The sequence below is a fragment of the Nomascus leucogenys genome, chromosome 15 (genome assembly GCF_006542625.1).
Source record: "Nomascus leucogenys isolate Asia chromosome 15, Asia_NLE_v1, whole genome shotgun sequence".
Taxonomy (NCBI): domain Eukaryota; kingdom Metazoa; phylum Chordata; class Mammalia; order Primates; family Hylobatidae; genus Nomascus; species Nomascus leucogenys.
The window spans coordinates 60,010,650-60,081,769 of record NC_044395.1 but is presented as its reverse complement, the minus strand read 5'-3'; the positions used below and the strand labels follow the sequence as shown (position 1 = coordinate 60,081,769).

The 71,120-nt window shown below is 51.3% G+C and overlaps 1 protein-coding gene across 1 annotated transcript; it reads right to left on the bottom strand.

Annotated features, from left to right (window-relative positions):
* Window positions 1-14,824: 14,824 nt before the first annotated feature.
* Window positions 14,825-49,329, bottom strand: LOC100587777 (olfactory guanylyl cyclase GC-D-like). Its single transcript, XM_030828710.1, is given in 14 exon segments — window positions 14,825-14,933; window positions 19,936-20,024; window positions 22,418-22,512; window positions 23,770-23,868; window positions 25,099-25,273; window positions 31,670-31,862; window positions 32,490-32,653; window positions 35,941-36,008; window positions 36,011-36,113; window positions 40,697-40,818; window positions 41,061-41,217; window positions 41,456-41,587; window positions 47,050-47,345; window positions 48,972-49,329. Coding segments are annotated over 14 exon segments (2,160 nt in total).
* Window positions 49,330-71,120: the final 21,791 nt, after the last annotated feature.

Below are 71,120 nucleotides of genomic sequence, written 5' to 3'. Positions count from 1 at the left end.
AGCTAAGTCTGATTCAGTTTGGGCATTATATTGCCCGAATTTTTAAAGTATTGTGCAAATATGGGGTGGCAGTATTGTCATTTAGATTGGATGTTGAAGCAGATCTTCCCCAAAGCCACCCCTCTTCTAGATGCCTTGACCCTACCAAATCACAGGTACCCTGCCTTGCTGCCTGTGGACTCTAGGATGCGGGTCCCTAGAGGAGAGGGGCCCTGGCTGTCCTCCAGGTCCTGGTTCCAGGTGTAGAAGGTGCCTCTTCCACAGTGTTTCTCTTCCCTGATGGTCGCCAGCCCTGAGAGTGGGGAAGGGTGCCCCATTTTACATGCATGAAAGTGACCACCCAGGGCCTTGTGGCAAATCAGGGTAAGGCTGGGCTCAGAAGCGGGATTCCCTGAAGTCTCTACAGTTACTGCCTTTTCTTCCCCGCGTTTAGTCCACTATGAAGATGGATCTGGGGAGGTGGGGTCAACCCAGAGAGGACAAGCCATGATAGCAGGTGCCCCAGGGGCCTGACCTAGTCTTAGAAGAGGAAATCAGGGAAGTCTTCCCTAAGGAGGAGGCCTCAGCTGCAGTGAGGGGATGGGCAGGAGGTGCAGGTAAGGAATCTCTCAGCAGGGCCTGGGAAGGTATCCAAACCTCTTTCCCTTCCCTCCCAGCCACTCAAGGCCTCAGATCTATGTCCATAGGGTCCCAGTTGGTCCATCCAGCCCCCTTTCTGGTCTCTAGTGCTCCATTTGGTCAAATGGAACCTCAGTGCCCCGTCTGTTAAGTGGGAAAGATAGTAGCTACTACTTGGAGTTGGTGCTAGAACTAAGTGCAATGGATCCAGCTGGAGCCTGCACCCAGTGGTTGTTAGGCAACTTCTCACTGCCTTTATTGTGGCAGTTGGTGGATACTTCTATATCCTGTGGGCTTCCTTTTCCAGGTCCCTGTCCAAGGGGCCAAATGTCCAGGAAAGTGCTTTGAAGCTGCCCTGCAGTATTAGCAGAGTGACTGGATCATTAGGGCAGTTCCTGGCCTTGCGTATCAGACTAGCTCCCCGCCATCCAGGCCCAGGCTCACTGAGCACTGCCTCACCCTTCCCGGAGCTGCTACCAAGCAGAAATCACTGGGCCATGGCAGAGCTTCTGCTAGGGCCCAGGAGGGCGGGGCTGGGGCTATGGTGGGCTGGGGGTGAGTGCCCCACCTCCCACTCCCCCGCCCCCTAGAGGCTGTGGTTGTGGTTAGTCAGCTCGTGGGGTTCCACCTTACTCAGTGCCCGGATGGGGCTCCCCAACATTTGAGGCAGATGGGCAACCAAGCGTGCCCACCTGCTGCAGATGCCTCTGGGGACCAGGGGCTAAAAACTGGGAAGCCCACAGGCTCAGCGCCCCTTCCTTCATCTCTTCACTTCTTCGGCAGTCATGTTGTTGTGTGACTTCTGGCAGGTTGCTTAGCCTTCCTGACTTTGGTTTGCTGACCTGCAAAGTGAAACTAATAACAGTACTGGGTGTATGAGGATGGCCCGTAACGACACGTGTGAGGTTCCTGGTCGCAGGGGCCTTTGCTCAGTAAACATGACCTCTCTCCTCTGGTGGGCCCAGGACAGTTGCTGAATAAAAATGTCCAATGCCTACGTTTTTGGAGCTCCCAGGCCAGATGAGAGACAGATGAGAGCACAGAGGATGACTGAGTCCAGAGGCCTTGAAGGTCAAGTCCAGGAGGCAGAGCTTGAGTCTGCAGGAGGAGAAGTGGGTGGAAACTGAGCAGACTCGGGCTTGCCTTGCAGCCATTTGGAGGGTCTTTTAAAGGCCACCAAGTCCAACTTTCCATCCAGTGCCACTTAGCTTCTGCTGGCACACCTCCAGAAATGGGGAGTTCTTCTGGGCAGCCCATCAGCAGTCAGCTCAGTCTTCACGGTGTTGATATTTTTGTGGAAATGCTTCCATTCCTTCATGCATTGTCAGTGAAAATATAAGAGATGCATCTCTTCCTGTGTCCTCGGGACTACCCTTCTGAAATGAAAAAACCCGTTTGGGCACCAAGTCAGGCTCAAAGCTCCCCGGGAGGATTTCACCTCCGGCCAGATTGAAACCTGAGGGTCCTACACAGGAGCTAGTGGCCCAGAAAGGCGATGATGTGCACATGCTGTGTGACCTTGGACAAGCTGCTAAACCTCTCTGAGCCTTGCTGTCCTGATCTAACTGTAGAACCAGGGTGGAAAGGACAATGGCACCCTAGACTGTCAATTTAATCTCCACTGCTGTTTGCTGAACCCTCACTGTGGATCAGTCCTTCATCTCATGTGGCAAATGAGAGTAAAGGCAGCCATAGACAGCCTTCCAGTTAGGCATCTTTATTCTCAATGACTGACCAGGAAACTCAGAGACCTTTATTCTCAATTACTAACCAGGCTCAGAGAGGTTAAGCAACTGCCTAAAGTCACACAGCACAGCTATGGAGCCAGTAATTGAACTGAGGTCTTCTGATTTTCAGGCCAGATCTCAGTGTAGAGATGTTGCTGTCCTCACTCCCTGCTTCTGCCCAGCACCCCTACATGGGCCCCTGAGAGTCTGGGAGTTCCCTCATGAGCCCCTTCTGGGCCCTGCCTTCTAGGGAAGAACCCTGGGTTCCCCACTTCTTCCCCTGACTCCCCTCCCTTTCTCCCTAGGGCAAATGGGCTCAGGCCACACCAGCTCTAGGCCACCTCCTGGAGGGGCAGGAGGATGTTATGAACGGCCCAGTGGTGGGGAGTAGCTGGTCTCTTGAGTGGGAATATCAAGGACTTGCAGGACCAGGCCTGGGGCCAGGTTCTTTACTTATCCCCGGCCCATAGCCGTCCGACGAGGAGAGGCCTATCTCTGCCCCCCTTTTACAGAAGAGAGATGAAGCTCTATGACTTGCTGGTGGTCACACAGCAGACACAGTGGGCATGCCCATCCAAGTCCTCAGGCTCCAAGTCCTCATTCGTGGCCAGAGAATGAGGACTTGCCCTGCTGGTTTTCTGTTCTTGATGGAGGCACAAGGCACCCCCTCATGGCAGAACTTAGCGTTACCAAGGTGGGGGAAGCAGGTGCTGGTGAGGCCCCATATACCCCGCAGTCACCACATGAAAGGCTCCTGGTTCAGAGTCCGGTAGGTGACTACCGTGGCTGAAGGGACTGGAGGCTCCCAGAGGCCCCAAGGGAGTTGGGGGGATGGACCAGGCAGGGCAGGATCAGAAGTGTCTCCACAACCTGACGCTGTGCTGAGCTGTGGACCATGAAACCGCAGCTTTCTGCAGCACCAGGCTGCTGGGAACCTGAGGTTTTGTGCCTTTGAGCCATGCAACTTTTTCATCCGTTTTAACTGCTTAAAGGTTAAACCTGATATACCCTTTTCTTGATGATCCAGTGTTTATCACTTTGGGCTTTGGTTATGGTCTGTGAGGTCACAAAGTGTCATCTCCAAGGTACCAAAAACAGCAACAGAGCCAAGGCCAGGATGAGGTGGCTGCAAACACATGAGCTCCTAAAAGCAGCTCACAGGAGCAGGGTGCCGGCAGGAGGAGGAGGAGAGGTGGCCATAAATTTCAGAGAATCTTCCGTGCCTCCTCTACTCCCATGCCAAGAAGTATGACAGATTCTAGGCCCAGAGAGGGTGAGGACGTGGCCTGAGGTCACACAGTGGACCAAGGGTCTTATTCTCCTCCTCCTCCACTTTCTTCCACAGGCCTCACGTGGGGTGCTCCTGGGTTCACACAGCAACCTCTTCAGAGGTCTAGCCCAGTTCTTCTCAAGCTTTGGCAAGCATCAGAATCCCTGAGGGCTGGCTAAATAGATTGCCAGGCCCCACCCCAGAGAGCTTGGTTCAGTAGGTCAGAGGTACAGCCCGGAATCTGCACCTCCAGCAAACCCTCAGTGGTGCTGATGCTGCCAGTCTCAGACCACCCTTTGAGACGCACTGCTCCAGGGAAGCACCGTGATGATGAGGGGCAGGCAGGCTCTGCGGTGGGGCTCGGGGCAGGCCCTGGCTCCTGCTCTCACAGTTGCCCAGCCTTCACCTATGAAGTGGAGATAACACCAGCCCCTCCCTCACTGCATCGCAGAAATGAAGGAATGAAATGTAAAGGTTATGGCTAACAGGATTATTCATCTTTCTTACTGTGAGTAATTTCAAGTCGGGAAGGGAATAGGCTGGGCCAGGCAGCTTTCTAATGCAGCTGTCATATTGCAAGCCATTCAGTCCTTAACTACACCCAAGAACGTAGATATTATTATTATTATTATTATTATTATTATTATTAGCAGCATCTCCATTTTGCAGATGACGCATGAGGAAATGCAGCAAGGATGAGTAATTAACTTAAGCTTGCACAGCCAGTACGGGTGAGTCCAGGCAGTGGGGCTCCAGCGCCTACCCACTGAATACTCGATCATTTCGTCACTTGAAGGAGCATTAATGAGCCCAAAGAGCAAATTATCTAAACGTTCTGTGTGTAGTTGTGTTCCCCCTCCCACCTTAGGTGGGGTGAGGAGGGGACTGAGAAGGGCAGAATGGAGGAAGAGAAGCAACCTGGGTTTCGGAGAGAGACCCACCTGGGTTCCCATCCTCGCTGCGCCACTCACTGCTGTGTAACTTTGGGCTGGTGGCCTCACCTCTGAACCCAGTAGAGTGAGGGCAGCAATGGACAATGGACAACTAGGGCAGTTTGAAAGGTGAGTGCATTTGTAGTAAACTGTTGCTTGCCAGTCAATGGCACAGCTTGCCGTGCTCCCTGCCCAGGTCAGCATTTGAGGGTTTTGGCAGCAGCTATGGTCTTTGTGCTGGTTTGTTTCAGGGAGAGAGAAGTGGTTTTCAAGCTTGCCCTGGCTGTGCTCAGGGGATGTAGGGAGAAAGCTGCCTAGAAGGTAGCTGTGGCTGCCCCTCAGGGACAGTGTGGGTAGGCAGCGTGAGGGTACAGCATTCCTCAGGGGGGCAGGTGGAAGCCCTCAATGGGCAAGTGAGGGGGCCGAGGCCTGGGCACACCCAATTGTCACTGGGACAGGGTCTTCTTAGGCACAGGTCACAGAGCCCCCATCTTGTCCTAGTCATGTTGCCATCTTCCTCATGACCACAGGGTCTTCCTAGAGTCCTTCAAGTACTATCCGTTGAGGGGAAGCTGGGGCTCTATAGGGGCAAAGGAGGAGGCAAGACGGGCTGCCCTCTCTGCTACATTGGACTTTCACCCCTCCCCCATGACATTTTTCCACCTGCTGATGAGAGCCACATGCGCTTGTCCCACAGACATAGTGCACCTGCAACAACAGCCCAGCCACAGCCACACACACATCCTTCATATGCACCCTCAGAGGCAACACGAGACGCACAGGGCCACGACTCACGAAAACAACAAGCATGCATCGACCCAATACACGAATTTCACGTAGGCACACACACGATTCACAAACATTCAGACATTTCAGAGACGCCCTCAAAAGTCACATAGTCACCACACATGGTTACATACACTCTGCACAAATCCAACTCTCAAACACATGTGCAAAACACAACACAAACATGTACATTGAGCATACACAGTGTACACACACTATATCCATCCATCCTACATGAACGCCACACTCACAAACATACCACACACATTGCACACAAACACAGCTCACATCCAGCATGTACAATAAAAACTTAAAATACGAAGGCTCCTCAAACCCAGTGCACACACAGCAGAGAGCACAGATAAGCCTCTCGTCTGTGTGCATGGAAGGGCACACACACAGACATGTGAGCATGCCTGTACACACAGGCACAGGTGCACGTGGTCATGGGAACTAGGCTGTCATCTCGCATGGCTCGTGACTCTGATTTTTCTCAGAAGCAGACCACACATAAATCAAGTGGCTTCCACTAGGGCTGGTTTCCTGACGTGAAAAAGGAAAGGAGGGGAAAGGACATAGTTTGGGCTAAATAAGTCAGACAGACTCCTTTGGCCTCCCAGGAATCTCATAATTAATCCAGCTGGGATGCTATGAGCTTCGGGCCCTGGGAGCTGGGCTGGGGCTCCAGAATGCAGAGTACTGCATCCTGTCTCCTGAGGGGTGGATGCCAGGCCTTGTCCCCAAGCCAATCTCTCTGAAGGTCTGGAAGCTTAAAAAGGGGTTATGTGGCCTCAGGGCTGCCACTCCCTGACCTCTTCTAGGCTGTGCGACTTCGGCCTGCTTGCTGGTTTTTCTCTCCTGTGGTGCTGGGGTCAGGAGACACGGATTTGAGGCCTGAACCTGACTCCCAAAACCAAACTTGCCTCTGCTGGCATCAGTGACCACCTGGCCTCCTGGTGGATGGGCTGTGCTTCCTGCTGGCAGAGGCAGCACCTGCCTCCTGGGGAACCTTCTGGGCAAGCCCTCTTGTACACGCCCCCGTTTCACAAGCCCCTTCTGGACCTTCCAGGTTCCCTTCAGCTGTGGCCCCCTCCTCTCATCTCCTCCTAGCCAGACCCACAAGGGAGCTACCTGCAAGAAAGCCACTCTTGCTGCCTCCATTGCTTCCACTCTTCACCTGTCTCCAGCCCCTCATTCCAGCAAGCACATCCATGGCAGAACTGCTGTGGTCAGACCGAGGGACAGTGCCCAGGTCCCTTGGCTATGTTCTTCACAGCTTCCCCTCCTCCTTTAATGGCCCTCTTCCCGTGGCACCTTGGAACACCCCCTCCTGGTCCTCCTCTCTCCTCTCTTGCATCTCCTTCAGGATCCTGCTGCGGGCCCTTCTCTTCCTCCTCCTCCTTCACCTGATCTCTAAACGTGGAAGCTCCCGGCTCCCACTCCCTCTTTGGCCTGGCGTTTTCTCCCCAGGCCCTTTCCCCAGGACTGCTTCCTGGCCCAGGATCTCTTTTCCCGCTCATCCACTCAGGCCCCACATGGTAGCCAGATGGAGTCTCTCCAAAACACAGGTTTGACCAGGTCACCCTCCTGCTTAAAAGCCTTTGATGGCCCGGGGCGTCTGAGTCCACGTCACACTTCCCGTTTTCCTGTCTCTTTCACGACACACAGGGGCCAGGTTCTATATCACGAACCCACATACATCCTCCACCATCTCCTCTCCCCTTTCCTGCTCTCCCCAGCTGTGCCCAGTTAGGTCTATCAAAGTGCCTCTCCCTCTCTCTTTCTCCTGCCTCTCCCTCCCCCTCTCTCTCTTCCTTCCTGTCTATCTCTCCCTCTTTCACCTGATTTAGAGTTACCAGAGGTGAGGGCTGCAGAAACTACCTTGTGGGGTTTCCATGCCAGTAAAAAGAAAAAAAAGGCAGAGCCTCCAGATGAAAAGGCTCTTCATTTCCCTGCTACATAAGTCCAGGAGGCCAAGTGAGAGGGCATGGTGGCTGTGGGAAGAAACAGCCCTCCAGTGGGCTTCCCCAGGCGAGTGGCCAGAGTTCATTAGTTTCTCTGCCTTTTCATTCTTCCGTGTTCCACCTACCCTGCAAGTTCTGACCTTGACCTGGGCCCACAGCACACTTTGGCATCTGCCCCCTCAACTCTTCCACCCACATCCAGAGACCTGGCTGCTGGCCTTGGCTTCACCTGGCCTCACCTGCCCCGTCCTCTGCACCCTACTCCAGCTCCATTCGCTGGGCCCTACCTTGCAGCTGGTGACCTTGTCTGAGTCACCTTTTTCCGTATAGTATTTGGCTGGGGCCCATAAGGCCACCAGGGTGGTGCGGGTGGTGGGGGCTTTGGAGTTGAGGTCCAGTTCTGCCACTGGCTTGCTGGGTCACCTTGGACTGAGTCTCAGTAGCTGCATTGAAAATAGAGAGAGAATAATCTTTGCCTTGCATGATGGAAGTGAGAGGTACGTTGCAGATATTCCATCCACATTAGTTCCTTCTTTCTAGTGAAATAAAGACCCTCCCATGGGCTGCCCACAGGGGAAGCCTTGGAGGCAGTGCCTGGACCTTGGATCAGTCTTGCAGTTGTTCTTTGGGTAACCACCAATGAACCAGGAAGCTGAGGCTGGGTGCTGGTGGGCTGGGGACAACATGGAGATTTGGGGATGAGGGGGTGATGGGAAAAGGATGGAGAAAGGTGAAGCAGCTGCCAGGGAAGGGACTCCGGGAAGAAGAACTGAGGCTTTAAAAAGTTCATGAAGTTTGGCTGCGTAGTGAGCCATGATGCGCTGTCTTCTCTGGCTCCCAGGAATTCTTCACCGACTCTCCATTTCTCATAGGTGCACTGGGGAGTTGGATGTGGTTTTAGTTTCTGTCAAAGTGAAGAGTGTGGGCTCAAGGTGGACACATGGGAATAACAGAGACTGCCCTCATGGCCAGCTCCCACCAGCCCATGTCTGTAATAACAATTCTGAAAATATGCTGAGAGGATATTGTGATGTTCCTCAAGCTGGAAGGATTTTGTACCCGGACACAATAGTGATGGGGAAGGTTATCTCCAGGCCACTGGTTCCAGGCCTTAATGGGTAATTATAACTACTAATAGGAATACTTTTTAGAATAAAAACCCTCTAGGTTGAAATTGGGGGTCTGGGGGATTTGGAAGGACAAGACGGGCCAGGGCATAGGGATAGAAAGGGGCTGGGTAGCCAGGGGAGAGAGCTGGCAGGGCCAGCTGGCAGGAGCTCCTCAGCAAAGGCTGTTGGTCATCAGTAGTGCACACTTGCTAAGTCGAAAAGTGACGTCGCAAGGTCTGCTTTGCAGGTAGACTAGGGGTGGGAATAGAGGCAAGAGAGCAGCATGAAGCCTGGTGCCCTTGCTGTGGACCGAAGTCGGAGACCGTCGTGACAGGCCGCACAGGACTTGATGACTGATTGTGGAGGTGGTGGAGAGTTGTCATGAGAAGGACAGGGAAGAGAAGGCCATCACCCGTTTCTGTGCCAGGAGACCAGGCAGAGCAGTCAGGGTAATTTGTGCCTCACGGGGAAATGTCCACAGATCAGAGATGCTTCTCCTGTCTGTAGATGGGGCAGTCACAACTGCCTCCCAGGAGAGAGTGTGATAGGCCACAGGAGCCAGCATCCAGGCAAGAATGGTATAAGATGATCACCTATGCGTTATGTCATAGAAAATGTTAGTATCTGGAGGCTGGACACATCCTGGACACACGCCAACTTGGGCCAGGCCTTTCCAGTGGGGACGGGACCCTGAGATCTGCTGTTTCACGATGCACAGGAGCCAGGTTCCTTATCCTTGAGCCCACGTTGCACATTGACAGAGCCAAAAACCACATCCAGCTCCCCAGTGCGCCAGTGAGAAATGGAGAGTCGTTGAACTCGCTTTGTGCTTCAGTCATTCAGGGAGGTTGCCCACGTGGGACTCCTCCGTGGGGTGCCCCATCACTCCGTGTATCCCCCTCCTCCCTCTCCCTGCTGGGCAGCCGAGCCCGGGAGCCTACGGGCTGGGGAGGGGCCCACGAGTCTCCTGGGTTGCGGGAGGGGCTCCTGGTTCACTCTGGAAAGACTTGCCTGCCCCCTAGTGGATTGCTCAAAGAGTCTCTCAGGCCGCGGAAACCTGCGCTGGTCCTGATGGAGAGACTGGGGCCTCCAGCAAGAGGGACTTGTGCAGGTCAAAGCCCACATAGGAGGTGGCATGGCCAGCCCTTGAGAAGGAGCCGGGCTTGGGTGTCCCACAGCCGCGGTGAACGCAGCAGCCCATTTGGCTAGTCAGTCTCCTCTCAGAGCCTTGTGTCCTCACCGCTCAATGAAGATGCAGGGTGCTGAGACAGTGCACACAGCAGGTGCTCAGTACATGTGTGGCCTTTCCCTCCCGCTCTGTGTCACTTCACCTCCCTCTCTGTGAGAGTGTAGACTCCACTCTGTCTTTTGAGCAAATCTGAATTGTCATGCACATGGATTTCCTTAAAGGGAGGCTCACCTGCCACCACAGTAGCCTCCACCTGCCCTGATCTGTCATATTTCTTCCCCACTGAACTTTACTGGCCAGACACTGGGGTCACACAGACAGGATTCAGACCCACCTTTGCCCTCCAGAGGCCCCCTTCTGCAGGGAAAGGCTGACACAAGACCATACCTAGAGTGTAGTAAGTGACGAACAGGGTGGCTCAGGGCTGAGGGTCCAGAGGAGGTGCCCCTCCCACAGCATGTTGGGATGAAAGGGAGTGTGTCAGGGAAGGATTCCTGGAAGAAGTGGCAGAGGAACAGAGATTTGGAGAAGAAGGAGTTAGCCAGAAGGAGTGGGAAACAGGGAGCTGGGAAAGAGCCTCCAGGCCGGTGCAGGGGTTGGAGGTGAGGGCGTCCACTGCAGCATGAGGGCAGTGGTGAGCAGAGGCAGGGTTGCGAGCGGAGCCATGAGCTGACATGCTGCCTGTGCCTGGTGTGCCGGAATCCCAGCTAAGCATCAGATCAACCAAGCTCAGATGCAGAGAACAGCAGAGGAGAAACCAGGAAGGTGACCTCAGGAGCTGGCATTGAGGGAGGGGAGATTATTTATTAGACGCCTTTGGGCTAGCTAGTTCCTTAATTTATTCATTCATCAATTCAGCTTTCTAGTACATGGCTCTTCCTGGGCATTGGACTAAAGGAAGGAACTAGATAAGGTCCCTCCTCTCAAGTGAGGGTCAGGCATGGCAGCTACTAATTCCATACCGAGGAGGATTGGGAAAGGGTTTCAGGAGGAGGTGGCATTTTAGGTGGACTTTGAAGGATGTAGAGGCATTCACCAGGTGTTGAAAAAGGGACAAGGTCATCTAGGTAGAGAAAATAACAAAAGCAAAGATGCGGCGTCATGAGGGGTTTGCAGAAGAGTAAGGAGTGTGTCACAGCCAGAGTTGGTTGTGTAGAGGGCAGATGAGGTGGGGCCAGCCTGTGTAGGGCCTTGAATGCCAGGCTAAAGTAGTTGGGCTTTTCTAAGGAGTCCATCCCAAAGTGTGCCCACCTGAAGAACCAGGGACCAAGCAATTCCAGATCACCCAGCCCTGCAAGGACCTTCTGGAAGCTCATAGCTCCATCTGCCATAGCGAGAACCCAACCTCTGGAAATGCCAGAATATCCCCTTGCTGGGAACGTATTCCAAGGGACGGTGAATGGTCACAGGCTGCTGGGGGGAAGGCCTTCACTGGCACCAGCTGGCATTGACTCATCATGAAAGCCATGACTTGGGGCTCCATCTCTGCGGTCCCATCTGAGCATGTGCATGGAAGCCCATGCGAATGCCGTGCTGGCTCCTCCTGAGGGCTTCCTCAGCCTCACCTGGAAGGTGCTATCCTCACCCCTGTCCTGCAGAAGAGGAAGTTGTGTGCTCACTGAGGCTGCCTCCCCTGGGAACCCTCCAGGGACAACTGCAGTTTTTCTGGGCTTTTGTAGCCCTGCATCACCACCTCAGATCAGGAGACAGATGGGCTGACACATACAAGGCACTTCACCCTCCAAGCCTCCAGTTCCTCATCTGTAAAGTGCGCAAATAACTCTCATTTTAGAGAGTTAGCATGGTTGAGACAATGTGCATGAAGCTCCTGGCACACACCTGGCCCATAGCAGGTAGCAGGTAAGTGGGGAAATAAAATGAGACATAAAGCCTCCCAGGAGGAAACGGCCAGCCCAGTCCAGGGGCATGATGCAGGATCCAGGTGGGCATGGGCCTTCTTCCTTTGTCCCTAGCTGATGGAGGAAGGTTGGAGAGAGGTGAGAACCCTGGTGTGTGGGGGGGGGGGGCGGGGAAGAATATGGTTTGGCTGTGTCCCCACCCAAATCTCATCTCGAATTGTAATCTGAATTACGTGTCAAGGGAGGGACCTGGTGGGAGGTGATTGGATCATGGGGGTGGTTTCCCCAGGCTGGTCTCATGGTAGTGAGTGAGTTCTCATGAGATCTGGTTGTTTTATAAGTGTTGGGCGCTTCCCCCTTCTCTCTCTCTCTCTCTATCTCTCTCAACACCATGTAAGAGTTGCCTTGCTTCGCCTTTGCCTTCTGCCATGATTGTAAGTTTCCTGAGGCCTTCCCAACCATGCAGAACTGTGAATCAATTAAACCTCTTTTGTTTATGAATTACCCAGTCTCAGGTAGTATCTTTATAGCAGTGTGAAAACAGACCAATGTAGGGAGTCTAGTTACATGCAGTATGTCAGCTTTGGAGCCAAAGTTTCCTCCTAGAGTCCTTAGGAGCCTCTAAGAACAGAGCTGACTCAGCCCCTCTCAGCAAGGGCAGTTGAGGGAGTGAGCAGAGGGGCAAGAGCTGATCCCACCATACAACCTTCCAGAGGGCCCAAGAGCACGAAGACCCATGGCCGAAGCTAGACACACCCTGACAAACAGCACACATGCACACAACAGGTACTTGGACACACATCACACATATGGGCACACATGGTATGCACACAGATACATGTGTCACTGCCCCAGATTTTGGGACAGGAGGGGATGTACCACTGCCCCAGATTTTGGTGCTCAGACTGCTCAGACACATAACATACACAGTAAAGCTGCATACATGTAGACACACCAAGGCCATAAATGCACATACACAGAAACACATGGACACATAAATGCACATATACACAGACAACATGCACAGATGCCCACAGACGAGCACATACATGCAGACACAGACACAATGACAACCCACACATGTCCACAGGCACAGGCACAGGCTCACTGTCACTTGCCTGCAAAGGGCCCTTTGAGCTCCGGCGTCCACTTAAATATACAAGGTCACACAGATCTGTTTACCCACCCCACTCCCCAGGTCACATCTGCACCACACTTCTCAGCTGAACGTGAGTTCACACACACTGCCTCCTTGATCTAACAGCAGCCTCATAAGGCAGTTAGGGCAGGGGCCTGGGCCCTCCTGTGCAGTGAGGAACAGAAGGCCTAGAGGTGCCAACAGACCAGCCTGGGCCACTCGGCTTCTGTCTTAGTTAGCTTGGGCTGCTGTAACTGAATAACACAGATTGGAGGACTTCAACAATAGATATTTGCTTCTCACCGTTTTGGAGCTTGGAAGTCCCAGATCAAGGTGCCGTCAGGGCCTGGCGCTGGTGAGGCCTCTCTTACAGGCTCACAGATGGCTCCTTGTTGCTGTGCTCTCCCTTGGTGGAAAGAGCTAGCTCACTGGCCTCTTCTCGCAAGGGCACTAATCCCATTTGTGAGGGCTCCAGCCTTATAATCTGATCACCTCCCAAAGGTCCCACCTCCTAAGCCATCACAATGGGACTGGGGTTTCGACATAGGAATGTGGGCGGAGAACACAGGTCTTCAGTCCACAGGAGTAGGAAAGAGGAGCCCTGGTCAAGCTCTGGTCTCCTCCTGCCCAGCTGTGGTGCCAGGGCATGAACCCATGCATATGCTTATGGATGCTCACGGCAGACACACAGCTGTGCATCCAGGGCGGCTTCAGGAGTCACCTAGACCACATGCTCATTTTACAGATGAAGAAACTGGAGCCCTGAGAGAAAATCCATAGCCCTAAAGGGGGCCACCCAGAGGGCCTGTGGAGAAACCAGGGCCACATCTCTGTCCCTGTCCCTCACCCCACCCCACAGCTGTCCCACACACACAGACACAATCACACACAAGCCATGGGCACATTCCACAGACACACGTGTGCAGATCCTCCCTGCTCAACACTCCTGCAGGCTCGCAGGGCCAGATGTGGTGTTTCCACGGTCCTCTCAAATGAGGATGATATGGGACTCTCGTGATGATATGGGACGTAAGAGTAACTGGCTCCGTTTTGCATTTCAGGAAACTGAGGCATAGAAAGGTTAGGCCCAAAGTTGCACAGGTAGGGACAGGCAGTGGCATCTCCCAAAGCCAATTCTACACACATCATCACATCCTTACATACCTCTTCTCTCTTACATGCGCAAACACACACACACACACACAGGGGCACCCTGGCCTCTGTGGGCACAGCAGCCCTCAGGCAGAACATTTTCCCAACAACCACCACTTCAAAGTTTTCGTGCCAGCTCCCCCCTCCTAAGGGGTCTTTTGAGGAAAGGGTAAGTTTGTTTGGGGCTTAACGTGCCTGCTTGGCCCCGCCCCTCTCCCCTCAGTTGGGGAAATGAATTCCACGTGTGCCTGATCTTGCCTGCTCTGAAATCACCCACGGGGATTTGGTGAGCACTCTGATGTTGGAAGACAATTTAATAAGTTGGCTGTTGGTTTTTTTTTTTTTTTTTTTTTCTGTAAGACAGAACTCTCATCTCATTTTCCTGAGAACTGAGGAATTCTCACCTTCCCTCCTCCATCTTGAGTTTCTGAGTTCCTGTGTCCCAAGGCCTGGACTCCTGACACAGTGCTCACAGACACCCGAAGGTTTAGGCTGCCTTGGGGAGGAGAGGCAGGGAAGGAGGCAGCTCACTTTGAGCATTTCGTACGGGCCAGGCCCTGTGTTAGAAGCTCTGAATCCTCTCAATACCCCTTTTAGAGACGACAAAACAGATATGTCGCAAGTGGGAGGCCCAGATGAGCCTGGAGCCCTCATCTGCCTGGCTTCACTTCCTCGTCCCAGCCTTGCTTCTGCCCAAAGCAGCTGTGCCACCTGGGGCAAATGACCTCCTCCCCCTGGGCCTTGGGCCCTGCAGCTAGCAGTGGGCACAGGGCTCCTCAGGGTCGGCTCTCATGGTAATGAGCTCTCTGCATCAAAACCGTTTGCTGAGGACAAAGCACCACGTGAAGGGAGAGGAGCGTTTCTATTTTTATTGTTTTTGTGTCTAGAGGCAAGTTCAGCTCTAGGATTCGTACGGGAATGCATCAATTACAATCACTCTGGGCACTTAGTAACGAGCACCCGATTGGCCACCAGGGAGCTCAGCAAGGAAGTCTTTGAAGGAAGTGGAGCAGGGAGGGGGAAGGGCGTATCCACAGGAGGCTCCTCGCTGGTGCAGGCACCTGCCCCACACCGTTCTCCTCAGGGCCTGGCCGAGGTCTTCCCGGAGCTCTGGGTCCCTGCCGTGTCCTGACGGGCTTTGGCAAAGGCTGCCCTGATTTCTTGGTTTATGAAGTCTTACCAAGGGTCTCTGGAGAAAAAGGAGAAACAAGAATCACAAAGCGACCACTGAAAGCCGCAGTCGTGGCATTTACAGCCCCACCCTGCTGACGGGGAGCTCCTTTCACTTCCTTCGTGCTCCCGGGCCCCAAGAAGCCCGGCCATGGGCACACGCCACCTGCCCTGCCTTGAACTTTAGGGATCTGAGGCTGGGAAAGGTGAAGTGTCTTTTCCAAGGCCATGCCATTGCTGACTCATCTGCAGGTGTGGCTTCAAGTACAGTGGCTTCCTAGGAGATGGGGAACTACCCCAGCTTCCACCCCTACTCAGGACATGACCTTGGGAGGCTGGGAGGCCATGGTGAGGGCTTCTGTGACTCCCAGGTAATATACAGATCCAAGGTAGGGACCATGGACTCCTACACGCTTTCCTTTTCTCACTTGCTGCCCATAGGTGCCAGGAACAGGGTGGAGCTGGGTCACTGCCATTACCCAGAGAAGAAAGCCAGGCTCCGAGGGACAGCCAGGGTCTCACAGCAACCTGGCTGGCAGGGGAGGTTTTTCGCGCCTGTTTTGCGGGGCAGAGGAGAGAGGGGGCCACTGTGTGGAGTGTCTCTGTGATGTCTGACGAAAAGTGCTTCTTGTGGGCACTGCTGCTTGAGTTTGTGGCTACACCAAGACATGGTTGCGGGGGGTACGGGGGGGCCCTTTGTTCCCTCCCCCGATCTCCACCAGCCTCCTCAAAATCCCCAGATAGAAAGATAAATCACTTCTGCAGATATGGGAAATACATAAAGTGGGGATAAAAACATTTTTAGGAAACTTGGCTTCAAAAAAATAAAAATCAAATTATAACATACAGTGCAAGCAAAAATTTGGTAACTGCTTTGTAAATGCAGCTCCAAGACAAGTTCCTATCCAGCCTGTCCTGAGCCCCTCCTGCAGAGATTCTGTGTGTGTGTGTGTGTGTGTGTGTGTGTGTGTGTGTGTTTGTCTGTGACCTCATCTCCAGACAAGTAGAGGGGCACGTGGTGTTCCACGCCCATGCCGAGTGTGTGCACCCAGTGAGTTCCTGTGCAGGACTGGGGTTCGGAGACCCTCCCCTGCCTGCCTGGAGGTCTGGGAGGCTCCCACATCAGGTGGTGCCCACTGCGACTAATCTCTGCTCTCCTCCCTCCCTCTGAGCCAAGAAGATGAAAACATTTCTGGCACTTTCTAAAGTTTCTGTCCAGGAGTGGAAAAGCCATCAGCTGAGGGGGCGCAGGATGACAAATGGCTGCCAGATCTGCAGGTTCCCGGTTCTGAGACAGGATGGGCGGGGTGAGGGCTAGGAGCTGGGCTTTTCAGTAGTGCCTGAAAGGACAGACCGGGGCAGGGGACTTGGTGGAAGGCGGCTGGTGCATGGGAGACTCCAGAGGTCACATTCCCTGGGTGCTGAGCACCGATGGACGGATGTGCCGATGTCTCAGTGGTCCGGGATCTCCTGAGTCTTACATGGGCAGGGCAAGCTCCATCAACTGGCAAACAAGAAATGTCAGTAGTTACAAGTGCTGTGGAGGCCACCACGCTGGGAAATGAGCTGGAGGGTGACAGCAGGGCCTGTCTAGAGTGTGTGACCTGTGCCACCTGCTGACTGAAGCAGCATTTGACTGAGACCAGGATGACAGAAAGGGCATTCCAGGTACAGGAACAGCAAGAGCAAGCGGCCGGAGGTAGGAAGAACACGGTGTGCTTTAGGGACAGCGAGGAGGCCCGTGAGCAGGTGGTGAGCAGCAGAAGGTGGCAGGAGAGGCCGGGCCAAGGGGCAGGCACTGGCTGGACAGCGCAGGGCCTTGGAGGCTGCACGAAAGGCTGCTTAGTCTCAGGGCGATGGGACAGCCCCAGAAGGGTTAGCAGCAGCAACTTGTCCTGTCCATCATGTCTGTGACTTTTGTTGTTGTTGTTTTGAGACAGGGTCTTGCTCTGTCACCCAGGCTGCAGTGCAGTGGCACGATCTCAGCTCACTGCAACCTCTGCCTCCTGGGTTCAAGCGATTCTCCTGCCTCAGCCTCCCAAGTAGCTGAAATTACAGACGCCTGCCACACACCTGGCTAACTTTTGTGTTTTTAGGAAAGATGGGATTTCTCCGTGTTGGCCAGGCTGGTCTCCAACTCCTGACCTCAAGTGACCTGCCAGCCCCGGCCTCCCAAAGTGCTGGGATTACAGGCGTAAGCCACCACACCCAGCCCATGTTTGTGTTTTTTAAAAGATAATTCTGGCTGCTGGGTAGAGATGGATGGAAGGGAACTGGCTAGGAACCCTGCGGCGGGCCACCTGAGAGGTGTGGTGGCTTGGGCCAGGGTGAAGGCATGGATGTGAGAGCCAGCCGGAGGAGGGATGTGTGACGGAGTGGGGGCTGCTAGGCACACACACATCCTGTGTGCAGGATCTGAGCCTGAGGCCTGGGTGGGGGCAAGGACTCCCACCTGCCTCCCCGGAGGCTCTGGAGGCTCCAGACTTGCTAATGGATAGGGGTAGGTGTGAAGATTCCAGGAGCCCGGGATGGTGTTGGGCTGTCTGACTGAGGATGTTGGAGGACCAGGTTTCGAGGGTTGCTGGAGCTTTGCAATCTGTGGTGCTGTGAAGCCCCAGAAGGAACCACTGAGTGAGCAGCCAGAGCTACGGGAGCCTGGTGCCCAGTGGGGTGGGAGCCCGAGACGTGTACTGGGTGTCATTAGTGTCTGGGTAGAGAGGGAGGCCCCAAGAAGGGGAGGATGAGCTAGTGCCAGAGGAGGAGAGCAGGGAAGAAAGAGTTTTTAGGAAAAGGAGGGCAGCGGGGCGAACACTGCTGAGCAGTCAGGTTAAGAACTGAAACTGCCCCCGAATCTGGTGACATAGACGGAGGTCACTGGAGACCTTCCGAAGAGCCCTCTGGCCCGAGGGGGTGGAAGTCAGACTGCGGGGGCCGGGGAGGGAGTGGGAGGTGAGGAAGTGAAGTCAGCAGCAGCCGCCAGCTCCTGAGAAGTTGAGCTCTGAGTGGAGATGAGCAGTGGGGTGGGTGCTGGTAGGGAGGCAAGACCAGAGGAAGGCTCGATCCTCAGGACACAGGGAGGAGAACGGGAGGAGAGGCCCTCCACGTAAGGGAAGGGAGAAGAGGGCCACGGGGGAGCTGAGGACCGAGTCCAGCCAAAGAGCCCAGCGGTCCCAGACAGGAGCAAGATCTGCCACACAACAGTCGGGGCCAGGCCTGAGCCCTGTGTTCACATCACGCTGCCTGCCCCGCAGGCCATCCATCACTGTGCAAAGGAGAAGGGCCCCAGCCGTGTGAAGGCCTTTCCACCAGCACAAGCTGGTTCTGCCTCTGAGAGGCTGGCGTGTCCCTGTGAAAAGGGTGTCCCTGTGTGTCTGCACCCCGGGAGGCTCGCCATCCTATGCTGGCGTCTGCCCACGCACTCACTCTCTTTCCCTCTCTCCCTTGCTGGGAGCCCCTCTGGACCCTGATGTGTGTGGCAAGGGGGAACTCAGATGAACAGGAGCAACTCCTGCCCCAAGGCACTGCTGTGCCCCAGGCTCCCTGGGGTCCCAAGGCCTTGGCCCCCCAACAGCAGGAGGGGAAAGGCTGCTGTGACCTGCCCTGTTCACACCAGTCCCGCCTGGTTGGAGGATGCTCAGCCTGGGCTGCTCCAACTCTGGTCTCTTCCCAGGAAGCCCATATTGATTGTCTCTGAGGGATGGGAAGAGGTGGCCTTGGGTGGGGCGCCATCTTGGAAGAACTGAGCAGAGCCCGTTGGAAGTTTCGATGAAGGGTGCATTCTGGGCAGGGAGACAGCAAGCCTGAGCTCTGGCCCAGGCACTGATGTGGTGGCGCTGTAGCACGCCAGGTGGGGCCCTGCCCTTCCCAGGCTCAGCCTCCCCACCGGTGCAATCAGCCAGTCAGCCTCTATGGTTCCTGGGACCTTCTTGGCAATTGGCAACACCTGTGCCCCTTGCCCTCCGACCCTCTGCAGACTGCCTGCCCACTGATGGGGTGGAAGGGAGTAAGGAACAGCACTTCGAAGTAAAATGTTATTAACTTTTCTCCCTTCCCCAACCCCATCCATGTTGCCCTCAGTGAGGGACATGGGTTCTAGGGGACAGAGGACAGAGGGAAGAGACAAACCACCAAGCAGGCACAAGTTCTCTGAGAATCTGCTTCACATGGACCCCAAAATGTGGGTGCTCTTTTTATCTAAAAATTCCTCATCTGCAGCAATAGTCTGAATAGCAATAAATGCATGATAATGTTTACCAAATCATGACCTGTAGTCAGCTCGAAATGGAAAGATTCTGCATTCTCTGCAATAGAGATCGGCTTTGCAAATCCTGGAGTGTCCTCATGTTGCAATCCAGATGCAGTCACTGCGGGTATGTTTATGGGTTTTTTTTTGTTTTTTGTTTTTTGAGTCAGAGTTTTGTTCTTGTCACCCAGGCTGCAGTGCAATGGTGCGGTCTCCTCTCACTGCAACTTTGGCCTCCTGGATTCAAGCGATTCTCCTGCCTCAGCCTCCCGAGTAGCTGGGACTACAGGCACCCGCCACCACGCCCAGCTACTTTCTGTATTTTTAGTAGAGACAGGGTTTCACCATGTTGGCCACGTTGGTCTCGAACTCCTGACCTCAGGTGATCCACCTGCCTCGACCTCCCAAAGTGCTGGGATTACAGGCGTGAGCCACCGTGCCCGGCCTACTGAGGGTATGTTTATAAAGTACTCCGAACAATACAGGAAGGTGCTCAGGACAGTGAGCTGAGGGCACAGGTCGGGATGAGAAGTGATCTGGGCCGCATGACCTCACACACGCCAAGCACGTGAGAAAGAGGTGCATGCAAGCCCTGCTGAAGCGCTAACAGCGGCTGCCTCCCAGGAGTAGAAAGATGGGGATTATTGAATATTCGAAGAATTCTGTATTTTCCAAGTTTTCCACACTAGGCGGGAAATACTTTTATAATCAGAAAAATAACAAATGTCAAATGCAAAACAAAAGCGTCCAAGCTTTTTGGGAAATCTCTCTTACTCACCCAGATTTGATGTCCACAGGTGCAGGGAGGGGCCTGGGAAGCCTGCCTTCCCCCCGCCCCCGCCAGTAGGTCTCTTCGATGCCCTTCCCCTGGAAGAGAGAGGGAAGGGGATGGGAAGGTCCCTCCCCACGCAAACCTCCTCAAGCTGAACAGCAAGGGCAGAATGTGTGATTCCAACAGCTCCGTAGAGAGCAGCCTAGAGGCTGGAGATTGAAATTCTGGCTCTGCTGCCTCCTAGCTGTGTGACTTTGGCCAAGTTACTTTATGTCTCTGTGCCTCCATTGCCTCAGTACCTCACAAAGTTGTAAAGATTAAATAAGTTAATATTTTTCTGTTAAAGAAATAACCCAGCCAGGTGCGTGGTGGCTCACACCTGTAGTCCTAGCCTTTTGGGGGGCTGAGGCAGGCGGATCACTTGAGGTCAGGAGTTCAAGACCAGACTGGCCAACATGAAGAAACTCCATCTCTACTAAAAAATACAAAAATTAGCTAGGCACGGTGGCACATGCCTGTAATCACAGCTATTCGGGAGGCCGAGGCATGAGAATCACTTGAACCTGGGAGGTGGAGGTTGCAGTGAGCCGAGATCGTGCCACTGCTCTCCAGCCTGGGAAAGAAAGAAAGGAGAGAGAGAGAGAGAGAGAGAGAAAAGAATCATGAGCTCTGTGATCAGCAGATCTAGAGTGCTAAGATCCCACCATCTGTGATTCTCTCCAACCTTCACAATGGAAGGACCTGGTATGGTGGCCTCCCCTGGGGTGGGAGTGCAGCTCCTGAAGGTCAGGTGCGAGGGGGCTTGAGAACATGAGGGTCGGGGCTGGCTGGGCTGGAGGTTCCGTGCCCCATCCTGGGCAGCGCTCTATGGGATGAATATTGTCCTTGGAGCCCCCGGGCCAGCCTGAAGAGTCTAAGGTTGGCATGCTGCCCTCCCCACACCTCTCTGCCCTCCCCACACCTCTCTGCCCTCCCCACACCTCTCTGCCCTCCCCACACCTCTCTGCCCTCTCCACACCTCTCTGCCCTCCCCACACCTCTCTGCCCTCCCCACACCTCTCTGCCCTCTCCACACCTCCCTGCCCTCCCTACACCTCTCTTCCCTCTCCACACCTCTCTGCCCTCTCCACACCTCTCTGCCCTCTCCACACCTCTCTGCCCTCCCTACACCTCTCTGCCCTCCCCATACCTCTCTGCCCTCCCCACACCTCTCTGCCCTCTCCACACCTCTCTGCCCTCTCCACACCTCTCTGCCCTCCCTACACCTCTCTTCCCTCTCCACACCTCTCTGCCCTCTCCACACCTCTCTGCCCTCTCCACACCTCTCTGCCCTCCCCACACCTCTCTGCCCTCCCCACACCTCTCTGTCCTCTCCACACCTCTCTGCCCTCTCCACACCTCTCTGTCCTCTCCACACCTCTCTGTGTCCCTTTCTGGTATAAGTCATCCATTCCTCAGGATGCCCAGTGTTCACCCCCCTAAATAAGACACATCTGCCCTGACTTATTCCAGCTCACTTTCCCCTAACTCCAGCCATCCAGAGCAAAGGATTCCACATTTACTGGTCTTCACGGGCTGGGTGATCATGAACAAGTTGCTGCCCATCTCTGTGTTGCACCCTCCTGTGCCGACATTCCACAGTGTAATGAAATGAATCCCATATGGCACCGAATTTCCGGGACCCAGTGCATCAGGCCTTTAAGCTAGATTGCTCCGGTCTCCCTGCCAGACCTGGCTTCAGCTTAGGAATTTGAGGAAGAGGAGGTGGGGTAGGAAGAAAAGTCACTGAAAGGAATGCTGTACCATTGCCTTTATAGAATGTTAACGTTGAGAGAGACTGCACAGGTTACAGACCTTTCTCTGCCTTTGAGGTGTTCACGAGCATTAACAACCCAACATTACACTGTAACAGCAGGGAACTGGCCTTGGGACTGGTGGGTACACACAGAAGGCATGGCAGTCACTGTGGGGAAGGAGGAGGAGAAGGAGTGTTCCTGGGTCAGGGTAGGCTGCAGTGAGAGGTGATGTCTGATCTGGGGTTCTGAGGGATGGGCAGGAGCCCAACAGTGCTATGGAGAAGGCACAAGCTTTGGAGCCATGAGATCGGAATTATGAGCTATGTGACTTTGACAAGCCACTCTGCCTCTTTAATTGAATTTTTTCAACTGTAAAATGGGGACAACGATGCTCCTTTCATTATTACTATGAGTGATAAATATTTTGATGTGTGTTGTACACTGGCGTGCTATACAGATAGGTCAGCAGGAGAAGTGACTTCTCTGTCCTGGCCTTTCCTCTCACAAGGAGCCAGATGGCTCCCAGGAAGCAATGTTTCTTTAGAATTTGGGGAGCATAGAGGGCATGTAAAGGTGACCAGCTACATCCCCAACTCCGGGCAGCCACATCAGTCAGATAAGAATCTTTTCTGCTTCCCACAAAAACTGGATCCTTGGGGACTTTTCCCACAAAGACCACGAAATTCTCTCACCTTCAGCTCAGTCTGACCTCTGATACCAATTTGGTAGCTTTCGTCAAGGCCGAGCAGTATCTGGACAGTGCTTCGGCTGACATGAATTCTGTATGCTGAGAAGAAAGGCAGTCATCAGGTCACCACCTGGTGACAGCATACCTAGTATTTGGTAAAATCATTAAGAGGCTGCAACAACTGAAGTTCCAATCAATCATACACATAGTGATGATTTATACAATACCCTTCTTCTGGCCCTCTTGTCCCTCTAAATTGTTGGTCACTAAAAGAGACCCAGAGGCAAAGCAAGTACACAGATTGAGTGCTAAGGGGAGCTCACGATGGAGTCAGAACCCCTAGGAACATAATTTCTACTTGTAAGGAAGTCTGTGAAGGCTGAGTCTGAGAAAATATACAGTTTTTAGTTTTCTTTTAAGAGCAGGACTTCCCAGTAGAGCCATAGCGTCCAGTTATGCAGGATGTACCCTGAACATTAAGGAGCAACTACCTACACAGCCCGAGGCAGAGGACCTGGGGCTTCAACATTTTAGCTGCTCTAGCCAAGCCATCATGGTAACTCCTGCTCCCAGTAAGGGCCAAAAACATTGGGGATGTCTTCATGGTGGTGTCAGGGCTGCCCCAGCATAAAAGGAGGTGGCACGTGACCAGTTAAAAAGAAAACACTTTAAAGGGTCTCCTCTTCGTACAATGGGGAAACTAAGGCCTACAGGAAGAACAATTTGCCCAAGGACATTAAGCAAGCCAGTTGCAGAGCCAGGGCTAGGACCCAGATTTCCTGCCTCTTGAGTCATTGTTTTCTCTGCTAATGTGCTCATGAGATCACCACAAATATTGTGTGGAAAGTTAAAAGAGCCAATGACATATATCATCTCCTTCTATTAGGTCGGTGCAAAAGTAATTGCAGCTTTGGCCATTAGCTGTGGTTTTTTTTTTTTTTTTTTTGCGACCTGGGTTCACTACTCCACCTCCCGGGTTTGGTGGTTCACGCCTGTAATCCCAGCACTTTGGGAGGCCGAGGTGGGAGGATCACGAGGTCAGGAGATCAAGATCATCCTGGCTAACACGATGAAACCCTGTCTCTACTGAAAATACAAAATATTAGCCGGGTGTGGTGGCGTGCGCCTGTAATCCCAGCTACTCAGGAGGCTGAGGCAGGAGAATGGCGTGGTCATTAGTTTTAACGCCAAAATGGCTATTACTTTTGCACCAACATAGTAGTTGCTTTCCTGAAAACTAGGGTACACCGCCACCAGGTGGTGATTTGGTTACTAAGAACTATATTAAACAGCCAGGCCGCACAGGTTATTGAAAGAGGCTCTCCCCTGGGCAGGATAGAAGTGTGAGATACCCATGCAGCCCTGTGGACTCCATCCGGGAAGCCGTGTTGACAGCGTCCCCAAAGAGGCAATACCAAGGCATTGTGAGACCCACGACCCCTGCTGCACAGGGCCCTGAAACTCGAATGTACCCAGTGAACTCCAGCATGTCTTGGACCAGAGAGAGAGCCCAGTGACAGCCTCACCCTTCTCTACCCCCTGTGCCATTCCCCACTGCACGTGCTAGGCTCCAGTTGCGAGGTGAGGATAAAGCTAACTGGAATCTCCAACGACATCCAGAGAGGAGCTGAGGCTTGTGCCAGGCTCTGTGCTGGAGGTGAGGGGCCATAGATAGATCAGAGCCCCTCCCTGCTCTTGGGCAGCTCCCAGCCCGGTGGGGAGAGATGTGTAACCTGCAATCAAGGCTGTGATGAAAGAAGCACCAGGACTGTGCCAGCACCAAAAAGGGCCTCTAACCCAGCCCAGGGGACTTGCTGGAGAAGAGGATACATGTGCTCTGTCTTGAAGGATGAGAGAATGAGTGGGCAGGGAACAGCAGGCGCAGAGGCACAGAGGCAAGGAACCCATGTGTGTGAAACTGCACACAGCTGAGTGTGGATGGAGGGCCATGCAGGGAGTGGTGGGAGATGGGGTTGGAGAGGCTATGGCGGTGGCTGGGTGGTGGTGGCAGTGCCAATGGACTTTATCCTGCAGGCGAGGGGAACCATGGTGGAAGGAGCACGGACATAGGAAGGGTATATTCATGACTCTGAGGGCTCTCCCAGACTCATCCCAGCAAACATTTGGTTGTTTGCATGACCACATGTTTCTGTCCTGCCTCTTCCATCAGACCATCAGCATCACATATTCTCTCTCTCTTTTTTTTTTTTTGGAGACAGAATCTTACTCTGTTGCCCAGGTTGGAGTGCAGTGGTGCCATCTTGGCTCACTGCAACCTCCGCCTTCCGGGTTCAAGCGATTCTCGTGCCTCAGCTTCCCAAGTAGCTGAGATTACAGGCGTGTGCCACCATGCCCAAGTAATTTTTGTATTTTTAGTAGAGACAGGGTTTCTCCATGTTGGCCAGGCTGGTCTCAAACTCTTGACCTCCTGTGATCCCCCTGCCTGGGCTTCCCAAAATGCTCAGACTACAGGCGTGAGCCACCGTGCCTGGCCAGACTCTCTTATTTATAACATACTTAGGACTTTAAAATAATGTAAGGAAAAAGAAACATAAAATGTTTTTACCATAGGGTTTTAGAATCTCAGACATCCAGAAGCATGCCACTGGAGGCGTCCCAGCCAGCGCCCCAGGGAAGATTGGGAGATGGATGTGGCCCCTCACCCTGGAGGCCCCTAGCCCATACCTGAATGCAGGCCAGCCCTGATGCAAACGGGCACGTTGGGTGCATGCCTTATCCGGATGTCACCCACAGAGCCCAGGATATCCAGGGCCATGTTATTGATCTCAGCCACATGCTGACTCCCATTGCACTGAGACAGCCCCGACACCACCATGTAGGCGTCCCCAGTGGTCTCCACCTAGAAACCACAGCCTTCACACTCCAGCATGAGAACATATCCTCGCTGGCCCACCACATATTCTGCTACACATGGCTGCTTCTCGGGAGTCCCAACCCACCCCGTGGGTCTCTGGCCTGCAGTGCCATCTTTGCCAGGCCTCCAGTTCCAGGCACTTTAGCAACGGTTGGATCTGTACATTTCAGATCACCTTTGTCTGTATTCCAGGTGACAGTGGCTTTTTTTTTTGTCTGTGGCCTCAGTCCACGAGCTCCTTGGTGGCAGGCCTGGGTACCCCATCTGCTCAAGGCCATAGTGGCAGATCAGGCATTAATTTGGAGAGGACTGTATATATTTAGAGGACGCCTCCAATTTTCCAAACCCTGCTGGCCTTCCAAAGGTATACTGGAAAGAATGTAGGTTTTGGAATGAGACAGATGTAGGTTCAAGCCCTAGCCCTGCCATTTACCTGGACGACTTCACCTGGGCGAGCTTCAGTTTCCTCTTATGTGGAATGAATGTTAGAGGTGAAGTATTTACAAAAGCAGGCATACCAGTGCTGAATACACAGAGGCTGCTGTCGTCCTCCTCATCATCATCACGGTTTTGGAATCTCCTAACTGGAAGGGGCTTTGCTGGTCACCCCCCCTCAATTTCCCCCACCCCAGTTGCTGTTCTCGCCTGCTCACATCCCTTGATAGGAAAGTCTCTCCTTCTTCAGTAGCCACTTCTCTCTTTAGGCAACTCTGATCTTTCTTTCTTTCTTTCTTTCTTTCTTTCTTTCTTTCTTTCTTTCTTTTCTTTCTTTCTCTCTCTTTCTTTCTTTCTTTCTTTTTTTTTTTTTTTTACCAAGGTTGCCCAGGCTGGAGTGCAGTGGCATGATCTCAGCTCACTGCAACCTCTGCCTCCTGGGTTCAAGTGATTCTCATGCCTCTGCCTCCCAAGTAGCTGGGACTACAGGCGTGAGCCACCATGCCTGGCTAATTTTTGTATTTTTTGTATAAATGGGGGTTTCACCATGTTGGCCAGGCTGGTCTTGAACTCCTGACCTCAGGTGATCTGCCCGGCTCGGCCTCCCAAAGTCCTGGGATTACAGGTGTGAGCCACTGCCCCCGGCTACAACTCTGATTTTCAAAACTTGAGTTGGGTTAAAACCTGCCTTTCACCAGCTGGTTCCAGCTCCACCCCGTGAACTGGACCCATATACCTTTCCTAAGCACCTTCCTCTGTTCCTAAGTCCCTGTTCCAGGTGCTTGGAACACAGATGTGAATGAAGCATAGCCTTCTCCCCTACCACAGGCCAAGCCTGCCAGGGTAAAGACAGTGACTCTACCCTCTGAGTCTTTCCTGGCTCCTGCACTGTTCCTCCTACAGCAGGCACGGGTTGGTTTCACCGGGCCTGGGCCGCAGAGCCTCCCCTGCCAGGCACTTCTGCACTTAGCACCTGGTGCACAAGAATAGTGATGCTCCACAGCCCTTAGGGGGCGCTGTAAATAAAAAAATTTCTCACGCAACGTGCAAGTGTGGACTGTGCCCCACTACCAACGCCCCCACGACCCTGCGATCTCTCCCTCACCCCGGCTGTCCTCCACCTCACCACCAAAAAGTGATCTGCCCTAATCACATCACATTCTGCTCTGATATGCACTTCAATTTGCTCCCTATGGCCAGTGGCTTAAAATTCAGGCCCCCTGGGCTAGCTATCAAGGGCCTCCTTCATCTGCAGGATTTCCTGACGTTTTCTAACAGTTGCTTCTGGTTCCCCACGCTTCAGCCAGACAGAAACCCTTTCTACCATTTCAAGAGACACCCAGCGCTTGCTCACCTCTGCCAGGTCCCTCTGCCTGAAAAGCTCTCCTCAGTCTCTATCTGCTGAAATCCCACCCCTCCATCGGTCCCGCTCACATGTGATCTAGGGCACAGAATCTTCCCATTCCCCAGCTGCGAGAAAGATGTTTCCCTCCTCTGGGCTGTGGCCTGCTCTCCCGCCCTGTGGCCTGCCTGCTGCCGTCCACCCAGCATTCATTGGCTGGTGGTAAGAGCGGTGGGGGTGGTGGCAGGGCTGCCCCAAGCTGTGCACCTTTCAACAAAAGAGATTTTCCACTCCACTCCCCAGGAGGGAAAATTATGAGAGACTCCTGGCTTTCCCTGCTCTCTCTTCTTCCTCACCACAGGAGGAGGAATGCCTTACTTGATTGGCGAGACTGGAAAAAGGACTAAGTGCCTCTTAAATACTCGTATAGTGCTTACTGTGTGCCAGACACAGTCCCAAACCCTTTATAATTACGAACGCATTAGATCGTCACAAGAATTCTGGGATGTAGGTACTATTACTAAGGCCATTTTATAGGTGAAAACTGGGTCAGAGGCATTAAGTCACTTGCCAAGGTCACTTGCAGCCAGTGCATGGGTTTGAACTTGGTCAGTCCAGCTCCAGAGTCTGTGCACTATGCTGCCTCTTGATGGACATGGCTTGGGACCTTTCTCTCTCTCTTCTGAGGAGGTTCTGCTCCCACCCTGCCTGCTAGGTGTGCAGCTGTGATTCAGGGAGGGTGCACCAGCTCTGGGGACCCAGCCCTGCCTCAGATGTGTGCCCCCACCGTCCAGACTAGGGGAGAGGAGTAGAAAGCCTCATGGTGGCCACACAACCAGACCACAGTCTCTGATCTGCTAAAGCTGATCTCTAAGCTGCTGACCTGCCTGATGCCTGAGCTGGAAGGGAACATGCAGGGTGATTAACATTCACTCCTTAACCCTAGAAACAGAAAGATGACCAGGAGCAGGCATGCTCTCCAGGGACTCATAAAGGTGATGTACTCAAAGCTGCCTATCATAGGGGGCTCTCAGCTGTAAGTGAGGCAGTGGTTCCCTTTACAGATGGGAGAAACAGCCAGGGGAGAGGTGCAAGCAAAGGGTCCATACTATCAAATGCAGATGTGAATTCTGACCCTACCAGTGACTTGCTGTGTGACCCTGGGAGAGTCAGTTACCCTCCCTGTGCCTGCATCCTCATCTGTACAGTAGGGATAGTAACCCATACCCCTGACAGGCACTGAAAGGGTTAGATGAGATCACTTGTGAAATTTCCCCAGCCAAGTTAGCCCTCTGTAGGTGACTAACTAATGCTGCCCCTTCCCTCTGTGCTTTCAGGGATGCCTCAGCATCTGGCATGTGGCAGGTGCTCAAGGTTAAGGTGGTGACTAAATGAACAATGGCGCTTTCCCTCACATTCCTTAATCTGCAGAGCAATCCTAAACCAGAGACACTTTCATCCCTGTTTTATAAGCGGAGTACTGAGGCTCAGAGAGGTGACATGCCCAGGGTGGCTTGGCAGTAGGGCTAGGGCAAGACTTACGCCTGGTGGAGCCACAGGTGGGGCTGAGGCCTTGCCTCCGAGACAGCCCCCAGCGGCTCCGCTCTGGAGTCATGGCCATGAAAGTGCACACTCAGCGAGCGTGGGAGGGAATCACAGACCCCTGCGAAACCAGGAAATGATTGCCTGGCTGCCTCCCAACCCAGACCGGATTAAACAGCAGTAACCAGATCCTGTTGGGGACGAAGGGGAAACCGAGGCGGATGGCGTGAGTGATGAGAGACGCTTGCACATCATGAAGAAGGGGCCTCCTCTCTCCCCACATCTGGAATGTTGTGTGGGCCTTGTTTGATTTCATTTCATTCTGCCAGAAAGATGCAGACCTCCTGGCCAGAGTTCAGAGCAGATCAGAAGGGATGATTCAGAGCCAGGGGACACATGTGTGAGGAAAGATTAGCAGTGGAGGAAGAGATGAGGCTGGGGTGACTCAGGGCAGATCAAAGCTGTGGAGCTCAGCGAGATGAGTTGAGGAATGTTTTCCTGGGGCTGTGGGGCCAGGGCGGCTCTGGAGGCAAGAGGGAAACTCAGGAACGCCTTGGAACCGCAGGCCAGGGTGGGGATCTAAGGTCCTGAGTGGGGAACAGCAGGGAAGCTGCACCCTTGGTTGTCAGTGGCGCAGGTCCCTGTGGGTGTGTGTCGGTCAGTATGGTGCAGTGGATGGAGCACCGTGGTGGATGGAGCACCGTGGTGGATGCTGTAGGTTTCTGTCCTGGCTCTGCTGCCGGCCAGCTGTGTAACCTTAGGTGGGTCACTTCCCTCTCTGTGCCTCCATGTCCTCCTCATTCCCTCAACACACATTTCCTGAGGATCTATGATGTGCTGGACACTGCCGGCCACTGGGGAGTAATTCAGGGTGGAAACATAAAGTGCAACGTAGGGGGAGTTATGCGAGCATCAAACAGGTGCCCCTAACCGTGTCTGGGAGGGGGAGAAGGCTAACCCCAGACCAGACACACGGCCAGGAGGGAGCTAGGTGAAGAGGAGGGAGAGTGCTGCTCCAGGAGGAGAAACAGAGGTCCTAAGGCCTGGTGGCTAGAGGCAGCGAGGCATGTGTGAGGATCCAGAGGCCTGCAGAGGTGGAGCGGCTGGAGACACAACTGGGGAGGTAGGTAGGGCAGCTCCTGGAGGGCTTGTGGGCCACTGTGAACCCACAGCTTTATCCTGAGGATGTCTATGTCATGGGGATGGTGAGCCTCCCTGAAGAAGGGCCTTTGGACCAGCATAATCAGGTTCAAATCTTGGCCTCAGATCCCACTGGGATTATGTTAACAAATAAGCCACTTAGCCTCTGTTGCCTCATTTTCCTCATATATAAATTAGCAGTACCAGTCCCTACCTGGTAAATTGTTTTGCTGAATAAATGGGCTAATACATATAAAGCATTTAATACTAGCATCCAGTATGCACTAAACACTCAATAAGTGTTGGCGATTATTGTCGTTGGGGTACTATAAATAATGCTATCAGCAGATTGTCTGGCATCTCAAAGAGTTCATCGTGTCCTCGGAAAATTCCTCCCAAGGAATCCTTTTCAATCTGGCTTCAGCCCTCAGGGCCTGGCCCTCCCCTGCCCCTGCCTTTGTGGAGGGCCATGGCTGGACAGGGCTGGTGAGTCACAAATTAGGGCTAAGGCCAGTAGAGCCTTGGTGTGTTGTTTCCTGGGACCTCCCTCCATACCTTCCCCACCATGTCTGAAGCTGCCCCCAGACCCCCTGGATCAGAACAAGGAGCAGGGTTGGGGTTGGAAGGTCCCCACAGCACAGGTAGAGTGGAGGAGTGGCAGGCAGGAGGTGACTCCCTCTCACATTCCGTGCTTGACACCCACTTGTGCATGTGGGACAGGATCCTCCCATCCTCCATGAACCCTCCCAGGACTGTGGTCGCCATTCCTGTTCACATTCAAAGAAACAGAGGCCCAGAGAGGGGAAGCTGTTAGCCCAAAGCCACACAGAAGCTGGAGGCCAGGCTGGGACTCAAACCCAGGACTGAGAGGTGCACAGGGAGGGGCTTGAAGGCCCTGCTGAGGCCTCTGCTGTCCTCTTCAGTGCCCCTAACTCCCCACTCCTGGCCCATTCATGTCCAGCCAGCCCAGCTTATTCAGCATGCCCACACTCACCAGGCCCTCTGAAGCCTCAGGCTTTAGCATATTTTTCCCCCATTGCCTGCCTAGGGCTGCCACTCCCAGATGGGACAATGCTGGGAAGACAGCACCTCTTCCAGGAAGACTTCCCTGCACTTTACACACCTATCCCTAGCTGGGTTGGGGCCCTCTCAGCCTCCTCCGCTTCTGAGGGTCATTATCTTTTACCTACAGGACTGAGAGCTCCTTGAGCATAAGAGTGGGAGCTGAGTCATTTGTCTGCTGATACCCAGCACAGGGTCAGGCACAGAAGAGCCTGCTGATAAGATTGTAAAGGGATGGATAGACGGACAATGGACAAGTAAACACTGTGGTCCATTAAATACAAAATGGCCCACATCCTCCACCCCCTCTATGTTCACCCCATTGCAATGGGACTCTGAAGCTTCTCCCATCAAGAGGTGGACTTTGTTTCCTCAGCTCTTGAATCTGAGCTAGCCTTTCATTTTGACCAATAGAATACATCAGAAATTATAATATGCCTGATCCCAGATTAGATCTCAAGAGCCTTGTGTACTTCTGTCCTCTTTCTCAGAACCCTGCCACGTCATGTAAACAATCCCGGACTAGCCTGCTGGAGGAAGATAGACTGTGGAACAGAGCTGAGTTCTCTCGGCCAAGGCTCGAGAGACATGAGAGAACCCAACGAGATCAGCAGAGCTGCTACCTCACCTATAGCTGCCCACAGATGTATGTGTGTGTCCAGAAGAACTTTCTGGTGGCCCCATAGGCCTGTGAACAATAATAAATGCTTATCATTTTACCCTATTGAGTTTGGGGGGGTATTTATTACACAGCAATAGCTAGCTGATATAAACACATACATAAATGAATGGAAGTAATTGTACCATCAAGACACAGTAGTAAAGGGAGGAATGGAATGCCAGCCTCCTGGTATTCTCACCTTATACAGGTCATGGCTGCCCAGAACAGCATCAAACAGCATGTAGAGATCGTTGAGCAAGCCTACCACCTCAATGGGTTCACTCAGGGCTGAGATGATTGTGAAACCCACAATGTCACTGAAGTATATGGTAACCTGGTCAAAATACTCTGGTTCCACAGTTGCCCCCATTTCCAGAGCTTCAGCCACAGATCTGAAGGGATGGGAGGGGCCAGACACATAAGGTGTGAGGGCCTATTTTTGACAGTTTGGAGGCTAGGAAGGGATATTTGAGAGGAAACTGTTGAGCATCAGCAGATCTGGTTCAAGTCTGCTGCTGTGCTGACTGCCCTGGAGTGAATACTTGCCTTCCCTGGACATGACTTCCTCTGAAGTGATATTGGGGTGGGGGAAGCATTGTGCCCAGCTCCTTGCTCCCAAGGATGTGAGAGAGCAGAAATTCCACTCACATGCCCAACAGAGTACCTAGCACATGGTGAGGGCTCTATAAAAATATGTTGTATAAGCCATGTGCAGTGGCTCACGCCTATAATCCCAGCACTTTGGGAGGCTGAGGAAGGACAATCACTTAAGGCCAGGAGTTTGAGGCCAGCCTGGGCAACATAGTGAGATCCTGTATCTAAAATAATAATAATAAACAAAACTAACTAAACTAACTAAACAAAGTAATGTGCTGCATAAGAAAAATGTTAGATAAATAAACATGGATGAGTGAATTGAATAAATTCATGGAATCCAGATCTGCTGAGCACCTGCTATATTCCAGGCCCTGTGCTTAGAACTAAAGCTAGAGGCACACTCAAGTCCAGGGGCCACTCACGGGGGAATCATCTGACAGAGCAGCCTTTCTTTCTTCTCTCTTCTCAGCTCCAGTTCCTCAGTCTGCTCCTGAATCAGGTCCTCCAGGTTCTGGGAATATTTCTCCAGCAACCACAGCATGGAGTCAGCAACACTGGTCTTCTTGCCTTGGTTGATGCTTTTGAACTGAAAATGGAACAAAAATGCCAAGTCATCCATGAAGGTCAGCACACCTGGTCCTCAGCTGGGAGTCTGGGGCCACAGAAATGCACCAAACAGAATCCCCACTTGTAGGAGCTGCATTGTTGTGGGGAACAGATATGTAAATGACAGGGGGATGGTGGCTCCCACAAAGGAAAAGTGCAATCAGCTTTGTGCCAGATTAACGGGTTAATTCTGTGTGGAGTGGGCAGGCAGCAAGAGGACTTTGCAAAGGAGCCTGTACCCAGCACAGCATTATGGTTAACAAACACAACCCTATTGCACTGGGTCTCACAACAACACTGTGAGATTCTTTGTTCTTCTCAAAGGTAGATTGATAGATGATAGATAGATAGATAGATAGATAGATAGATAGATAGATAATAGACAAATAAACAGATGGATGGATGGACAGATGGACAGACAGATGGACAGATGGATGGATGGATGGATGGATGGATGGATGGATGGATGAACAGATGGATGGATGGATGGATGGATGGATGGATGGATGGATGGATGGATGAACAGATGGATGGATGGATGGATGGATGGATGGATGAACAGATGGATGGATGGATGGATGGATGGATGAACAGATGGATGGATGGATGGATGGATGGACAGATGGAAGGGTAGGTGGATGGATGGGTGGATAGATAGAAAGAATATACATAGATTATCTATATGTATAATCTGTCTCTATTTCTACTTTGTTCCTCTGAAATTTTAATGATGAAGAAGAATAAAGGCAGTACCACACAATAAAATAATAAACGTGTGAGGATATTAGGACCAAAGGAGAGTAAAGGCTTTTTTAAAAAATAGGTAAATCTAGGAGTGAAATCTGTATGCAAAATCCATGCTAGAATTTGGTCACCATCTTGGATATGAGCTTCCTAGCAACAAAGCAAAGAGGGAAATATAGATTACACAATCCATGGGGTCCATAAGACAACGAAACATTAAACTAATTGCTCAAAAGAAATACAACTACTCCTAGTGCCAAGCAAAGAGAAGAGCCTCTTAGTTCTTTGTATGAGAACCCTTATGTGTGATCATAAACTACATCTTCAACAACAACCTTACAGGACATCTGGCAGCAGTTTTCCTAGGAAGACTTACTAGGACCGTACCCAGTGTGGTTTGCACCTTCCCAGAGTGCAGTCAGTAGGAGAAGCAAATCAATAATGGTCAAAGTGAAGGGGTCCATCCTTGTGAAAATCCAGCATCTTGAACGTGTGAGTGTGTGTGTGTGTTGTGTGTGTGTGTAGGTATGCACATCCAACCTGCATTAATGCCATGTCTCTCAGCCAAATGTCTGCAAGGTAGGGAGTGGCAGCAGCCCCTGAAATGCACCTATTTTGTATTGTCCAACAAAAGCAGAGGCACAAGCTTTACAAGGTGGGCATGACAGCTGCTGACCTTGAGACACCAACAAGGACATGAAGCCAACTCCAAGGTCACCTCTGCATGGAAGGTCACCATTTCATAAATGAAGGGACAAAGGATCTGAGAGGTGAAATAACTTGCCAAGGAGAACACAGTGGTGGATCTGAGTTTCAAACTAAAGTCTTTTATATTAATTTTATCACCAGCCACCCCACTGAATTATTTTATCATTTGGAATTATATGTATTTCTTCTTCCTTTCCAAAATTAATTTTCTTGTCTAACTGCATTGGCTACTACTCCTAGAACAATGTGAAATGAATATAAACCCAGGCCTTTTTTTTTTTTTTTTTTTTTTTTTAAGACAGAGTTTCGCTCTTGTTATCCAGGCTGGAGTGCAATGGTGCGATCTCGGCTCACCACAACTTTTGCCTCCTGAAACCCAGGCCTTTTGACTTTAATGTCAATGTTCTTTCTCTTGTACCTTACTCACTCTCTCCTTCTCAAAGAGCTACATTTAAAAAAAAATAGTTATCTCACTGGATGGTCACACCTATCTGGAGAGTTAGGCCAGGGTTAGTTATCTTTCCAGGAAACACACAGGGAGGCTGAGGCCCAAGAGGACCATTAACTTGTCCAAGGTCAAACAGTGGGTAAGTGGGATGATATCCACTGGATTCTCACATAGATGTGAATCCAGGCATCTGACCCCTCACCTCCCAACAGTGTGATACCATTCCCCGCTTCTTCAGGCTGAATTCATGTGTGCCCATCTCAGCCTTCTTTGCCGTGGGGCCTTGGGCAGGAATCTTGGGCAAGAATCCCACAGTCACCCCTCACTCAAGGCAAGAGCCCTTCCCCACCTCACTGGCCACGGCAACCTCTGATCCCCTGGAAAGATTCCAGCCTTGTGCTTTAGAAACTGGTTGCTCATCCTAGCTCTGCTACCCGCCATTATGGTGACTGCTTAGAGGTCATTTACTCTGAGCTCCAGATTTCTCATCTGTGGAGGGGGGCACCACCCCTGATGCCAGAGCTAAGTGGGGATGGGGTGTGGGAAGAGAGGGGATGGGCAGGGCTTCTCAAAGGACACCCGTGTGCGTCTCTTTGGACTGCCTTGCTGCCTCTCTCCCTCTCGTCACCTGTCCTAACCCCCTTATTGTTCCCTGAACCGCTCCTTGGCAACTCTCCACCATGGCTGGGGAGTGGAGGACGGGAAGGGGAGGCACTGTTCCCTTGGGTCTGATGGGTTGGCACAGTGGGCCATTGGCCAGCTTGGTCATGTTCACACACTCCACTGCTGCCCCGCCAGCTTGCACAGACTTGCTTTGCCCCTCCCACTGAAATCCCCAAGGCAGTCCTGGGGGGCGCCCAGGGCCCCTCACATTTTTCCCTCACTGACTCAGGAAGTAGTACTGTCTCCCCAGCCACAATGGCCTCTCTCCTCTAGTGCCAGAAGGCCTGGTACAAGGTGGGGTTCCTGGCGCAGCTCTGCAGACAGACAGACCTGGGTTGGACTCCAGCCCCACCTTTCACTTGCTCAGTTATCTTGGGCAAGTCCCCTCCAGGCCTCATTTCTCTCCCATGAAGCCAAGAAACTAACACTGTTTCTTCAGAGGGCTGTGGCGAGGATGAAAGGAGGGGAGCATGGCCCTCAGCATGGGGCTTGACACTCAGGAAGACATGGGACAAACGTCCCTGGAACCTGTGGTCCTGAGAAAGTTCTTTAAAGGGCGGACCTCAGGGGTGACAGTACTGGGTGGTTGCCGCTTACTGCGTGGCTTTCCAGGTCCCAGGGAAAGCACAGGGCTTGCATGAGCTAAGCGAGCTGAACTAATGCGCCATTTTTTGTGAGCACCCGCTCCTCTGGGGAGCACTCACCTGGCTGTAGATCTGGTCCATGCTAGGTCTGTACTCTGGAGCCTCGTCTCAGCACTGCTTCATCAGCCGACGCACTCAGGTGGCCCGTGATCAGGGGTCACCAGCGGCCGGCACAGAGGAGGGGGAGATGCCACTCTCTTGATGATTTCGGCAACAAACACCATTGGGCGGGCCTGGGGTCCTGGGAAGGGTCATGAAAGGAGCCTGGCCTCGGATCCTGAGAGCGTGGGCAGGGTAGGCTTATGGCAGTGCCAGGTTCTGGGCCTGAGGATATTCCTCAGCTCCTGTTTCCAGGGTATGGCTGGCCAGTGGATGTGGCATTGTTGCTCTCCTGGGTCTACCCTGGGTGTGGCCAAGGAAAGGGTCTCAAACTGGGATCCAGGAGAGCTGCAAGCTGGTTTTGAATTCTGGATCTGCCACCACAATACTATGGGATGGTGGAGAAGACAATGACCTCTCTGAGCCTCAGTCTCCCTATCTGTGAAATGAGCATATAAACTGCCTTCTTTTTTCTTTTTTTCTTTTCTGTTCTTTTTTTTTTTTTTTTAATGTCGTGATCTCAGCTCACCACAACCTCTGCCTCCCAGGTTCAAGCGATTCTCCTGCCTCAGCCTCCAGGCATGCACCACCACGCCCAACTAATTTTGTATTTTTAGTAGAGACGGGGTTTCTCCACGTTAGTCAGACTGGTCTCAAATAAACTGCCTTCTTGAGAGGAGTGCTGAGGTGGAAGACGACGGATGTTAGCACCTGGCAGACTCTCCCCCACCCTCAGGCCCCGCAAAAACTGCCACTGCTGTGTTGCCAACGACGCCCACCAATGATCTTGAAACCTTGACAGCGCAGCTCTTTCCTCCAGCCTTGCCACGCAGACACTGGTGTGCCGGTTCCCCACGGGTGTGAACGACACTGCCTGCTTATCATTATCATAATCATTATGATTCTGTCCTCAAGAAAACCTGGCCACGCGTCATCCTGTCTCCACACCAGGCTAAGTCAGTGCTCTAGTTCTGCTATGACTCTGAGTCTCAGTTTCCCCACCTAACAACTGATGGAAATAACCCCTGCCTCGGGGGGCTGCTGGAGAGCCAGGGAGAGCCGAGCGATTCTAAAGTAGGCTGGGAGGAAGAGGGGCTGACACCGAGCTCAGCCTCTGGAGTCCACAGATCAAAGTGGGACTTTAGATGACCCATTTATGGTCCGCACAAGGCGCATCACCTCTCTGAGCCTCAGCTTCCTCGCCTGGAAGACGGGTATAACCATACTACATATTTGGAAGGGTTGTCACGAGGCAGAGTAGGAGGGCCGGGATCCTCCTCTCATGAGTGAGGGAGGTGGGAGCCCTTGGAGCCAGGGAGGAGAAATTTCTTTCTGGGTTTCAGTCCCCTTCCCATCCCTTTTTGGCTTCTTGTTGGGGATAGTGCAGGAGTCACCATTCCATTTTACAGACGGGGAAACTGAGGCTCCTGGGAGTGAAATCAGGTACCCACATAGGGCCAGTCAAAAGCAGACACTAGAACTGGGCCTGATTTGCCCCCAGCCTGCACAATCTCCTCTGCCCAGAGGTTCCCAGCCTACAGGCGTTAGACCCTGAGGGCCCCCGAGTGTGGGATCTGGGAAGTCGTATGTGCTTACAAAAGACTGTGTGCTGATGGAACCAATCATACACCACATGCACACATGTACTACTGATTTTCAAAGGTATGCAGATGGCACTGTAATGAATACAATACAAATCCATTTCAAAGTGTTGCTGATTTCACAGCCGATTTCATCACTGGGTATGTTCTCAGTTAGTGGATATTAGAAATCAAATAGTAGCATGTGAGGCTGTAAGCATTTTTGACATTAAAATGGAGTCTTCATATGTGAACATGCTGAGAACCCCTGCCCCAGGCCAGGCTAGGTCTCATGCTTCCCTCACTGCACCAGGTATGCTGTCCACACCCCAGGCATAGCCTTGCTTGATGGACAGTGCTGAGGGCTGAGGGAGGAGGCTGAGCATCCAGCTCTGGTGGGAACTTGCTGGGCTCTAAGAGGATGCCCCACGGATGACTCCAAGAGATTTTAGAACACTGAGCTTGGACCAGGGATGTCCACCCAATCCCAGGTCCACAGCTTCCCCTCTGAGAAGTCCCTTCCCCTCTCTGAGCCTCACTTAACTCTAAAAGGGGGGCGATTAGCCACCTTCCAGGGTTATCAAATGGATTCATGCACATGAAAGTGCCTTGGGAACTGCAAAGTGCCCCCCCCCCCGCCCCACCCACAGGTTCCTAAAGAGATGTTAGAGTCAGGAGAGAACCTGGGACCCCCCTTAGCACACTCCTCACATCACCCCGCAGATATTTATTGAGCACCCACTGCATGCCAGGCACTCTGTCTACAGCATTTCACTGAATCCTCACAGCTGCTCTGGAAGGCAGACATCATGGTTCCCATTTTACAGATGAGAACACTGAGGCTTGGAGCCTAAAAGGGATTTACTCGAAGTCACGAGGCATGTTGGTGTAGAGCTGGGCTTAGGTTGGTGTTCCCTGAGCCTGTGGCCTGAGCCCTGTACTCCCTGAGGCCTAGGAAAGCACACAGCAGGAAGCAGTGGGCCCTAGGCTGACAGCCTCCTCAAGGGTGGCCAGAGCATTCCAGGCCTGGGTCCCTGCACCCAAAGCTGGATGGAGCCAGGCCTGGAGCGCCTTGCACTGGTGGCATGGCTTGCAGATCCCATCTGGCCAGTCCTTCCATCCTCAGAGGCAGATGACGGGGAGGCCGCCAAGGAGTGTTGAACAAATGGTCTGATAAGGCCCCCCTTCTTCCCACTCCTCCACCTCATAAATTTGGGCCTGGAATGCTCATTATTCACAGGGCAGTGCTGTGGTGGAGAAAGGCAGTGGGGCTGGGCCTCCTGTGAATTGAAGATTATCCATTGGGGTGGGAGCTGATGGTGAGCTCGACACTGTCACTGCTCTGCACTGTGGGCCGACGTGCCAGGTGTCTGTGGAGGGCCAGGTCCCTGGGACTGGGAAGAGGCAGCAGGAGGATGACAGAAAGAGTAGTCTGGGGTCCAGGGAGCCCAGACAGAGAGCACAGAGGGGAGGAAACATTTCTGGAGTTGGGCCTTGGCACTGGGGCTGGAAGAGAGAAAGTGTGTACAGGCCAGGTGATGATGGGGAAGCTGTGAGTGATTATCCTGGGGAGCCAGAAATGTGAGGACAGAGATGCTCTGAAGGAGCCTGCCTGGGCAGGTAACGAAGCCCCCTGGTATTGAGCAGCCTGGCCACGTTGGCCACGGGGCTGGGGATCTGGCACATTTGTTACTGGATTCCCATTTATAGATGAGAACACTGAGGCTCAGAGAGGGTAAGCGGTTTGTGTAAGGTCACAGAGTAAGACAGTGACACAGCTGGAGTAGGGCTGAGCTCTGTGTAGCCTGTGCTGGGCATGGAGGGCAGGTGCAGTCGGGGCATGAGCACCTACACGCATGGCAGTGACACTGGGGAGGACGGCAGGGGCGGGGATTTTCACCCAGAGCACAACCTCCTTAGCCCCTGGAGTGGGTCAGCTGCTATTCTGGCAGAGTTGCTGAAGGCTGTAGGGAAAAGAAAGATCAGACTGTTACTGTGTCTATGTAGACAGGGAAGACATAAGAGACTCCATTTTGAAAAAGACCTGTACTTTAAATAATTGCTTTGCTGAGATGTTGTTAATTTGTAGCTTTGCCCCAGCCACTTTGACCCAACCTGGAGCTCACAAAAACATGTGTTGTATGAAATCAAGGTTTAAGGGATCTAGGGCTGTGCAGGACGTGCCTTGTTAACAAAATGTTTACAAGCAGTACACTTGGTAAAAGTCATCGCCATTCTCTAGTCTCAATAAACCAGGGGCACAATGCACTGCGGAAAGCCGCAGGGACCTCTGCCCTTGAGAGCAGGGTATTGTCCAAGGTTTCTCCCCATGTGACAGTCTGAAATATGGCCTCGTGGGATGAGAAAGATCTGACTGTCCCCCAGCCCGACGCCCGTAAAGGGTCTGTGCTGAGGTGGGTTAGTAAACAAGGAAAGCCTCTTGCAGTTGAGATAGAGGAAGGCCACTGTCTCCTGCCTGCCCCTGGGAACTGAATGTCTCGGTATAAAACCCGATTGTACATTTGCTCAATTCTGAGATGAGAGAAAAACCGCCCTATGGTGGGAGGCGAGACATGTCTGCAGCAATGCTGCGTTGTTATTCTTTACTCCACCGAGATGTTTGGGTGGAGAGAAACATAAATCTGGCTTACGTGCACATCCAGGCATAGTACCTTCCCTTGAACTTAATTATGACATAGATTCTATTGCTCACATGTTTTTTGCTGACCTTCTCCTTATTATCACCCTGCCCTCCTACTACATTCCTTTTTGCTGAAATAATGAACATAATAATCAATAAAAACTGAGGGAACTCAGAGACCGGTGCCGGTGCAGGTTCTCGGTATGCTGAACGCCGGTCCCCTGGGCCCACTGTTGTTTCTCTATACTTTGTCTCTGTGTTTTATCTCTTTCTCAGTCTCTCGTCCCACCCAACTAGAAATGCCCACAGGTGTGGAGCGGCAGGCCACCCCTTCAAAGGCTGCTCGGTTTAAGTCAAGTTCTCATGGTCAGACTTTAGGTGTGCGTGTCTATGTGGTCTTAAGGCCCAGATTTCCTGATTGCCATAGAGTTTCCCACTAGGCAGAGACTCTAGCCAGGGACAGCCAAGGAAGGGGAGGAGGATACCTACCTTCCACTGAGAGTCCCGAGGAGCAGTAGGGTGGGCCCCGAGTCAGCACCTCCTGCAGGATGATGCCGGTGCTGAAGATGTCCCCTGTGAGGGTGCCCCACCCAGGGCACCCAGGCCTCGGCAGCAGCTCTGCAATCACAGGGCAGGGCCACGCCACCATCACCTACTGACCGCCCAAGCCAGGCCGGGTGCATCTACTCTCCCCAGTTCACAGGTAAAGAGCCTACAGCTTGTTCAGAGAGGAGAAGCATCAACTCAAGGTCACCAATGCCAGAGGACTGGAGATCGCCCTCTCCCAGCACCTTACAAGCACCTGGTTAAACAGAGGCCCCCAAACCTACTGGCAGCCCCCTGCCTATCCCTGAGCTGACCTTCCACGGCTGGCCAGGGTTGGGGAGCCTGCTAAGTGTCCAGGGGCTCTGCATAACCATGGTCAGTGACCTTGAGCACAAAGCGTCTGTCCACCACACAGTTTTGGAACTTGAGGCAGCCAGGAGGGAAATGGTGGCGGTGCAGATACCTCATGTCCTGAGGTGGACATAATGGGGGTCCGTTGGATCTGTAACAAATGAGAGGAAACCTGGTTCTCTCGGAATTCCCACAGGCCCCAGAAAGCCTTCCTGCCTCCCCGTACCCGTGGCCATGCTGTTTGGATATCCCTAGGTTAGACAAAGCTAAAAGTGCCCAGCTGTGGGAAATCTGAACATCTCCTGTCTCCCTCCCCTCCCCACTTCCCTGCAGTGCCAGGCCCAGGGAGGGATCTCACACAGATCAAATCCAGCAGCAGGGAGGCCTTGAAAGTCCAGTCTAGGTGCAGGACCTCTTTCCACAGCAGTTCCCCAGAGGTCATGAAAAAGCCCAGGCAGGTGGCGACGTTCTCACACTGCAGCTCCCGCATCTGTCAGGGAAATGGGCACCTTAGCAGCCGTCAGGGGCCGTTTGAGGGCTGGACCAGGTGCAATCCACATCTAGGTCACCTGCACTTAGCACCAAGCACAAGGCTAAGCATGGAGAGGCATCAGAAATGTTGAATGAATGGATGGATGTACAGACAGATGGATGAATGGGTGGGTGGTGAGGGATGGATGGAGGATGGATGGATGAATGTATGCATGGATAGATGGTGGTGGGTGGTAGATGGATAGATAGATGGATGGGTGGGTGGATGGGTGGGTGGATGGGTGGGTGGGGAGCTGGTGGGTAGGCAGGTAGATGGGTGGGTGGGTGGTTGATGGGTGGGTGGGTGGATGGATGATGGGTGAATGGGTGGGTGAGTGGGTACTTGGTGGGCTGGGGGGTAGATGGGTGGGTGGGTGGATGGATGAGTGAATGGGTGGGTGGCTGGGTGGATGGATGGGTTGGTGGGTGATTGGTCAGTGGGTAGATGGGTGGTTGGTGGGTGGGTGAGTTTTTGGGTAGGTGGATGGGTGGTTGGTGGATGGGTGGTTGCATGGTTGGTGAGTGGGTGGGTAGATGGATGGGTGGATGGGGGGGTGGATGAATGGGTGGATGGATGGATGGGTGAGTGGATGGGTGGTTGGTGGGAGGGTGGTGAATGGGCGAATGAGTCAATAGGTGGATAAATGGCAGATCACTTGAAGCCAGGAGTTCGAGATCAGCCTGGCCAACATGGTGAAACCCTGTATCTACTAAAAACACAAAAATTAGCTGGGTGTGGTGGTGCACACCTGTAATCTCAGCTACTTGGGTGGCTGAGGTGGGAGGATCGCTTGAGCCCGGGAGCCGGAGGTTGTAGTGAGCTGAGATCCAGCCACTGCACTCCAGCCTGGGTGAAAGAGCGAGACCCTGTCTCAAAAAAAAAAAAAAAAAAAAAAATCTACTCATAGTTGCAAGATGCCCACTGGGAAATGCCTAACTTAACTTCCAGTCACTTAATCCTTCTGAACTTTATTTCAGACTGTGGTGATATTGGAGATATCAATAAAATTCACCATGTATCAAAAGCACACCACTTGCCAGGAAGAGTTCTAAGTTATTTCATGCATTCTCTGCAATCATAATCCTCCAGAAGGTGGCTGTCACTAGCTCCATTTTACAGGAAAGCTAAGAGTTCCATGGAGGCAAGATTTCACCCAGATCTTCCTGACTCAAGTCTCATGCTCTGTCTCCATCCCTCAGTGCCTCTCAGGATGGTGACAATCTTGGGGGTGAAAATGCTTATGTGGTTAGTGATAACAGGTGCTTAAGATCTCCCTGAGGGAGGGGACTTTGTCTCTCTTCTCCATTCTGTATCCCCAAAGCCCAGAACACTGCACATAAGTGCCTGGCACATAAGTGAGCTCAGTAAACAGCGAATAAAAGAAAGGATGGGTGGAGGGAGGGGGCTGCAGGATGAGGTCCCTTCATGATGAGTTGCCATGTGAGGGCACTGATGGAGGGCACTACGCCCTGGTGGTGATGGGGATTGTGGGTTATGGGGTGGTGACATGGCTTTAAGGATGCTGGCATGGGACAGTGACAGCAATAGTGAACCACTGTGATTGAGGCATTGGCAATGGGCAGGATCACGATGGCAAGAATAACTTCCTCTTTGAGACCAATCTGGATCAGTAAGGGTCTCCTGAGCAGCATCGCTCCCCACCCACCCTCTGTGCCCTCTACAGGCCTGCCTTCCTCAGGAGGCTGAGGCAGCTTGGGCGCAGCTCAGAGTCTGAGCCCACTTCACACTTCTTCAGCCATACCCAGTCTCCTTGTTCAAGGAAGAGCAAGAGTTTAGCTGCTGCTGCTCCTCAGCTGTGGGACCTCAGGAAAACCCCTCTACCTCTCTCAGCTCAGTTTCTTCCCCAGCAACGCATTCCTTCTGTGTGTTCTGAGCCAGGCACAGCCTGGTGAGTGGAAACATTTGCTATAAGCCAGGCAGAGCCAGGGGCCAGGCTTTGGCTGATGGACTCCAGTTCCAGTCCTGACACCACCATTTTCCAGCTCTGTGACCTGGGGTGGGTGACTTCAGTTCTCTGAGCTGTAGGTTCCAAATCTGTAAAGTGAGGACGATAGCACCCACCCACATCTCAGGGGCTTAATGAGATGGTGGGCATCAAGTATGCTCGCCCCTGGTCTACAGCTTTGCCCTGCAGGCCTCAGGCCCTCATGACACCCCTAACCCTGTGAACTGCTTGGGTGGGGAGCTCTGTGACCTGGGGATTCATGGGGAGGAGAGAGGGGCGGGTGGGAGAGGAGGGGTCTCAGGTGGGGGCTCTGCCCTTGCCTTGGCCTGGCCCAGAGCTAGCTGTAACCTTGGCCTTCTCTCTTCCATCACTGATGGGTTTTGCCCTCTCAGCCTCACCTACAGCCCGTCAGCCAACTCGGAGAAGCAGACAAAACACTCTTTGTACACCATTAAAGCCTCCTTTCGGCAGGAAAGAAAAAAAGATGGAATTCCCTTAGGGGACAGGTAGAAAAGAAGGAGCAATCAGCTCATGTTGCTTCTGTAGAAACAACTAGCCTGGCTCATCTACCATGAGAGTCTTGGTGTAGGTGAATCATAGCATCCATGAATTGTTGAACTTGAGAATGACAGCACCTAAGAAATGGCAGCGTCCTCAGCGTCCTGAGATCTTGCTGAGCTCACCTCTGACCGCCCAGCCTCCCTGCCAGCTGGTGGCCCCGGCTCTGTCCGAGGCTATCCTGGGCTGGGTGCCACCCCCACATGTCAGGGCCTGGGAGACCCAGGATCTCACCTTACCTAAGTAGGCAGGAGGGTGACCTAGGCTGGCCTTGGTCCCTAAGAGAGGCCCTGGTGTGAACCGCACCAGCAGCACTGAGGGCCAAGTGCCTGGGAACTGTTTGTTCCTTCAGGTCAGATCATGAACCATGCTGGGCCAGGAGTTGGGGTCCTACTTCCCACTCCTAGCCCTGCTGCCAACTTGCCAAGTGACCCAGGAAAGGCACTGCTCCTATCTGGGCCTCAGTTTCTCAGTCTGTAACAGGAGTAGGCCATACAGAGGCCCAAGAGGTTATGGGCTCCCTCGGCTTCTCCCAAACTGATGGCAGCTGCCTAGGCCTGGGCATGGGGGTGACAGAGGCCCTCGTTTGGTACAGGGCCACATTGGTGGGTTCCTGGGGGGCTGGCAGACTCTTTGCTGACCCCTGGGCCACTGACCTCAGGCTCCCACCATCCGCCACACTTCTCCATTCACCATCCACATGCAGCCTCTGGAGGGGGCAGGAGTGGTCAGGAGCGCAGACTGGGCCTCTGTCTGCTGTCCACCCACTCAGCTCAGCCCCTGCCCCACCCACCTGTCTGTTCAGGGGTGGATGGACGAAGGTGAGCTCCAGGGCTGTCAGCAAGATCCGGTGGGGGCCCCACACCAGCTGCAGCTACTGGATGCCCAAACTGGAGGCGAGAGAAAGGGCAGGGCAGTGGGAGTGATGCCAACGCCCCCTCCCAGCCTCAGTCTGGCCTCTGACTCAGAGCCGTTTCCATTTCTGTCTCCCTGTCAGTCCCAGCTGGGCCAGGAGGGCACTGAACACTGTCTCCACGCAGCCCCTCTGCCTCGGGCTCGGGTCTGGAACCCCTCGGCCTGATGCATCTGCTGGTCTCCAGTCGTAACGTTCCCTAGTTGCCAAGAGTCCTAGTGAGGCAGCCCAGAGAGGGCTGGGATTGGAAGGCTGCCCGCTTCCAGATGCGCCTGAGACTCAGGGATGGTCTGGATTCAGGAACACACAGGAATTTAGACCCCAGGGAGAATTGTTTTCAAAGCTGGAGGGCCCCTGGGAGTCATTCTGGCCAACCCCTCACTATACAGATGGGGAGCCTGAAGCTCAGGGTGTGCAGCACGTCCAGGGTCCTGGGCTTCTTCCTCAAGTCTCCAACAGACCTTCTCAGGAGGCAGCCAGGGCCTTGACAAGTCCTGGCTGGGGCTCTGGGATGGACAGGAGCACCGGGGGGCCCTAGGGTCCTGGGAGACAGAGGCTGGGAAAGCCCCCTGCAGACTGCTGGGGCTGTGAACGCAGAAGGGAGGCCCCGTGGGATAGGAGCCCTCTGCAGGCCTCTCCCCATAAGGCCACCAAAGTGATTTTTAAAGGCTTAAATCAAATCATTTCTTACTCAAACCCCACTGATGGTTTCCCATTTTACTTACAATAAGTTCAGACTCCTCGTGGCCCACAAAGCCTCACGTGCTCAGGCCCCAAGCTCATCTCAAATTCCTGTCTCATCACCCATGACAGCTCAGCCACTCCACACTCCCGCCTGTGTTTTCCTCCATCAATTGGAGCTCACTCTGCCTCAGGCCCTTTGCACTTGCTTCCCTTGACTGGTCGCTCTTCATCCAGATCCTCATCTAGCTGCTTCCTTATCATTTGAAGCTCAGCTCAAGTGCCACCCCCCAAGTGGGCTTCCCTGCCCATCTAGCTCTTGTTGGCCGCTACTCCATCCCGCTCCTCTATCACTGTATCTTGTTCTGTTTTCTCGGTGGCATCATCACTATGGGAATTTAGCTATCTGGTTATTTGGTTATTGCCTGTCTCCCCGTGACAGAATAGAAACTCCTTAAAGGCCAGGTCTGTCTTGTTCACCACTGTCTTCCTGACACCAGACGTAGTGGCACATGAGAGGGACTCAGTCCACATCTGTCAGAAAAATGACTGCCTGAATGGCCCACCGTCAGCATCCACATCCCTGTCACCACCTGCAGGCACTGCTGTCTTCTTAACACCAAGAAGCGGGCATCCCCAGGAGACCCAAGTTCATTGAGTCCTGTAAGCCAAGCCAGGCCAGCAGCTGCGTCCAATTTCTCTTTCCATGGTTTCAGCTACCCGCAGTCAATCAGGGTCTCAAAATATTAAGATATTTTGAAAGAGGCAGAAAGACAACATCCACTAACTTGTATTACAATATATTGTTATAATTGTTCTATTTTATTTAGTTATTGTTGTTAATCTCTTACTGTGTCTAATTTATAAATTAGACTTTATTATAGGCATGTAGGTATAGGAAACGCAGCATATATAGAGTTTAGTACCATCCACGGCATCAGGCATCTGCTGGGGGTCTGGGAACATGTCCCCAGTGGATAAGGGGGACTACTGCAGACATACATATATACATACACATATACATATACATACACATATACATATACGTACACATATACATTATACATACACATATACATATACATACATAAGCCACCTCACGGGAAAAGTCATATACATATACATACACGCATACGTATACAAGAAGGAGAAAGCGATTGACTACACCCAGGGACTAGGCAGAGAGATACTTTGTCAAAAAGAGGCCATGTGCCCATGGTGGAGATGGGCCTGAGCGCATGCACCCCTGCCCCTGGACCCCCGTTCAAGGCATACGGGGGTCTGCACTAGGAGCATACCTACCTGCTCTGGCTCCAGGTGGGCAGCCGCCTCTCCATCAGGCCAGGCAGCAGCAAAGGCCTTGTCTATGGGGCCAGACTCCAGGCTGATGGTGAGCACTGCACCATAGGCCTCCTGCAGGGGTCCACCAGTGCCGAGAGACAGGCAGGAGCGGTTGCAGTAGGACAGGGAGAAGAGCAGCGTGTCATAGGGCAGGAAGACCAATCTCCCATCCACCAGGCCCTTGGCCCAGGCACGGCTCAGCAGGGTGGTCATCTCCAAGCCCCCCAGCACCGCCGAGTGCATCCACAGCACCACAACTGGGGCCAGAGATGGCAGGGTCACCTTTGCAGGCCCAGTTCCACTGTGGCCTGCCCTGAAGCCCACAGTTCTCTAGCCCTGGAGAGCTGCTCGGAACTCCCGGGCACCCGCTCTGCTGCCACCCCACCCCCACCCCACCCCCACTGGTCTAGCAAAGGTAGAATTTCCCTTTAATCTGCCCCCCCATAACAATAACAGCCAAGGCCACCAAATCTGAGTTTGATCTGATGAAAAATATCCCTTTAATGGAGGATAGATTTGTATTAACATGGCCCTCCCGGCCTGTCTGCCCAATCATTTTGACCAACGTCCTGCCCTACCCAACTCCATTCGCCCTGACAATTGCAAATATGTATTGATAGTTTTCTTCTTTCTTTCTTTCTTTTTCTGAGACAGGGTCTTGCTCTGTTACCCAGGCTGGAGTGCAGTGGTGCAGTCGTGGCTCACTGCAGCCTCACATTCCTGGGTTCAAGCAATCCTCCCACTTTGGCCCCGAGAGAGCTGGGATTACAGTGTGGGCCACCACACTTGGCTGTCAACAGTTTTCTCTGTGTTGTCCTAAAGAACTTTCTCAAACATTTTGTCATTCAACGTTACAACAGCACTAAGAAGCATGTTGACCATTATCTCTATTTTTTAGAGGAGCAGTTGGGGAGTTGCCCAGGACTCATAACCACAGTGGTACAGCTAGAATTTGAACCCAGGCAGGTTGGCTCCCAGCTTATAATCCTTTTTTTTCTTTTTTAAATAATTTTTTTAAATTGAGATACATATAAAATTCATTCTTTTAAAAAATGTACAATAAAGTGGTTTTAGTATATTCACCAAGTTATGTAACCATCACCACCACTGAATTATAGAACACTTTTATCATCCCTAAAATAAACACATTAGCAGTTGCTCCCCATTCCTCCCTCCCTCAACCCCAGTCAACCATGACTCTGCTTTTTGTCTCTATGGATTTGCCTATTCTGGACATGTCATACAAATGCACATAATATGTGGTACTTTGTGTGTGGCTTCTTTTTTTTTTTTTTTGACAAGGTCTCACTCTGTCACCCAGGCTGGAGTGCAGTGGGACGATCTCAGCTCACTGCAACCTCCACCTCCTGGGTTCAAGGGATTCTCCTGCCTCAGCCTCCTGAGTAGCTGGGATTACAGGCGCCCGCCCACCACACTTGGCTAATTTTTGTATTCTGGCTAATTTTTGTATTTTTAGTAGAGACAGGGTTTTACCATGTTGGTCAGGTTGGTCTCGAACGCCTGACCTCGTGATCCACCCCCCCCCACTCTGGGCCTCCCAAAGTGCTGGGATTACAGGCGTGAGCCACCATGACTGGCCTGTGTCTGGCTTCTTTGACTTAGAGTAATGCTTTCCAGGTTCGTCCTTATTGCGGCATACATCAGTACTTCATTCCTTTTCGTGGCTGCGTAATACTCACTGTACGATAGACCGAATTTTGCTTATCATCATCGGCTTGTAATCTTAACCTTGGCCCTGGGTGGCATCCTTAAGGTCTGAGTAGACACAGATACATTCATCTCTACCTTAGTAAGAGAAGTAGCCCTGAATAATAAAACTGCCAATTTCACCCCCAGGCCCCAGAACAGAAGGGAGCCCTTGCCAAGGTCGGGGTCCACACTGGATTTCCTTTGCATCTTTTCTGTCTTCCCCGCTTGGGTCCTGACCAGCACGGCAATCACAGCCACAAAAGGGCCACCACTTGTTTGGGATGTGGCCTGGGTTCTCACTGCACTCCCTTTTTGCAGAAAACCCAGGAAGGCTGAGGGTCTCCTTGCTGGAGCCTGAAGACCCCTCATCACATGGACTTCAGAGCCTGGAGCCCTGGCTTCCACTGAGCCTCTGGGGGCCCGTACTGTGAGGGCCACAAGCCCACCCCCTCCATGTCTTGGATAGTGCGGGAGGTCCTCAGAGAGGCCCACCAGCACGGAGTGGAAACAGAAGCCGGGCCTGTGTCCCATCTGCTCTGCTGGGTCGACTTCCCAAACGCCCTCTTAAGTGTTGGAAGCGCTGTTCTGTATTTGGCCACGCGGGGGAGCTGCTCCACACAACTCAGGAATAAGCCACCTCCCGGGAAACACCAGCGCGGGCTGCAAGCTGTGCCGCTGTGTGAAGGCACGGTCCTGAGCCCGCTGTCTGCAGTAGATCAGCCTCATGCCATTAATGAAGAAACCATAGCACAGAGAGGATTGGTGACTTGCCTGATGTCACATGGGTGCGGGATGGGGTGGAGGGGGCGGCAGTGGGACTCCTTGCAGTCTGACCCCAGAGAGTGTGCCCCTCACCCCTCTGCCTCCTGGCTCCTGAGAGCCAGCACTGTGGCTGGAGCTCAGTCCCCCGCGGCACGGGTGGAGAAGGAGTCTGAGGGTCTCCCCGCCCACTGCTGCCAGGCTCTGGCCACGCAGAGCCAAACTGTTGAAGTTCTCCCGGTCGTGCTGGCATGCTACCTCCACGCCTTTGCACTAGCTGGAGTGCCCTCTGCCTGGAATGCCTTTCCCCGTCAGCTCCACTCCAAAATCAGTTTCTCATTGTCTGGCCCTGTCCGGTGTCACCTCTTCTGTGAAGCCCTCCACATCTCCAAGCAGATCAGCAGCTCCAGCCTCTGGGCTCCCCTGTGCCCTGCATACACACCTGTCTCCCACCAGACTCAGGCTCCTCACGGCTAGGGCCCAGCCAGATCCTGCCTGTGTCCCCAGAGTACAGCCAAGGTCAGGTAGACTGTGCCCTGCAGTAAGAAATACATTTTACCTTGGTAGACTCACGAGACTGATTTGAGTACCCTGAAAGGACATCTCTCAGAACCACTTACCCTTGCTACCTGCAATGCGATCTCATAGTTACTACTGTTATTCCTGTCTATTTTAGTTTATTCTGCTCAATTCTGTTCTTCTCTTTTTCTATTCCACTCTCTTTTTTTCTTTTTTTTTTCCTTGAGATGGAGTTTCGCTCTTGTTGCCCAGGCTGGAGTGCAATGGAGCGATCTCAGCTTACCGCAATCTCCACCTCCTGGGTAAGCAATTCTCTTGCCTAAGCCTCCCGAGTAGCTGGGACTACAGGCACACACCGCCACGCCCAGAGGCCCTGACAAGGACTTTTTACCCCCTTTTACAGAGGAGGAAACTGTGGCTCTGGGTGGGACAGTGACTTGTCCAAGGTCTCACCAAATATTAGGACTGAACTCGGACCAGAGCTTGGCTTCCTGCCTCCTAGCCAAAGACAAAAATCACCTCTTTTTATTGACACCTGGAACATCAGAGCTGAAGGATCCTTGGAGATATAAACATCTAAATCAATTCCTCTGTGTACAGATAGGGAGACAGGCACAGAAAAGAGCATGGTTAGCCCTCAGTCCCACAAAGCCGCAGCAGGCTCCCCTGGCCTGAGGTCTTGCTGGCCATGCTCAGTATCCCGAGAACTCTGCAGTGGGTGGCCAGCGGGGGCTCACAGAAGGCTGAAGATCTTAGCAGGCCAGCACTGGGCCAAGGCAGGAGCTGGCTTTTAATCCCAGTTCTGCCACTGGTTTATGGGACAGAGTCTACAACCCTTTCTGTGCCTCAGTTTTCCCAGCTCTACAGGGAGAGCTTGGTTTAAACACTTAGGTTTCCAAAGATCATTCAGCTCTGATGTTCTACATGTTTACAAAAATCCAGAGACAGGTGGTTTTTGTCCCTTAAACTGGCCACATCTCTCCCAACCCTTCTCCCAAGAGTATGTGAGCCTCTTGTGCCTCCACCTCTGGGCACAATAGACTAATGTGCCACCCTCCTGGGGAGAGACCATTTGTATTTTTAGACTCAGGGAAATGGGCCCCAAGGATTAGCCACAGACTGCTTGGCTCATAGAGCCAAGCCCCTCGAGTTAGTCATCTCCACAGCCCCATAATCTCCAAAAGTTGAAGATGCCTTTAGCTGCGCTAACACATGAATGACCAAAATAGGGAACGTGACAGGGACCTGGGGAAGGGGGATGGGGGATTCCTGTCATAGTCAGGGGCCCTGCAGCCAAGGGTCATCCTCCTGTCCCCCAACCTGGTGCCTCTTACCTTCTTCCCGAGCAAGCTCCCCACAGACCGACCTGCCGCTCTGCGTTATTGGAGCCAGCTCGTTGCCTGTTGGTAGGCCCTAAGGTTCCTGCAACAGGGTCCTTAGATGTCAAGCTCTCAGAGTAGACTCTGGCCTGAGGGGGTCCTTTCCCCCAACAGCCTGTACAATTACCACTTCTCTGCCTGTGACTTTCACACCCTGCTCCCTGGGAAGAGCCTTCTACATGGCTCATTCCCTACCTGTCCCTCTCAGGAGCCTGAAGAAGCTACTTGGAAAATTAGATCTGTTCAGACCCCAGTGCTCTGGGGAGCCCCAGGCAGGAAGGAAGAAGGGAATGAAGTAAAGAGAGACACGTAGAGGGGGATGGAGAAAGAGAGGAGAGGTCTTCAGCACTCCGGACAGCTCCAGATCTGGTTGGGGACAGCTCCCAGGAGGAAGGATGGGCAAGCACTAAAGAAACCCTTAGTTTATTTGAACCTCTGCCGTGTGCCAGTCCCTGTGCTAGGCACCATTCACACAACCCATGGAGATAGGCATTACTATTATCCTCACCTTATAAAGTATGGCCCAGAGAAGTTAGGTGATTTGACCAAGGGTACAGAGCTGGTAAGTGGCAGGGCTGACTGTAGGTCTGGGCTTTGCTCATGGATACAATCTGTAATGATCAAGTCAGGGTAACTGGAATATCCATCACCTCAAACATTTATCTTTTCTTTGTGTTGGGAACATTACGATTCTTCTTTCTAGCTATTTTGAAATATATAATAAATTACTGTGAACTATAATTTCTCTGCTGCACTATCGAACACTAGAACTTATTCCTTCTACATAGCTGTGTTTGTGTACCCTTTAACCAATTTTTCTTCATTCCCCTTCTCCCCACTTCCATTCCCAGTCTCTGGTAACCATCATTCTACCTTCTACCTCCATGAGATCCACTTTTTAAGCTCCGAAATATGAGTGAGAACACGCAGTATTTGTCTTTCTGTGCTGGACATATTTCACTTCACATAATGACCTAGAATAGAGGCCACTCCTTTCTGGGGTGAACACTTAGGTGGAGATAGAGACCTCAGTCCATGGGCTCAAGCCCTCCTTCTTCCACTTGCTTTCTCCTACCTAGGTAAAGTTAGCTTTTACTAGGTGCACTCAGCATCCGCTCTGTGCTGGGGGTTATGCATACCCATCTCATTTAACCTTTATAGCAACCTTGTGAAGGGATTACTGTCTTTTGCTTTCTTCATGTCACTTTATTCATTCAACAAATGTTCACTGAGTGTCCTCATCATGGTTCTGCCAAGGGGCCAGGCTTCCGTCCACCCTGACCTCCCACCCCTAATTCCTGTTGTTTTCCCTCTTGCTCCCTTCCATGTTTCAGACACTGTTCTAAATACTTGAGCTAAATCAACCAACAAACAAATTTAAAAGAACAAAAAGTAAATATTTTTGCCCCTCACAGAGCTTACTTTCTAGCAGGGGTAGGGAAAGGTGTGTTAGTAAACAAAAAATAAACATAGTAAGTAAGTAGACATATTTTTAGTGTTCGAAAGTGATAGGTGCTATTAAAAAAAGAAGAGTAATAATGCCATGTTATAACTCTGTGGAAGTGTTTTTTGTATTGCTACACAATTGTCATAATTTCAGTGGTCAAAGAGCACAGTGAATGGATATGTCGTTAGTTAGTATGGATGGAAGGATCTGAAGCCTCCGTGTCTGGTCTTTATTGGGTTTCCCCATTTACCATTGACCAGGACTGGGCAAGGGAGTATTAAAGGGCTCCCCAGTTAGTATATGGGGCTCTGGTCATGGTCCTCCCTGTCCCCATTGTAAGGCAACAACCATATTTCCTTGTGATAATTGGGATTGATTACTTGGGCTTACACAGTGATTCTTTTCTCTGTCCGTTAATTCAGAGTCCTGAGGAGCCCAAAATGGCCAATCAATAGTTTTAGTTTTCAATTCATTGGAAAAATTACTGCATTCTCTGGAGGGAGTGTTTCTCCCCTGGGAACTAGGTGCTCTAAACCACTGAATCCAAGACCACGGGCACAGGCAGGAAATATTCTTCTAGTGAGTTTGTGGGTGACAGTGAAAGAGGCCACTCCTATCTTTCTTCCTTGGTTCCCAGCCCATCCCTTCTGACTGTAGGAAGATGGCCCACTTGGCCCCTAGTATAAGGCATATACTGCATCCTGGAAGCACAGGATGCCATCTCCTAGCTCATTTGGCAACTGAGCTATTCTCCAATGGACCATTCCACATTTCTGTCAAGCCGGATGCTTCTGGGCGATGGGAGATGAGCTCACTGCTTCAGTTCCTTTGCAGTAAAATGCTTTCCCTGGTTAGAGGCAATGTCGTGTAGGACAACATAGTAACATATAGGGTACTGTTAGACTATGAACGATGGTACTGGCAAAAGCACTGTAGGCAAGAAAAGCAACTCTACACACAGTTACATTTCTATCTCTACAAGTAGAAAGAAAGGCACTGCTGCTTCTATGAAGGGAGAGCTCTCATATAATCAAACTGTCACCAAGTAACTGGCTGACCTTCCAGGGAAGTGGTGCCAGTTTTTGGGCTTAGCAGTGGCCTCTGCTATCTGCAGGTTGGACACTCAGGTGTGGAAGCAGCTAGATGGGCCTTGGTGAGTGCAAGCCCATGTTGTCAAACCAATGTAAGTCCCCATTCTGAATGCCACGGCCACATGGCCATTGAGTAAGCACTGGAGGGGCTATGGAAAGAAGCTGACTGATAGCCACAAGTCATCTTGTCCACCTAATCTTGAGGATTTCTGTCATAGATGCCCACTAGTGGGGCATTCATGTGGAGCGCGTGTGACTGCTCTGAGAGTCCTGTCCACACACCTCATTGACACCAATTTCCAATTTTGTTTATAGCAAGACTCTGGACATCCAGACAGTCCATTGTCAACTGCCTATGAGTCAAAGTAAATAAGTAGCACAGGCCCTCTCTCCTTCAGCACAAAATGGACAACTAGCTGTGCCCCTTGGAAATCCTGCCTAAGAGGAATATTTCCTTTCACCACTGGTATGTCAGGACCAGCCTTGATTGGAGAGGTAATGCAGCTACCATCCCTTTCTGGCCGGTACCAGCATACCGTGATATCCACCCATGAACCAGACCCACGCTTCTTCCTCCTCTACCGACTGCCAATAAGAAACTCCCCATGTATGGTTTTGGTATCAGGTATCAGTTGAAGGAGAAGTGGCAAAAAATAAGAGAAGGTACCATGGCAGCCTAGGCCATCTGCTTGGCCACATAGAATGCTTCTATGCATGGCCAATCTTCTGATCCAGTGAATCAGATAGCCCCTGGTTCAGTGGTCAATTCTGGTAGAACAGTCATTCAGTATTCATAGTCATATTTGGTCTCCACCAGGAGTAGGAGCAAGTCAGAACTGCTTTTCAAGTGGATGAAAGTTGTCCACAAAAAATAATATATATGGTTTTATGCCCAAAGCCTAGTGCTCTGTGCTGTGATTCTCCTGTTGGAAGTTGAAGAGGCTCCACGTTGCATCTCTGTCTGCCACAGATACCATGGGGTCTGTTGGGTCATAAGTTTCAGTGGCAGGGCAACTTACACAAATCTGCTGTTCAGCCCCTTTATTGCCCTGGGATCTACTGAAAACTGGCAGCTTTCTGGGTTACCTGATAAATAGATCAAGACAACACTCCCAAATATGATATTATTAGGTGGGTGTAAAAGCAATTGCGGTTTTTGCCATACTTTTATGGCAAAAACCGCAATTGCTTTTGTACTGACCTAAGACATTGCTTCTTGCATCCATCCAAACAGGCTCACCAAGCACTAAGTCCCCTTCTATGTGATGTTTGGTACAACATGCCACAACTTGCTTCTCGCATTAGAAAAGGTATTCCACGGGCCCCTAGGAACTTCACCAATATGACAGCCCCCTGAATTTTTGCAAGGTGTACCTCCTTCTCTCTGGCATATATCACTAGGATATTTAAAATACTGGCTACCTCCTAAACACCAGATCCAATTAGCAAAATGACATCAATATAATGAACCAGCATGATGTTCTGTGGAATGCTGAGCTGATCCAAGGTCCCTTCGAGCTCTATTATGATAGCAAACTAGCGAGGTAACATAGCTCTGGGGACAAAACAATAAATAAAGGCATCCTGTTGTTCTGCAAACCTCTTTTTCCTTACTGATAGGAATGGAAAAGAAAATATTTGCCAGTCTAATGGCTGTAAACCAGGTGTCAGGGGCTGTACTGACTTGATCCAAAAGATAGCTGGAATGGCAGCTTCGCTTGGCATCACTTACTAATTATTAATAAGTTTGTGATAATATATTATTATTCTCTAGGACCCAGCTGGTCTTTGCACCAGTCAGAGTGCAATTTACATGGGGCTGTGATAGGAATTACCACCCCTGCTTCTCTCAAATCTTTGATGCAGATACTAATTTCTGCAATTCCCCGAGGGGGATTGCTTTTGCTGTACTCACTGGGCAGGGGGAAGCTGGGTAGGGAGCTCAACACTTTCACCCATGGAACCCCCAATCCACAGGCCGGGGAACAAATATAGGGATTCTATTAGTGGTTATATATGTCTACTCCTATCATTCATTCTGAAACTGGGGAGACAACCACAGAATGCATGCATGATCCCACCGGACCTTCCATTAGAATGTCTCAGGCCAAGATCACATGTGTTTCCTGATCTTGCTACTCTTTCCCAGTGGCCTTTGGGGCATTTTGGTTCTTTAGGAAAGAGTGACCCACTGGCCTAGTCTCTAGTAACCTTCTGGATGGTCTGAGTCCCTCCCCAGAGAACAGTCACCTTGGTTCATACCACAGGTCCCCCTTGGAGGAAGAGTCATGATCTATAATTTCCTAAAAGGGACACAGAGTCCCCTCAGTCAAGGACTCTGAGTGTGGACGGCTCAGTCTGGGAACCTGGTAAAATGCAATACCTTCTACTATAATGACTCAAGATGGGTTTCCATCTAGCACACTTTGAAGTTTTCTTTCCACATATGTCAAGCACATATACGTGCCCCTCCTGTAGCATAAGAGGCTGTGAGGAGGGAGGTGTTACAACTCTGCAGCCTGTAGCTGGATCCTGGACTTGGTGCCCTGTTACACCTTCACTGCACCTACAGGACATGAGGTACTCCTTCAAGCTGTCATGGAAGGCTTCTGATGGTCACATGTTCTCAGTTGTATGGTCATAATTTTAAATTTCATATTTCATATATACATGGCTGTAAGAAACAGCCAGGTTGCTTATCTTATCTGATTCTAAGAGACAAAACAAAATAAAACAAAAGAAGCAGCCAGGAGCCTCCACCATGTTCATAAGCAGTCTCGTTGCCACCAGGCGAAGTGCCAAAGCTGCCTCATAGCCCAAGGTCTGGCTTCTGACCTGCACTTCAGCCCTTGCTCCCATCAATGATAACTTGCTTGCATCCTATTTCTCCCATTAAGGAGATAATCCCTGTGTTACACAAATACAGAAGCAACCCAACTCCAGAATCCTGTTTGAAGGGTCTGTTTCCTAGGACCACTTCGGGTATTGGTCAGGTCCAGCAGAAACTGAGGGCACACTCAAATTAGGACAATTCTAGGGAAACTGTTCACACAGGGTGATGATAAGGGTGGGGGTAGTGGCACCATAGAGAATGTCGCGGTGACTCAAGGCTAATGTTGGCAGAACTGTTGCCTCCCCAGGCCCAAAGGTCTGAGGAGAGGGAGTTTTCAGGAGCTGGGAAGAAAGCTGGCTCCCTTGACAGGAGCAGTGACTTTGGTGAAAGGGCACAACTAGATTGCAGTGTCCCTACAGGGAGGGACTCAGGGGACTAGAAGCCTGATCCGGTGTCCTCCCTCCCTCTGATCTGCTGTTAGGGCTTCTCATTGGCCAAACTCAATTGAATCCAGGGGCAAGAGACCCATTGCTGTTGTTCATACACGTCAGCTCTTGGCGCCCAGAAAGGGCGGGTGAAGGTGGAGAGTGGATCTGGACGGGCAAAGGGAAGACCTCAGCACAACCACTTTCCCTGGGAGAGTCAAGGGGCAGGGCCTTGGGAAGGGGAGGTTTTTCCCAGGAGCAGGTTCCTCCAAGCGCATCCGAGGAGAGAGGAGTGACACAGGCAAGTGTGCAGAGGCTAGAAGCTGCAAGGTACACGCAGGTGTGGGCTGTTTTCCTGCAAGGAAGATGGATATCAAGACACAAAGGTGACAGGCAGGCCTGGCCCCAGGTCTTTGTTAATCTGGAAGAGACCTTATTTCTGGAGTCTGTTCATCTTCCTGGCTTGGCTCCTCCCCCACTGGAAACCCAGAGAACTCAGGAGAAACCCCCAACACAGTGGCCCATGCACGGCTGATACCGCTGGCTAGGGCCACGGCACCAACATTCTACCCTGCTGTCCACCCAGTTCCCAAGGCCTTTAGGGCTCTGATCTCACCAGGGCTCATTTGCCCAAACTTACCCTTTAACCAATTTTTCCTGAGTGCCTAGCCCTGCAAGTGAGACATGGTTTCCATGCCTGAAGGGGCCACTGTCTGGTGTCTGCCTCTATAAAATCCTATGGCAATAACAGCTCAGCTAGAAGAAAATACAAGGTGTGCACAGAGCTCAGAAGAGGAGACTAGGTGCATGGGGTAAAGACAAGGAAGCTGTCAAGAAGGAGGTGTCCTCTGACTGTGTCTTGAGTGTCCATAGCCGCTCGCCAGGTGCATAGGAGAGGAAGGCATATCAGGCAACGCGACCAGAATTAGCAAGTGTCTGGAGGCACAAGGGCATGGAGAATGCCAGGAAAAGCAAATGCTTGGTTTCCTGAGGATGGGACATGGCAGGCGATGAGGCTGGAGGGGTTGGCAGGGGCCAAATAAAAAAGGGCCTTACACACCAGGCTTGGGAGTTTAGATTTTACCCTAAAGACAAGGAGCAGGTAGCAGGGGGCTCTGGAGAGTTCGTGGCTTCGTCTGCATTTTTGAGATGTTACTATTGTTGTCTCCATTTGACAGATGAGGAAACTGAGATTCAGGGTAGGTGAGTAACTTACACAAGGTGACATTGCTTGTGCAAGTCATGTGACATACATCCTAGAAGCATCTTATCTCTTTGAATTCATGGGGAGAGCAGCAGAGTTTGGTGTTATGTTCTAGTTATCTAATGATGGGAAACTACCTCAAACTTAAAGGCTTAGCACATTGACAATTGTTGATTTCGCTCATGAATCTACAATTTGGGCACGATTGACAAGGAAGCTTTGTCTCTATGCCATACAGCATCAGCTGAGGCCGCTTCCCCAGAGCAACTTGTAGAGTGCGGGGCATGGCTAGGACCAGAAGGCAAGTCCCAGGAATTGGGGGAAGGCCAGCCACCAGCTCCTAGGTCCTGGCAGAGACTGAGTCACAGGCAGCGGGCCATTGCTCTGGTGAGTGTTACCAGGAGACAGGACTGTCCTGGCTGGTGGGGTATTAAAGGCCCATCAAGGGTGTTAAAGGCCACTCCATCTGTTCCCCAGGAAAATGGAAGTCCTTCGCCGAGGAAGGAGTTTTAAGTGGCCTCTATGCCACCACTAAGACAGGACAGCAGGTCCCTGTGGTATCTCCACTCAAGCTTGCACACATCCACTGCTGAGCCATTCACTGTTCCCTGCTGTGGAGCCCTCGGCCTGCAGGCTTCTATCCTTGGAGTTGGGAAACCAGCCTCACTCCAACCTCCACACTCTGGTCGCTATTCTGCGCTCTTTGCCCACAGGACAAGCCTGCCCCGCTCCCCTTGTCAGCCCCAGGTAGTCAGGCAGCGGCAACAAATATACAGCACAAGTAAATCACACCCACAGAGCCTTTGCAAACACCCAGTTCATGTCTCATTTAGGCCTGTCACAGGTGCTTTGCACTCATTCAGTTGCCACACTCCTATGAACAGGACAGGCCTTCCCTGTCTTGCTCATCACTGGGTCCCCAAGACCCTGCCTGGCATATGTTGGATATACAATAAGTATGTGTTGAATTATTAACCCCATTTAGTGGATGAGAGAACCAAGGCACAGAGGGGTTATTGCTTGCCGAAGATCACACAGCTCTGAAGTGGCAGGGCTGGGATTTAGAGCCAGGCACTCTAGCTCCAAAATTCATGCCTTCAGCTCCAATATGTTCCGCCTTTTAATTAACATAATGTCAGTCAGGTGTGGTGGCTCATGCCTGTAATCCCAGCACTTTGGGAGGCCAAGGTGGGCGAATCACCTGAGGTCAGGAGTTCGAGACCAGCTTGGCCAATGTGGTGAAACCCTGTCTCTACTAAAAATACAAAAATTAGCCAGGTGTGGTGGTGGGCACATGTAATCCCAGCTACTCAGGAGGCTGAGGCAGGAGAATTGCTTGAACCCAGGAGGCGGAGGTTGCAGTGAGCCAAGATCATGCCACCGCACTCCAGCCTGGGTGACAGAGTGAGACTCCGTATCAAAAAATAGAAATAAAAAATAAAAATAATGTCAACCATTTCCCCAACTTTTTTTTTTCCAGGAAAGCATTTCCAAACTTTTTTCTTACATAGGTAATAACAATGACATGACATAAGTAGCACTTGTCTATGGCCCTGGAATATAGTCTCATCTCACTGGAGCCTCATTAGAACCTCTACAGCATAAGGCTGATGAACAGTGGCCTTTCCTGCCCTGTTCATTGCTGTACCCCCAAAGCCAAGCCTGGTGCATAGTATATACACAATGAATATATGCTGAATTAGTTAACTTTACAGATGAGGAACTGGGATTCAGAGAGCTGATTCTTGCTCAGGGTGACAGAATCAGTAAATGACAGAGCCCTGATTTGAAACTGGTCACTCTGTCCCCAAAGACTATTTCTACTGCATCATGCTGTTTGGCCTTTCTGGGTTTCAGTTTCCTCACCAGTTAAATGGGAATCCCAAGGCTCCTTAGAGTGTCTGTCATGACAAAGGATATAATGGAAGTGAAGGTGCTCTGCAAAGAGGGAAGGGACACATGGGTTGGGGGGTCTTTCTTGTTTCCTTCACTGAGGCCTCTGCAGGGCCTAGTGCAGGGGAGGAGCTGGGGATGCTGCAGTGAGAGAGAGGATGATGCCTACAGAACATGAGTAAAATTGAGGTGGATGGATGGACAGATGGATGGATGAGTGGGTGTAGGGATGGCAGATGGATGGATTGGCAGGTCGGTGGATAGATGAAAGAACAGATGGGTGGATGGATGGATGGATGGATAGATAGATGGGTAGATGGACAGATAGTGTCTTAGTTAATTTTGTGCTGCTATAACAGAATATCACAGACTAGGTAATTTAGAATGACCAGAAATTTATTTGGTTCATGGTTCTGGAGGCTGAAAAGTGCAAGATTGAGGGGCTGGCATCTGGTGAGGGACTTCTTGCTGCATCACAACATGGTGGAAGGCATCTCATGGCAAGAAAGAGCATGCAGGTGAGAGAGAGGCAAAAAGGGGCCAAACTCATTCTTTTATAAGGAACTCACAATAACAACCCATTCCCATGATAATGGCATTAATTCATTCATGAGGGCAGAGCCCCCACGACCTAAGGCCTCACCTTGTTAAGGCCTCACCTCCCAATACCTTCACACTGAGGATCAAATTTCCAACATACAGACTTTGGGGGACACATCCGAACCACAGTAGATGGAAAACTAGATGGGTGGATGGCAGGGAGATGGATCGGTAGGTGGATAAGCGAATGCAAGGATGATGATGGGTGGATGTGAAATAGACATTACTGTCCAGTGTGGTCTCAGGCTGGTATTTTCGTCTTTATCCAGAAGAGGGCGCTAAGGCTCCAACAATTGGCCTACGCTGGAGTTTCTTGGCAGTAGAAAGCTGCCTGCAGGAGAGCACACCTGGAGTCAGAACCGGCCCGGCCTGTAGCTTTTGGGCAGCTCAGGCAGGTGATAGGCTCAGGACACAAAGGACCAAGTTGGAGTCCTGGGGTGCAGGGGCATAAAAAACACAGGCTTAGTGTGTGGTGGCTCACACCTGTAATCCCAGCACTTTGGGAGGCCAAGGCAGGCAGATGACTTGAGGCCAGGAGTTCAAGGCCAGCCTGGCCAACATGGTGAAACCCCATCTTTACTAAAAATACAAAAATTAGCCGGGTGTGGTGGCATGCACCTGCAATCCCAGCTACTCGGGAGGCTGAGGCAAGAGAATCGCTTGAACCCAGGAGGCAGAGTTTGCAGTGAGTGGAGAATGCAACACTGCACTCCAGCCTGGGCAACAGAGTCAGAATCCATCTAAAAAAAAGAAAGACAAAAAACGCGCGGGCTTAGGGACAGACCTTGGCATCTCCCTCCTGGAATGGGGCCTCAGGGGCCCCATTTTCCCTTTTGGGGAAATAAGTGCAACTTCTGGGCTTGTGGTGAGGATTAAATGAGATGCACGAGAGGGAAAGTTTGGTCTGCTGCCGGCCCCTGACGCAGGTGAGGTATCTGAGGCTGAGAGGCTTGCATGACTTATTCTAGGCCACCCAGTAAGTGCGAGATAAGAAGTAAAGACAGTCTCTGAAGCTCCAAATGAGATTTCTATAAAAATAGAGAAAATTCTATTAGAGTAAAAGTGGTTCCTGGGGAATCAAGACAATTTGTGGGGTTACAGGGTGCTGCTCTGAGGCTGGAGACGATTGTTGGAGACCCTGGGAGGCTGAGTTACATCCTGAGCCTGTCCTGCCACCTGGGGCAGATACCAAATATGTACTTAGCACCCGACCAGGAGCCCCAGGTGCAAGCCGGTAGTGTGGGAAATTATCATTTTAATATGAACTTGACTTGCACCTCCCACAGTGACTGGATGTGAATTTGCCATCTTAACAGAGTGTTTCAGGAGGCTGAGTTTTTCCTTTGGGGTTTATTTTATGTGTTGCTGTCACTCCTGGTCCCTGCCAGGGATTTATCGCAGGGACCAAGCCTGGTTTGAATTGTTTCAGAATGAGATTGTCGGCAGGCAGCATCCTGTAAAAGAAGCCAGGCCCAGTTCCAGACAGCTTCAAACAGAGAAAGAATAAGCAGAGAAAGCCAATCTCAGGTTTCCCGGAAGCAAGTGGCTGTGCTGAGCGGAGGGAGGGTCCAGCCCAGAGCACAAAACAGCGAACTGGTGTTGAGTGGAGAGCTGGTCCCCTGGCTTGGTGAGGGCCAGCCTGGAGACTGGGAGAGGGACCCAAATTTGGGAGGGAGATAGTACTTTCAGTTTGCCCTTTTTTTCTCATAAGGCAGCATTCAGAACCTGCCACGGCACTGCAGGCCAGTATAGCCTTGAGCAGGACAGACCCACTCTGGTCTAAACCCACTCCTGGTGGGGCTGCTGCCTGAGACCACCTTCGTGTCTCAGCCACCCCCAATGTGGTTCACCCAGAGTGAGCTAACACTCTCTGCCACCTGAAGGGTTTGCCTCCTCCACCTGAAGCACATGGCCCCAGCTCCCTGTCCTGGGCTCAAACCTGGTCTTTGCATTCATCCCTGATGAAGTTCCCCTGGGAGCATTCTGCTCATTAGTCCAACTTGTTGAGTCTCATGCCTTCCTGCATCTGTGGGCTCAACATTTTCTGATCTCTTGGTCTGTGCCAGCTCTGTTTTTGATACTGGTGAGACGAAAGAGACTGCTATAACCTGATGGGAAAGGCAGAGGTTTGCAACCCGGTGGAGGGTAAGAGGCACAACAGGAGATGCGAACAACTGGCTTTGGAAGGGGGTCCTGTGGTCTGGCGAATCCTATCCCCACTATCCTCACGCATGGTGCAGGTTGATGAGCTTGCCCTCCGCGACCTTATCGCAATTTCCAGCTAAGTGGTGGAGTGAGACAAAAGCGACAGAGGGCAGGCTGGAGAGGACCTGCAACTGACAGAGAGCCAGCAGCAAAGAGCAAGGAGCAGATGGAAGGATCCAGAGACCTGTGAGCAGCAATGCAATGAGAAAGGGAGCTGCATTTGTCAGCAGGGCTCCTGCCGGTGTGCTGGAGGGCATGGGGCTGAGAGTTTGCAGTCTAATGCGCTGTCAAATTATTCTCCATGGCCGCAGTGCTGTTCCACAGTGGACAGGCATGTGCAAGCCTACTTCCAAAGGCCCAGGAAGCTGAGAGGCCAAAGAAAGAGGCTGACATATCCCCTTCCTCAGAAGAAACATTTCAGAGGGACTCAAAGAGAAGCCACGTCCAAGAGACAAGCTGGTGGATTCCTGAGCCATTCCCTCCCACAGCCAGGGCTTATCTACCATAGGGAAGGAATGTGTATGACAGTTATAGGGAAAGGCAGGAATGCTCTGTGAATCTGCCTAAGGACAGGATTTAGGGTCAAGGTTGTTTTGGCCTAAAGGCAGGGATTTATGGTAGGTAGTGCTCTTATACAAGGAATAGTAAATAAAGTAGAAATCTTAGAGGCCTTCCTTGACTGGGGTTAATCAGAAGTCATCATGGCAGATTAACATCTAAAATGGAGCAGCTTTAGCCCCCAACAAATGCCCAAACAAGGCAGACTTGGCACAATGTTTGCAGCCTTCACCACAGGCTGGAGGTGGGACCGAATGTGCAGAGCCGACACTAGGCTATGGAGACCTGAGGGCCCCACAGCCTCCCCTGTGCAAAGTTCCAGGGCAGTGGGGTGGGGAAGGAGGCAGCTCCTCCTCTGTGCTGATAAACCACCAGTGTGGGGCACCCCACGGGCAGGCCTGTCACACCTCACTCTGACATCTGGGGCCACCCTCTGGGGACTTCGTGCTTCCTCTATGGCTGTGCCACCTGTGATGTGCCTGCCCCCTAGACCTGGCTCTAAATGCTCGGCCCTGCCACACCTCCCACCCCGAAAATGCCAGGCCCAGAGCCTTTGGTCAGAATCCGACTCTGACGTGACCCCTAGTAAGACGGCAGATCTCACTTACTTTATTTCTGTTGTGTCTTTTCCAGGACTAGGACCCGCTGTCACAGGTTGGCTTCTGCAGGCTCCTTCAGCTCCTCCTCCCACTGACAAATCTTCAACATGGGTTGTCACAGTAGGCAGAGGACATATGGGCAGGCCAGACTTGTGCTGGGCTGAAAATTCTGCCTCTGACTGACTTGTGGTCTCCTCGCTTGTGAATGGAGGACAATTGCACCTGCCTCCTAGGGCAGCTGTGAGGTTTGCTTGGGGTGACAGGTGCGCCGGGCACTGGTGGATGCCCAGTAAATGTCTATTAGATCCAGATTCTGGAATGCATAGGGGCCAGATCACAATCTGCGGGCTTGGTGGGAATTACACCAGCTCCTAACTCGGGGCTGGGTCAGAATTCTTTCTCCCTATTGGGTCTTTTGGGTTTTGTTTTGTTTTGTTTTGAGACGGGTTCTCACTCTCATTGCTCAGGCTGAAGTGCAGTGGCACCATGGTGGCTTAGTGCAACCTCGACTTCCTGGGCTCAGGCAATCCTCGCACCTCGGCCTCTTGAGTAGCTGGGACTACAACTCCTGGGCTCAAGCAGTTTTCCCATCTCAGCCTCTCAAAGTGCTAGGATTACAGGTGTGAGCCACCTGCCCAGCCTTCTACTGGGTCTTGATCCTTATCTACATAGAAAACGTTCCAAGGACCAGACTGGGGCCGGAAGTTTGCAATTAAGGCTGGAGTAGACTCCAAAGAGAGGAAGCAACCTTTAGGTGGCCCTGAGTGCCAGCAGAAACTCCCGATGAGAGCTGAGTGCCAGCACTTGTGTCCCAGCTGCATGCACGTGTATGCAGGGGCGCGCATTACATGTGTGTGTGCACCCCACACATTGGGTGGAGGGTGCTTGTGGAGCCGATGGCCACTCTCTGGGTTTGGGCTATGGCAGGACTTCCACCCTCTGAGTGGTGCGTCTAACTTTCTGAGCCTTCCTTGAGACAGAGGCGGCCAGCTGGGCCCAATGTGCTTCCTGGAGACAGCCTCACAGCTGCTATTCCCACTCCAAGGAGGAGACTGGCTCTGGTAGGGGCAGCATGGCACCAGGTCCCTGCTCCCAGTCCTAGGTCAGGGCAGGAATGGGAAGGGGGACTCTGAACAGGGATAGGGAAGTGGGTGGGGACCTGGGAACGTTGGCGTCGGGAACAGACTGAAAAAGCAGTGTCAGGAAGGGAGTTGGCAGGCAGTGACCAAGTAGCAATGGGATTAGAAGGAGAAACAGAATCACAACAAAGTTATCACAGATGGGAAAGAAGTAGAAAGCCAGAAAGAGGGGCAGAGAGAGACAGAAACTATAGAGTCAGAGGCAGTGGAGACACAGAAAGGGAGACAGGGAGGAAGATAAAGAGACTCCAAGAAGAAAAATTATGACAGAAGCAGATGTGCAGAGAGAGAAACAAAGTCACAGAGGAAGGAGAGGGAGAGAGACGCCAAAAGAATCAGAGGCAGAGAGGAAATAATACATGATCCACAAACAGGAAGCAGAAAGAGAGGGGCAAATACAAGGATGTGTGCCAGGGATGGGACGTAGGAGAGAGCAGAGCCAGGAGGGGCCTCAGAATCCACCATGTTCAACCCTCTCCCAATTTTGCAGGTGAGAAAGCTGAGGCCCAGCAGATCATGGCAGGATCAGGCTCAGAATACAGGTGACAAAGAGAGCGAAAGAAGAAAGGGCCCTGGAGGAAAGATGAGAGCTGGACAGAAAGTTCCAAGGGGTGAGAAGCAGGAGGAGAGACGAATGGGAGCGGAAAGGGCACAGCAGGCTATGGTAGGGGAAGGCCTCTCCCTAAACCGGGGAATGGCAGTGGCCAGACTCCAGAGCCTCTGGCTTGGCCCAGGTCCCACTTGCAGGCAGGGAAAGAGAAGGTGGGAAAGAAGAACAGAGCACTTGGCTAGGGTGTGGGGCAAGGCTGAACAAACACTGCCTTGGGATTTAAATTTAAATCCCACATTTAAATCCCCACATTCCTATCGGGGCCAGCGATTTGTTCCTCAGACCGCTTCAGACTAGAAACAGTAAGTCAGAAAGAGGCACCCTGGAGGAACATGCTGGCAGGCCCAAGATGTGTCAGCCATGGAAATCTACAACCGCGAGCTATGGATACCAGGAGTTGCCATGGTTCTCTGTCTGGACCAGGCAGTGCAGGGCATGAGCACTGGGGCTGTGAGTGGGCTTAATGAGGATTCACAGACATCAAGAATGCTTAAGCAGCCAGGTGCAGTGGTGCACACCTGTAACCCCAGCAGTCTGGGAGGCCAAGGCAGGCAGATGGCTTGAATCCAGGAGTTCGAGACCGGTCTGGGCAACATGACAAAACCCCGTCTCTACAAAAAATACAAAAATTAGCCGGGCATAGTGGCACACACCTGTAGTTACAGCTACTTGGGAGGCTGAGGTGGGAGGACTGCTTGAGCCCAGGAGTTTGAGGTTGCAGTGAGCCATGATCGTGCCACTGCACTCCAGCCTAGGTGACAGAGGGAGACCCTGTCTCAAAAATAAATAAGTAAATAAAAGAAGGCTCAAGCACCCTGAGGAAACTCTGCTCACACAGGTATGAACATATAACATTCATTTTAGGAAAAGGGTCTCCAATCCGGAATCTAATGATGTATTCTTGGGGTTCCAAGATTTCAATGAGGCTTCTAAATTGAGTATTTTCTTTGAGTTGGCATTATTTTTTAAGAGCTCTTCCCAGCTATGAAGGCAAATGGTTTCCTTTTCCGTGACCATTCAAAATTAAAAGGCATTTTCCTAGAATAAAACTTGAATTTCTGAAGTTAGGATTGTGCAAGACTGAGCATCAAGCGGGTCAGTTCAGCTAACGTCAGCCTTTACTCCCCTGGCCAGGTCCTGGGACCACATGGGGGTGGCTATCTGGCATGGGTGTCGAGCACAGGCAGGGTGAGGAGGATATCCATTCAGAGCAGGGAGGGGTAGTGATGGGAGAATGGTTATATATGATCAAAAAAGTAAATGTATTTTAGGTAATCAAAGCCAGGTTTCTCTCTGCTAGAGAAGGGAGTTACAGATACGGAAAGAGAAAAATAAAATTAACCCAATGGTATTGGATTGGATTTGGAGGTATCAGTGTGAACTCATGATTTTCCAGATAGATATGCTTTCTAGCTCTCTCCATTGAGAGGGCCTGGAAGCCACATCCGAATAGCTTTGGCTTCTTCAAGCCAGGGCCCCTTGTAGCAATAGCTGATTCCAGGCCTGGGACAAGGAACTTACAAGACGAGCCTGGAACAGCTTCCTGTGCCAGAAAGTAAATCAGTGCTCAAAAAGTTATGGGGACAAGTCAAAAAGACATAGAAGTTATCCCATAGGGGCTCCCATGGGTCATGTCTGGATCACTCTGTGCATCAAAGTAAATAACAGTAATGACAGATTATAACTCACTGAATAAAATAAGAAACCATGAGTCCAAACCATTAGGGAGGGAACGAGCAAGGAAGGGAGAATTTGATGAGGAACAGTATAGTTATAAGGTCTCAAAATACCTCCCCACAAAATACATGTTCATTACACATGGAAAAGGAATCATTTTCTGCGGTAATTTTCCTATGGGGAAGCCTGGCAAGCACCATCAAAGTGATCAAAGCAAAGATCACCAGTAATGGGACAAACTGAAGTCACATGCCACCTGACAGGATGCAATCAGAAAAACACAGTGTCACCCCAGTAGTACTCTTGCTAAAGATTTCAATCCTGAATCTAATCATAAGGAGACATCAGACAGACCAAAAGTGAAGGGCATTCTACAGAATAACTGGCCTGTAATCTTCAAAGGTATCAAGCTCATGAAAGTGAAAGGACTGAGGAACTGTTTAGTCTGAAAGAGACGAAAAGACATGACAACGCAAGATTTTGGAGGAGACTAGAGTCATGTATCCATGGGCGTTTCCTGATTTTGTTGGTTGTGTTGTGGTTATGTAAGGGAATGTCCTTGTTTGTAGGAAACACTAAAATATTCACTCAGGAAAAAATAGAGTGTGTGTATTCTACTCGCAAGTGTCTGCAAATTTAAAATTGTTTTTAGAAAGTTTGTCTTTAATCTGCCCACAATAAAACTCCCAAGATAAAAACTTTTTCAAATAAGCAATGCTAAGCCTTCAAGGAATGAATAACCCCTAATTCATACAGCTCCTCCATAGCAAAATCAAAGTCGATGTAGTAAAGGAAAATTGCAAATTTATAGAACCTACGAACATGTGTGTAAATATCTCAAATGAAATATAAGCAAAGTCTAGGGTGCGAAGCTCTGGGAGCCTTTCTTGAGTGCCACCTGGCCAGCCCTGCACCCCTGCCTGGCCCTCTCTGCATGCCCTGTGGCATGAGGCTGTGCTGGCAGCAGCGCCATCTTGGATCAATGGGGTGAGGCCCCTGGAGAGGTGGCAGAGCACAAAACAGGAGGGGCCTGGGGCCTGGGGTACTTCCTGGAGCAGAGTTGCCAAAATACCCCTGAATTCCCTCCTCCAGATCTGTGTCTGAGAAAGATGTAAACTCTTCTTATGTTTAAGATACTAGTATGTTGAGTTTTCTGTCTTTTACAGCCAACCCTAATCTTAATATTGGACAATAACATATTAAAGGAGAAAAGCCGTATTTTCATATCATAGATGAAAAAAGGTACTTAATAAAACTCAGTGTTAATTCACAATTGAAAAAGAAAACAAAAAACCTCTTAGCAAACTTGCAAGAATAAAAACTTCCTTAATTTCATAAAGAATACCTGCAAAACCCCTAAAGCAAACATCATATTCAACAGTGAGTTGTTTTTTATTAAATCCTCTTTAAAATCAGGAACAAAACAAGGATTCCTTCTGTCAAAAACTGCTATTGAATTCTCTTCTGGAGCCCCTAGCCAGCACAATAAAATATGAAGAAATGAATGAATAGAGATATGAAAGGAAAAAAACAAAACTGTTTGTACATAATATTATTATCCACATAGAATCTATAAATAATCTGTAAATAATTAAAATGATAGAGTTTAGCAAAACACGTGAACATGAGATATATACATAAAAAGTAGTTGCATTTTTATATACTGGCAACATAAAGTTCAAAACTGGGGCCGGGTGCAGTGGCTCATGCCTGTAATCCCAGCACTTTGGGAGGCCAAGGCAGGAGGACCACTTGAGCCCGGGAGCTCAAGACCATCCTGAGCAACATAGTGAGACTCCATCTCTGCACACACAAAAAATTAGCTGGACGTGGTGGTGTACACCTGTAGTCCCAGCTACTCAGGAGGCTGAGGCAGGAGCATTGCTTGAGCCCAGGAGGTCGAGGCTGCAGTGAGCCATAATCATGCCACTGCACTCCAGCCTCGGTGACAGAGTGAAACCCTGTCTCTAAAATAAAAAAAAAGCTCAAAAATGTATTTTTAAAAAAGATGCATTTATAGTAACAACAAAAATTAAAATATGCCTTGAGACAAATTTAACAAAAGACATGCAAGCCCTTTTATGAAGAAAGATTGTAAGCTTTACTGAAAAAAATTTAAAAGGAGCTTTTAAAGTGGGTAGATATTTTAGATTTGTGGATTAAAATGATCAATGTCAAATAATTGATTTATAGATTCCATTATTATTTCAATCAAAATTCCAGGAGCTCTCTTGGAGAATTTTGCAGGTTGATTCTAACTTTTTTTTTAAAATAGGTGAGCAAAGGGCAAGATACTCCCAAAGAAGAAAAATAAGGTGAGGAGTCCTGCCCTGCCAGCTATGGAGATTTATCAGAAAACGATAGAAATTAAGAAAGTATGGCTGCCGGCAGAGGTGGCAAATAAATAGATTTATGGAACAGAATGGAGACCCCAGAAATAGGCCCCTGCACATATGGAAACTTGATAAATGACAGCTGCATTGCAGATGAAGAAAGAACTAGTCACTGAATGGTGCTGAGACTTCTGGAAAAAATGAAATGTGATCTGCACCTTACGCCACACACAAAAATCAATTCCAGATGGATTAAGGGCTTAACATGTGAGAACCAACTTTTTTTGTTAATACTAAGAGAAAATATAGGAACATTCCTTTATGAATTTAAGCCATGGAAGAACTTCTTAAAAAAGACATAAGAAGATGCAAACATAAAGGAAGAAGTGCAATAAATTTGACTACTGTAGAGTTTAGAACTTCTGTTCATCAAAATATATCATAAAGAAAGTGAAAATAAAAGCCACAAAGTGGGTGTCAAAAATTGCCTTTTCCAGAGATGGCTGCAACAAGAGCTCCCATCTCACATGCACTTTTAGAACCCTGCCACTCCCCAACAAGAGGTAGAGTTTATATCCTCTGCCCTTGAACCTGGGCAGGTGCTTGTGATGGCCCTGAGCAGTAGGGTATGGTCAAAGTGATGCTACGTGACTTCTGAAGCTAAGTCATACAAATGCAGTACCCTTCAGCCTCCATCCCCTGCCCCTGGCCTTGTTCTCCCCCGACCCCTCCTGAACTATGCAGGTGACACAGAGCTGCATTCCGGCTCAGACCTTGATCTGATACCACACCCGATATACTAATGTTTGCGTGGGTTTGGCCTCCTCTGGCTCTCTCAGCAAAACTTTTCTCCAAGTCCACCTATCCTAGAGAACTGCTTTGGCCCTACCTGGGGGCAGACACTTCCAAAGGACCCAACCTGAGAAGTGGAGTGAGACAACACAGAAATTAGGCTTATCTGAACAGGACAGAGTGGCTCACGCCTATAATCCCAGCACTTTGGGAGGCCGAGGCAGGTGGATCACATGAGTTCAGGTGTTTGAGACCAGCT